This window comes from Carica papaya, chromosome 7 (genome assembly GCF_054855325.1).
Source record: "Carica papaya isolate Zhongbai chromosome 7, ASM5485532v1, whole genome shotgun sequence".
Taxonomy (NCBI): Eukaryota; Viridiplantae; Streptophyta; class Magnoliopsida; order Brassicales; family Caricaceae; genus Carica; species Carica papaya.
The window spans coordinates 19,821,995-19,892,892 of record NC_142315.1 but is presented as its reverse complement, the minus strand read 5'-3'; the positions used below and the strand labels follow the sequence as shown (position 1 = coordinate 19,892,892).

The window sequence follows — 70,898 nt, the reverse complement described above, 5'->3', positions numbered from 1 at the left end:
CCTAGTACCACTAAAGTTATAATCATAGACTCCTAAACAAGGCAATGGTTCTAGATGAAAGGAATATTGTTTCTAATCTATTTAAAAATCTAGGGAAATTCATTCTGCACCATCCTTTCTGGTTAGTGAAAACTCTACTACTAGCTTTTAAGTATTGAATAATCGAGAAAATCGATGAAATGTCCAGAAAGAATTTTGGCAAAATTCACAATTTTGCATCCTTCTTAGAATAAAAAACAAATGAAACACACAATGGTTATGCATGTGAAACTCTTAAGTAGGAAGGAATCACATATTGAGAAATCCACGCAAGATATTTGAGTTGAATCTTTATAGACTATGTTTTTGCCTTAGATTCGACCCTTACGTTGAACTTCTATAGAATCCTCTTTAGGGGAAAGACGAGAGCAATTGGAACACATGGTGCTTCTCTTGTTAATGTCAATATTATTAAGAAAAAAATACGAGTGTATTACATAAATATTGCTACATGACTTCAACTTCAAATATTTGCTTGTTGAGATATTTTTCTAACATAAAATTTATTCTTTATTTAATGCAGTATGTGGTACTTAAAACAGCTGTACCCTTTAAATATACAGCTCTAAAATTTTCAGAAAACAAAGTTTAATTTAACATGTAATGAGATTACATATTTATACCTTTAGCTAATCTATGAACGATTTGTAACTATAATTATGATAAGACTGATAACATGTAAACTTATGGCATATGTTTATGCAAAGGGGTGGGGTGTGTCAATAGGTTCCTATTGGAGGAGAAAATTTCAAAGGACAACTGTTGATGGGATATTTAAGTATTTCAACTGTTTTTGAATTATGTATATCATGGATTTGCATTTCCTCTATTTCACTTAAAAAGTTTCATGTAGAAATAAATGTTTTTGTTTTTTCTGTAAAAAGAATACAAAAGTGTTAGTTATTTTGTTAATCTCACCTTATAAAGAGGTAATGAAATAAAATTGTCGTGTATTTTATCAACTCTTAAAATAAACCAATTTTTGTTGCATTTTTTAGGACCTGCATTTTTTCAAATGTACCAAATTAGTATGCAAAAAGATGGTCACTTTTGTGATAAATTGCTCTGAGGCTCAAGTCCAGCATGCTTCATTCAGAGGTTATAATTAAATCATTGTTTATTTCATAACTAAATTGAGCTAATTAAATCATCTTAACGACAGATATGGAGGGTGCAAAACTCAATTTTTTAAATTTAGAGTGATAATAAAGTCATAATTTTAGATATTTAAAAGTGTTAGATCTTAAAACAATTGAAACTATAGATCATAGTTTGATACACTAATAGAGGTAAACATCATTTTTCCGTAATGTACCCACGTATGAACACTATTTTTTTATCTTTTAAAAGGACAATTTTTATCAAATTTATAATTTTCCTGGAGCTTATAAAACTTAAATGAAAGTACCCTTCAATAAATACATTTGAACTTATTTTTTGAGAGCTTTTAATCTGAAAAAAGCCATTAAAACCCTAGTTGTAAGAGTTACTCTCTTTGTAGTGAAAGGAATCAACTTCTTAGATGAATGTAACATTGCCAAACCTTGAAAAGATTTTTGATGTTCTCTCTCTCTCTCTCTCTCTCTGTGTATGTGTGTGTGTGCGCGCATGCGTGTGTGTGTGTGTGTGCGCGCGTGCGTGTGTGTGTGTGTGTGCGCGTGCGTGCGCGCGCGCGTGCGTGCGTGTGCATGTGTGTTGTGTGTCCCGTGTGTGTCTGTGTGCTTGTGTGTCCCATGTGTGTCTGTGTCCCTCCCCACTCTCCCTCTCTCAATTTACTATGTGATTGTGTTAGATCATCTATACATGACAAACATAAGAAATAAGCTACTAGCCAGACCTCAGTTTTGTTAGATGAGGTTCTTGGATTATTAATGAGGTTGAGCCATTGCAAAACAGAATAAGGCTAGCAAGAAGCCTTAGACATCCAAACACAGTTGGATTATCGGAAAACCTGATAACGTGTCTATTTGAGGGATTTTTTTTTAACTATATGTGCTTGATTCCTGCTTAATTGCAATTGTTGAACTGCATATTAAACTTAAATATAACCTGTTGACCGCAGAGATATGATCCTGACCCGGCAGCAAAAGCAGCTGCTGCAACTGTCCTGGCATCAAAGTTAGGTGCAGATTCAGGATTGAAAGTGTTTGTGGGAGATGAATCTCAGCTTAATGTCCCAGCAGGAAAGAGCAACGATGTTGAGGTTATGCAATCTGGTGGGCTACGAAAGCGAAAGCAACCACACACAAGATCCAGCAGCACTGCAAGTACTCCACCACATCATCCTGATGAAGAAACACATTCTGGGGCCATTGAGGGTCAGACTCCAGGGCATAATCAGTTGGTTGTTGTCAATCATCACCATGATCAGGGATCTACTACACATGATGGGAGCTGGATCTCACGGATTGCTGCACTACTGGTTGGTGAGGATCCAACACAGTCTTATGCTCTTATTTGTGGCAACTGCCATATGCACAATGGTAAGTGGAGTATGATCCATATAAGGGAGGTTTTTCATCAGTTTTAAGTGCCAAATCAATTCTGTTTTTAATTAACCTACCGATACCATTGCAATAGAAGCGATGTGGGTAAGGTGGGTCCCTTGTGGAATTGTTGTCAGGTTCAATTACAAATCTTACAAAATTGGTAGTGTACATACTCTTGTTATGTGAACTGCAAGATATTTCAATTACTGCCTGACGGGAAAAGAAAAAAGATCACTTTTCTCTTGCTAATTTTGTATAATATGGCAGCAAGGAGGGCAGAACCTTAGAACATCTTCTTTTCATGCAGGACTTGCCAGGAAGGAAGATTTTCCATATGTTACTTACTATTGCCCACACTGTCATGCATTGAATAGGCCAAAGCAAATGGAAGGTGTTTCTGGTTCTCCTTCCCCTGATACAAGGTCTTTGAAAGCAGGGGGAAGCGGGGATGCAATTAACAACCTCAGCGGGTCTGTCAGTGATAGTGTACTTACAAGTAACAGCCCTGTTATGGCTGGTTCAGAGATTGAGGAAGTAACTGAAAAGGAAACAGTGGAGAATTTGGTTGACTGAGGAGACTATTGTGGGCATATGATGTTGGAGTGAATCTAGGATCTGTCTTATCTCTTTGGTGAGTATGGACAGCCTCAGTTGATGTGTTTGTGATTATAGGAAACCATTAGATATCTTGCTGAAGAAAATCTTTTGTTCTTTTATATGATCATATACATAGGTTTTGTGGCATGCTTAAAAATATTGAAGGCGTTTTTCCATTTTGTTTCCTAGGCTAGTTTTTGTTGCTAGTATCCTATTAGTGAAGTGTAATGCATATAAATGCTATTGGAACTTTGGGAGCGGGTGGGATCATCTTCCTCTTTCTAAGTCCCATGTGCATCTCCGCCCAATGAAAAGAGGAAGAGAAGCACTGAGCAGTAGCCTCTTATATGCCATCTTGTGGTTAGAGTATGGAACAAGAAGAGGAACAAAATGGTTCTTTTCTTTTTTCCTTTTTTGGTCATTCTGATGCATACATGTCTTGCCGGGACAAAAGTTTTGTTATTTGTGATTATATTTATAGCTAAACTAACTTTGTACGATTGTGATGATGGAAGAAATGCTTCTTTCCACCTGTTATCTTCCCAGTTTTTGGTTGCTAATTTTGTGCTTGATTTCTCAATTGTTGAGTGAAGCGGCCTGGCACCTGCATTAAGAATTCCAAATTCTGAAGTAGATGATATAACATTCTTGAATCTTGTCCTGAATAAGGGAAAATATAAAGCACATTTCTGAGACAATATACATAAGCAAATTGGTCTTAATATTCGACTCATATAAACGTGCGTCCATACATGCATGCATTTTAAATATGTATGCGGTAATGATGTAACGCGTGATGACTGATATCTGAATCCAAAAATCAACAGGAGGAGTGAAAAGAGTGGGGAACAGTATTGTTCCAACAGAACAAGACAAGTCTTCGAGGGAAAATTTAAAAACTTCAGTATGGGACAGATTGAAAACTCTTATTTTAGGTTTCTCGTTTAGTCTAAATACATTTATTTATAAAATATGAGTTTGGTATACGTTTGTTGAATGACAAAAAATAAGGGGAAAGTATAATTTAATAGATTAAAGTTCAGGCATAGTAATTTAAAAACAGTTGCTGAAGACAAATTTATGTAAATTTGTATCCCAAGTTTGAATCATAAAATTGTGGAATTTCGAAGGATGGTTTCATTTTTCGTCCGTTAAGAAAAATTTATAATTCCGTTTCCAGATTTACATAGATTTATTTCCTTTTCTTTATGAAAATATGTGTGTATTTAGATACAGACTGGTGGGTTCTTGCACCAAAAATAAAACAATTTCTTAGAAATTGACTTTCTATTCATATCAACAAAAAATTTATTTTTACCATAACTTCTAAAAATTTGTTTTTAACCACCTGTGCTTTTTAGTGTATGCCCATATAGAATTGAGAAAAAACAAATACATAAGATATATATTTTTACCAGAGCCAGTCGTGATGAACTATTGATAAAGGATGAAATAGTACAAAAAATTACACTGAAGAGCTGGAGAAAAAAACATAAAAGGGTAAGGGAATTGAAGCATGAATTAAGCATCTACTAGGATGCAAGATATGGAGATCAGTCCACTGGCAAGTCATCATCCGACGTGTCGATCTGCAGAGGTCCCTTGAAGCCACCTTTCTTATCACCAAGAAGCTCACGGGCGGCCTTTTCAAGAAATTCTTGAGCAGCACTTACAACACTTTGTCTGTCAGACGATTGGTATTTTCTCCTCTTTTGACCACCACTCTCTGGATTCTTATTCCTCAATCGCTCTCCTTTACTGATATCCCTCATACTTTGCCTCTGCTCTGCAAATATATAACCACAAATTTGAATTGAATAAACATGAAGAAGGAAAACTTGTAGAGAAGAGGTAACTATCTACCTGAAGTAAGGTCAGGCAAGGAATGCTCAATGAAACGGGTTGCCGCCTGATAGTTTAAGGTAGTAGATGGCCTTAATGGTGCTTCAAAATACAATTGCAAACTAAGCATAATCAGTAATTGTAGAAAAAATGTAGATACCAAAGTACAACTGCAAACAAATCATAATCACTAATTGTAGAAAAAAATGCAGATCCCGCCAATCAAATTCATCACCTTAACAACGCAAATGCAAGATAGATCCCTAAATATAGCTTACTTTGAAACAATTGGGAGAATGTCAAAGCAAGTTTTGGGTTTAAAATAGTTCAATAAAGTGATACATTCATTTGTGACACATTTTATATGGCCAAGCCTCTAATAAGTTGAAGTTGACAAACATTAGATATGCTGAATCAATGAAGACTACGGGAAGGAAAAAATTGTACCTTTACTCCAGTTTATGAATCGTTCAAGTTTGTCTTGATACAAGCTTATTCTCTCCTATATGCACAAGCAGCAAAAGATGCTAAATTCGTCAATGATATTTACCCAATTAATCCTACGTACTATAGGATACTAACAAAATATTCCTAAAAAGATAATATATGCTAGCTTCTTCATATTCTTTTCTAGAAAAAACAAAAATATCCCATTCATAGTAACTTACATGGGCAAACAGAAAATATATGACACACTTCAAATGAAAAACAAGCTTCGAAGACAGATCATATAGAACCAAGATACTAAAATATTATCAACTAACAGTTGATTTTCAACCTTTCTATTCTCTTGACATTTTAGATTCTTTATCTCCACATAATAACATCTTCACACTTTTTCTTAATCAATCAACACTGACCTCTTTCTAAATCATATCTATTAATATTTCAGGTCTTTTATTTCTTAAAAATTCCAGAGCTATAGCAAATTATAAGAGGGTACAACCATAAAATTTCCAGCAGAACAGATGACAGCATAGAAGGATTGTTGGACCTACAAATATGACCCATCATTTCAAATGTTTGACAAAAAATATAGAAACAAAAATTGAAGTGTGTGCAATGACATGTAACGGAGCCTTCAAACTCAACAGTGCTCTTAGGTCTCCTAATATATTTTTTATTTTAAGTGCTTGAGCAGCATTAAATAAGAGAAAAATTTTGCATATTGGTAAAATATTTCAACATTAAGCAGATGAAGATTAGGCTATCTAAACAATTCATACAAAATACATTTGCATACTTCTAAAATAAGGATCTTTTCCAAGCTATCAAAGTGATGTTTGTATCAATTTTTTGGTAAATCTTTTTTTAATATACCTACTTATTAAGAAATGAAAAACACTAGATACTAAAACGAATATTTCAAAGTTCAAACTTAACGGAACCATCGAATCCGAAGCAGTCATTTCAGCTAAGAATATCATAGTAATCAACTTAAAAAATTGTCAAAGTTGAAAATTAAAAAACAAGAAACATAGAAATCATAAGACATACTAGCTCAGATTTTACAGGGTGGTCATCTGGAAGAACTCCCGTACATCTCAACCTCACTGCCAAAATGAAGCCACAAATTCAAGTAAATCGAGATTTCAGGTCACATGTCCAAATCTTGGGTTACTAGATTGAGAGGAAGAGAGTAATACAAGTGAAGAGAGTAGAACTTGCTTTCGCGAGCAAGAACAGAGACTGAGCCCGTTGTAGTGGCGGCATTTCGGCGAGAACTTGAGGGTCTAGTAGAGACAAAAATTCAGACAATTGGGTCCGCACTTCTTCTATCTTGGCTGAAGTTCCCTTCACAGAATCCATTACCGATTCCGGTATTATTGAGCTTTCTCGTCCCCTTCGCGCCATCTTTCGTTCTCCGAATCTCTCTTTCACGCTCCGTTAAGGGAAAAATAGCGAGCAAAGTGAATGAAACTGAAATATAATGAAAAATTATTGGAAGGGGAAATGTAGACAGCTCCACATCTAGGGTTTATTGGGGGCAGGCAATTAGGTATAATCCGGTTCATGTTAAAAAATGAACATTAAAATATATTGTCAGATAAAAATAATAATAATAATTAGTACGGTAGATTAAAGATATTTATTTTTTAAAAATGTTGTTAATGTAATAGCCAAGTAGCCTCCACATAATCGCTATATAACAATTATTTATTATTTTTATTTATTTATTTCTGATTCTTCTTATCTAGAAATATTCATAAATTAAATATAAATTTATAAAAAATTAACAATAAAATATAAAACCAGGAGAAAAAAATCCTTAGCCACAATGTCTATTCAATGCTTTTCAACCCCAATTTTAGTACTATTACTCAATTTATTAGTACTTGAAAATACAATAGGCAAAAAGAGTATATCAATAATTATAGAATTAGTCGTGTGGCTGTAATAATATTTTTAAAATTTGATATCCACGTGAATGTAATACTGTAGGAATTTTATAAAATTAGATTTAAATTTAAATTACTATGTTCATATTAAATGAAATATATTAGATCTAAAATAACAACGTACCTAAATCTATAACGAAAGAAATATGTACATTATATAATAGATCTTCCAAATCAATACATGCTCATTTGGAGTTTTTGCACTTTATCTTTTTTAATGATGGCATGACAAAATAAGAAAAATTATAAGTATAATTTGGAGATCATAATTACCTATTTATTTTATATGTTTTTATTATTTATAATTTGACCTATTATAAAATCAGAAATAATTTTTTTTATCTCTGCACATAAAAAGTTTCACATTTTATTTTATGCATTAAAATTCAATATCTATTTAATTTTAATATATCATTTTTAAACGGACCCAATTAAATTAATAGTCATTTATACTCAATAAACCTACATATAAACTCACACAGTTGATTAAAATCTAACAATCTCTCACTTAGGTTAGATGTGTCACCTTGTAACTGTGCATTAATAACTTTATAAGTACTCATAAATTTGTTATCAATACCTAAATGCATTCCTAAATAATTTGGCCCATCAATCATATTCAACATATGATCAAAGCGATTTTCGCTATAACTGTCATAATTAAACCCATTAACAGTCACGTATATCACTATAACTAAATGATATGAATCAAATATGGATGTGCAACATAAAAATTATATGCTATGTAATTCGAGCATGCCTATTTCCAACTAGTCCTACCTTAAATCTTAGTGAGATCAACTTAAAGTAAATTCGGAGATAAAATATAAACAAATCAATATAACTAAAATTAATTACCAAACACATAAATCATATTTAAAATACAAAACTCAAGATATGTCTATATTATATAAGTAATTATAGTACAAAACTCTCACTAAAACTATACATCATTAAGAGACACAACACTCATATTAGTAGTGTATTTATAAAAGATCTTAGGTGCTAATTCCTTAATGAGCCGATTCGCAACTATGAAGGTCTTCCTGATATGTTCTATTGATATCTGTTTACTCTGAACTCTTTCTTTAACAACCAGAAACTTGATATCTATATGTTTTGACTTTGTCAAGCTCTTATTATTATTGGAATACATGACTGTGGACTTATTGTCACAAAATAACTTGAGTGGTCTTTCAATGCCATCTATAATGTATAACTCAATGACAAAATTTTGCAGTCATATTTCATGATTAAACACCTGATAACATGTTATAAACTTTGTTGTCATGGGGGAAGAGACTATGAGTGTTTACTTAACAATCTTTCATGAGATAGCTCCCCTATCAAACAAGTAAATATAGACTGATGTAGATCTTCTGTTGTCTTAGCATCTAGTAAAATCAGAATTAGAATAACCAATAATCTCCAATTGATCTAATATCCTGTATGTGAGCATGTAGTCTTTCGTTCTCTGTAAATGTTGCATGACACGCTTATCTGCTTTCCAATGATTTATTCTTAAATTGCTCAAATATCTCCCTAACATCCTAATAAAGGACACAATATCTAAATGCTTATAAAACTAAGTATATATAAGACTTACTACATCTGAAGCATAAAGAATCTTTGAAATTTCTCTAGTCTCATCGTCATTCTTAGGGCATTAATTGAGAGTAAATTTATCTCTCTTAGACACATGGATGTCACATGGTTTATAATTCTGTATGTCAAATCTACTAAGAGCTTTTTTGATATACCTCTTTTATAATAATCCAAGAAAATCCCCAGAACAATTCTGATATAACTAGATTCCTAATACAAAAAAGACATCCCTATGATCTTTTATTTCAAATTTATTTGTTAAAAATCTCATGATTTCATGCAATAAACCTATATCATTACTGGCAAGCAATATGTCATCGACATATAAAATCAAAAAAATATGTTTACTCCCACTGAACTTACGGTATACATAATCATCTACTATATTCATCTCAAAACCAAACGAGATAATAAATTGATGGAATTTGTGGTACTATTGATAAGAAACCTACTGTCCATAAATGGATTTCTTAATTTGTAAACAAATTGTTTCACATCGTTCAATACAAATTTTTTTGGTTACATCATAAAAATTGTCTCTCAATGTCTCCATTGAGAAACGAAGACTTAATATTTATATGATATAACTCAAGATCAAAATGTGCTACTAAAACTATTATATTCCTGAAAGTGTTTTTTGATGAAACCGGTGAGAAAGTTTCTTTATAATCGATATCTTTTTTCTTGTGTGAAGTCCTTAGCAATAAGACATACCTTGTACCTCTCCACACCGCCTTTTGAATCCCTTTTAGTTTTAAATATCCATTTATAATCAATAGGTTTCGCACTTTCGGGTAATGGAAAAAAATCTCATACATCATTGTCCTTCATGAACTTAATCTCTTAATTCATGGCATTAATATACTTTTGAGAGTTAAAACTTTTCATAGCTTAACGGAAGTTGATTGGATCATCTTCCACCATTTCAATGTCAGTCTCATGTTCTTAAAAAAATACAATATAAATCATCTAGAAGTATACTTCTCATCTCTTTAGTGGATCTTCTTAATAGTATTAGTTATTGAGGTTCTAGAGCTTATTCTTCTTGAACAACTTCTTGCGCATGGACGGAATGTACAATGATATTATCTAAATATGGAATTACTTCTTGAGCAATGTCAGGTATAAAAGTTTGATCCTGATCATTGTCAATAGTAGTTGAAGAAATATCAATATATCAATCTTTAAAGACAAGGTTCTAGACTCTCTCTTCTCTTATAAACTCAACATCCTTAAAGAATTAAATATTTTTCGTCTCAAAAATTAACTTAGTCGGGGAATCACAAAACTTGTAACCGCTGAATCTTTCAAAATATTCAACAAAATATCAACTAATAGTTCTTGAGTTCAATTTTTTTTTTATTTAGCCTATAAGGCCTTACCTCAGTTAGGCATTCTTATATGTGCAAATGCTTTTAACTAAGCTTTTTACTCATCCAAAACTCATAAGGAGTCTTTGCAGTCGCTTGAGTTGGAACTCTATTGAGTATATATATTATAATCTTTAATACTATTCTCTAGAGATATTCAAACAAGGTAGAATGTCTAATCATGTTTCTCACCATATTCTTAAGTGTTTTATTTCGCATTTCAGCAACACTATTCATGCTAGGCAAACCCAATATTGTATATTGTAGGATGATATCACATTCCTTTAGGAATCTAGTAAACGGTCCTAAATACTATTCACTTATCCGCATATCTACCATAGTATTTACCACCATGGTCAGATCTGACAGCTCTAATTCTTTTATTGAGTTGGTTCTCAACTCGAGCTTTAAATTTTTGAACACATCTAATGACCGTAATTTTTCATGAATGAGATAAATATAACTATATATAGAATAATTATCTATAAATGCTATGAAATATTATTGACTATTCCAAGAACCCGTAGAAAATGATCCACAAATGTTCATATGTATAAGTTCTAATATGCATATATCCCTATTGACACCTAATCTCCTGATGTTTATTTGTTTCTCCTTGAAGTAATTAACATACATGTCAAAAATTGTGAAGTCAAGGGTATCAAGAATTCTATATGACACAAGTTTCTCAACTCTCCTTTTGGAGATATGACCTAATCGCCTATGTCATAATGAGGCAAAATTCCCACCAATCAATTTTCACTTTATATCTCGTGTACTTACAAGTAAGGATTCATTAAAAGAAACAATTGTATCAAGCAAATAAAACTTATCATAACCTGATAAAGAACCAGTACTAACCAAGTTTAAATTATGAAAAAGACTAAACTTTTTATTTTTAAAAGAACAATAATAACAAAATTTATCCAAAATAGAAACAGAAATCAAATTCTATCTAAATGACGGTATAACATAAGTCTCATTCAAATTCAAATAATAACCATTCTTAACAATAATATAAATGCGTCAATCACCTTAACTTCTATTGACTTGTTGTCGCCAACATAAATGAATTTGGTATCTTCACTTGGCTTTCAACAACTTAGGCAATCATGCATAAACACACTGATGTGAGTTATTATACCAAAATCTATCTACCATATGTGTCTAGGTACTGAAGTTAAATTAATCTCAAAACAAACAAAGTTAAGAAGTATACATTTCTTTATACACCATGCATGATAGTTGAGGCATTATTTTTTCTAATGAGCTAGAACTTTACAGAAGAAATAGACATCTTCATTTTGGACATTTTGTTGTTTCTTCTGTGGGACTAGAACCGTAATATTCTTATCTCATATTCTTTTCTTGTTTCTGTTGTCCTTAAAAATAGTGGCTAAGTGAGGACTTTCTACCATCTCATGTTTCATCTTTTTCTCTTTCTAGACAAAGTGAGAGATGAGCTCATTAAAGGAACATGAGTTCTTCTAACAATTGTATCTCACTTTGAACTGACTAAACAATGGCAGAAGAGATATCAAAACCAAGTGCATTAATAATTTTTTAGACAATTCCAACTTGAGTGCCCTGAGTTTTGAAATAGTATGAGATATTTCTATTATATACTTCTATATATTTCTTTTGTAGGATTTCAAAACAATCTAGATCTGAAATCAAATAACCATAATTATATTGAATAAAAAAGATTAGATTTATAATCAGAAGTGTATCTGAATCCATAGTAGAAGAAATCTGTACCTAGTATTATAGATTTTCCAAATTGAGATATGACCTTTCAAACTCTCTTTTTATGCTGATGGGATAACAAGAAAAATAAATCTTTCGTGCGATTTGGGGACCATAACCGCTTTTTTATATTGTCAAATTTTATTATTTCTCATTTATCCCATCATAAAATTAGAAATAATACTTTTGGTCTCTGCATATAAAAGAAATTCATACTTTACTGAATGTATTAAGACCCAATATCCATAACTGATCACTTTTAAACGGGTCAATAAAATCGATAGCCTTTTATGCACAATAAAGCCCACATTAAGCTTACACGATCAATTAAAGTCCAACAATCTCCCACTTGGGCTTTATATGTTACCTTATAATTATGCATTAAACAATTTTATGAGTACTTCATTAACACTCTATATTTAGACAAAATATTAACTTATAAGTGATATTTTGTAATAGTAATTAAATACTGATAGTAAGAACACACAAAATAATAAATTTTTCTTTGGGCTAATGTATAGTTTACATATTAATCTGAATAACTGTCACGCATTTATTACCTCAAATTGGAATGCAATCATGTTAAACATTAACATTCATTTGGGCCAATTAACATTCACATAAATTACACCATACAACCGTTTACATTTTAAAATAAATCAACTTAATATAAGAGATGTCACTTTGAAGACATGTTGTATACATCGATTCATTTCAAAATACATATATATACACTAATATTTAAATCCAAAATTACATCAAATTTATATTTTATAAGGAAGAAAAACATCTTAAATATTCTTAAAAATAAAAAAAAATAAATAAAAAATAGTTTTTATTTGGTCAAATATTGACCGTTGACCGGTCAAACATCGATCGTTGACTGGTCAAACATTAACTGTTGACCGATCAAACATTGACTGTTGATCAGTCTGATCCAAAATAAGGTTGAAGTCTGGACTAGGTCGAGGCTGGACTGAACCTGTCTGGGTTTTAGGCCCACGCGCACACATGCCTCTCTTCCTCTTATTTTTCTTTATTTCTTGTATCTTACTTTGCTATAAGCTGTAGCCCACAACAAAAAAAAAAAATCAAAACCACGTTGGGCTGACAACCCAAGAACAAATAAAAAAAGACTAATAAAAAGAAAATACTTTTTTTCTCTTTTTTTTTCTTCTTCCTTACGTAAGGTGGGGGAGACTTTTCGGCTACCACTTGCCAGCCCAACCTGCCAAGCGCCAAATGTGATGTTGCGATCACCTCGTCGGTGCGATCGTAAGACCGCATTAGTCTTGTCCCTGCGGCGTCACGATTGTACAATTGTAGCTATGCAACGATTCGAATCTCTTTATTCTTTCTTCGTGCAGCGGCCATGGTTGCCATTTCCTTGTTCCTCTCACTGCAGCAATAACTGCAGCAAGTCAGCCTGCCTAAAACTAATCAGTCACGATGCCAAATGACCTAAATATTGTGACATCATGCGATTGTGCAACTAAAAAGAAAAAAAACAACAAAAAAAGTGTGCAGTTGAACCAAAATCCATAATTTCTTTTCATTTAAACCAAAAACAAATCCGAAAAAAAAAATTTCATCCTAATGATTCAAAATGAATGGCTTGGTTACTACTTTTAAGATTTCAAAACAATTTAGATCTGAAATCAAATAATCATGCTCCTGTTGAATCAAAATGATTAGATTTATTATCAGAAGTATACCTAAATCTATAGTGGTAGAAACCTATGCGTGTTACGGTAGATCTTCTAAATCAACACATGGTCTTTCAAACTCTCTTTTTTTGTTGATAAGATAACAAAAAAAATAAACTATTTCTGCGATTTAGGGATCATAACCATTTTTATATATCATTAAATTTTTTTATTTATGATTTAACCATCATAAAATCAAAAATAATATTTTTGGTCTCTACAAATAAAAGATGCCCATGTTTTACCAAATGCATCAAGGTCGAATATCCGTAACCAATGACTTTTAAACGAACTCAATGAAATCGATAATCTTTTATGTACAATAAGGCTCACATTAAGCTCATACATTTGATTAAAATCCAACATCATTTTTCCTTATACCTCATGGAGATTAGGTTTGCCAAAAGTGTACTTGTTTATGTTGTAACGGCCCCGAAATTTTAAAATGAAATATGTGTATTAAAAAGGTCAAATGTGGAAGCGTAATAAAAATTTTGATTAACATCCCTTACACTAAAACCAAAAACGTGCTCAAAGTATAAAAGAACAAACTACATAAAAGAGAAACTCGAAAATAAAAGCTATAAATATAACTACGGAGTCTTCAGGCGTCCCATTCGCCGTCTTCCTGCGGAACGGGCTCGGGAACAATGTCTTCCTGATTTGAAATTGTTAAATAAGGAATGAGCTACACCAGCCCAGTAAAGACATCACACTATCTCACCGTCACGGAGGTAAAGGTGGGTAGAAAACACAAAAAGACCAATGGAGCATAATTTACAACAAATTCTTTTATCAATAATAAAATCTTTTACTGTCCACTTACCTCGGTGAAGTTCATAAAACAACATACGAAAGCAATAACATTATCATCATTATGAAATCATATGAACTGTATAACATAATACTTACCACGCCTTTGCATTTCAATCATTACACAACATATTTTCCTCATTTACCAGCCTACTAGTATCCATGGGGATCCATAGGGGTCCGCTACCCGTGAACCCTTAACACTTGTAATCAGATTCCAGGGTCGTCCCCATACCCCGTCCGGTATGGGCGCCAAAACCATAAACCTCAATACCCCGTCCGGTATGAGGGTGAAACGGGCCGTCCCCATACCCCGTCCGGTATGGGCGCCAAAACACATAAGATCTCCATACCCCATCCGGTATGAGAGACCACAATCCCGGTAGGGTTTTCTACAGACCCGGTCCGTCCACCATCTCCTAGGATATCTAGTCAGGCTGACTACATTATCCAATTATCAATTTACGTAACCTTTTATTCCCTTTTTCCTCAATCAGCATCATCAAATCACACACAAACAGGCAAACCAGTAATTTATGCCAAATAAGACAACACACAACATCGGGTTCTCAGTCATTCAATCCATAATCAATAAAACAGTGAAATATGCACATGAAACTATGAAATGAAAACATCAGACCTCATACCGCATTTAAAACTGTAAAATAGGACAAACAACAGCTGACCGAAAAACACACCAAACTCGGGCTCCATTAGCGACCTTAAACAATTTCACACATCTATTGATTCATGAAATACCGTTTTATCATTTATTGAACTTTAATACCGTGATAGGAAATAGGGTGAGGGGTCCTTACTTGTTTCGAGGTCTGAATACGGCTCTATAGTGCGCCTACAGGCTGTCCCTAATTTTTTCTGAATTTTTTCCGGGGAGCTGAAATGCACTACTAGTACCTGCACGTGTCCCAAAAAATCCCAAATTAGACCCAGGGCCCCCTTTGGGCCAATATCGCAATTTCGGCACGGCGGCTCCGCCGTGCTCCAGCGACGGCGATTCGCCTCGGGTTGGTCGTTTTCGGCCGTTTCCGGCCGAATTCTGCCACACTTGCATCGGTCCCTGCGATAAAACAACCCTAGGGCCCTTGGGGGGCAAAAAAATTATAAAAAACCGAAGCTTACCGGCGGCGGTGCTCTCGGGTGCGGCGGCTCTCCAGCGAGGTTCGTGTTTTGGTGATTTGGCTCCAATCAACCTGTAGAGAAAAGAATGGTGATCAAGGTGATATAAAAATTGTATCAAACAGAGGCCGGGAAGGGCCTCATCGGAGGCAAAAACCGAGGAGGGACGCGGCGACGCCGCTGGGTTTCGGCCGTGTTTTCCGGCTGTTTGGCCGGGAGTTTGGCTCCGATTTGGCCACAGGGGAACTCAGCATTGAAAAACAAGCCGGGGGTATGAAATTTACCTCGATCGACGGTCGAAAAACTCCCCGGTGTGGCGGCGGGTGGCAGCGACCGGCTCCTCTGGCGTCTGGTTCGTCTTCTCCGGCGAGGGCTGACGACTAGGGTTTTTGTGGTCAGGTGTGGGGGGTTTATTTATACCATTTGTCTTTTAATCACAGCCGTCCATCTTGATTTAATCTGAGCCATTCGATCGCGATTTAATTTGGATTAAATCTGGGCCGTCCATCGTGATTAAATCTGGGCCGTCCGTACTTGATTGAATCTGGGCCGTCCGTGCGCGCGCATCTGGGCCGTTCGTGCGCACGCTTGATCTGGGCCTCCGTGCGCGCGGGGATGCATCTGGGCCATCCGATCGCGCGCACGCAGATCGCCCACGTGGCCTGTTCCCGGGTCGGCGTGGCCTTGCCACGCGGCAGGTCCTGGTTGGCCAGGGCTGCTGACTGGACTGCTGACGTGGCTGCTGACGTGGCGCTGACGGGGCACAACTTTTCTAAATTATGTTTTGACCCCCGGTTTCCGATTTTCTTTTCAAAAATACCCCCATAGTCTAAATTTTCACCCATTTTTTTTCAAAATCAATTTCAATTAAATCCAAATAATATTTTTACCCAATTTTATCATTATTATTATTTTTATTTTTATTTTTATTTTTATTAAATTAAATTAAATTAAATTAAATTAAATAAATCAATTAAAATTAAATAATTACAAAATAAACTAAATAAAATAAATTAAAAATTAATAATAATAATAATAAAAATGATAAAATTAATGGGTGTTACATATGTCTTCTCATTCTTCGCAAATTATTTCTCTAGGTTTTCAAGGAAATGCTTAGTTATAGTTATCTGATTGAACATAATACCCTGAAAAACTTCTGAAATGGCACGTTTCATAATTATCAAAGCTATACAATTTTCATCTTTCAAGCCCCTTATTGGCCTCATAAGTACTCTCATAAGTGAGTTCAACTAGTTGATCGACCCATAAAGCAAAGTCTAGATCCATGACTCTGAGAACAATTAAAACATTCTCTTACCACGTCTTGAAATTCATACATTGAGCAAAGAGATTGAATTCACATTTGCAGATATAGTAACAGAACTGAAAATTGAACAGAAAACAAATAATAATCAGTCAATCAATACTCAGATAAATCGTTAAATTAAAAACAAAAATAATGAATTCAAATAAAATTAAATCTCATATCAAGATATCGAACACTCAATTAACATTTTATCTTTAAATATAATATTAAATTGTAAGTGATATCTTGACATAGAAATCAAATACTAAAAATAAGAACATGCCAAATAATAAATATTTTTTTTAGGCCGATTTATTGTTCACATACAAAATCGAATAATTTTTACGCATTTATTATCACAGGTAGGAATGCAACATGCTAATATTAACCTTCATTTAAGCCGATTAATATTCACATAAATTACGTCCCATAACCATTTACATTTTAAAATAAATCATTTTGACACAAAAGAGGCTACTTTGGCGACATGTTGTAAATCGGTTCATCTCAAAATGCATACACATACAACAATATTTAAATTCAAAATTACACCAAGATTATTTCTTACAAGAAAGAACAAAAATATATAAAATATATTCTCTTTTTTCCTTGAAGACCCGAGCAGCCACACATTACACAGGTGCGTTCTTGATATTATGACCAGACTTCTGTTTTCTTTTTTATGCGATGGCTATTTACTGCCTTCTTCTTCCTTGGCCGCAGCATGTCAGCTCGCCCAAGTCGACCAATCACGAGGCTACACAATTGTGCAATAAAAAAGTCGTGCGATCGTGCAACTTGAATCCAAAATCCATATCCAAATTTGTTTTTCAATTTTTTTATTTAAAAATAATCCAAAAATTAAAAATATATATATTTCCATACACTGAATCCAAAATTTTACTCCAAAAAATCTAAATATTGAATTCAAAAAAAAAATTAATCTCAAGATCTAATATGAGGTGGCTCTGATATCACTTATAGAGATTTATAAAATTATATCTGAATTCAAATTACCATGTTCATATTAAATCAAAGAGATTATATTTGAAACAGAAACGTATTTGAATCTATAAAGAAAGAAATATGCACATTCTATGGTAGATCTTCGAAATCATGATCATTTGGAGTTTTTACACTTTTCTTTTCTGATGATGGGATGACAGGATAAGAAAAACTCTACTTATGATTTGTGGACTATTACTGCTTATTTATATTTTTAAATTTTTATTATTTTTAATTTGACTAATTATAAAATCAGAAATAATATTTTTAGTTTCTACACATAAAAAGACTCACACTTTACTTGATATGTTAAATCTTAATATCCATTTAAATTTAACATATCATTTTTAAATGGATCCAATAAAATTGATAATCATTTATATATAATAAATTCAGATATAGACTCACATAATTAATTAAAATACAACAAATGCAATATAAAATCTATAAAATGGTGGCATCTAATTTGTTATAAAAGTCAATTCAAATAAACTTTAAAAATATAGGTCGTATTTAAATTAAAATAATAATGCATGCACTTATTTGGAAGTTTTTAAATAATATAAGGATATTTTAATGTAGAATATGATCTAAATATATATGTATATATGATTGCAGAAAAACATTAAATAAAAAAGGACCTACACTTTTAATCGCTTCTAATATTATCATGATTGGCACACTTTCAATGTCTTGATTAGGATTTGAATTCACTTCTTATCATAAATAGATTTTATTTTAGGATGCATAGAAATTATTTAAAATTAAGAAATATAATTTATCAAATACCAAAAAAAAAAAAAAAATTTAAAAAAAGAATTTGTAGTTTATATCTCGAAATATTAATTAAAATTACAAGAAAAAATACATAAGGATTTATTATTTTATATAATAATTTAATTAAATATTAAAATTTATATTAATTAAATAAATTAACGTAATCAATTAAAATTTGTCATAGAAGGATTTCTAATATTTTTAATCATATCATAGGTTTAGAGTATTAATATAATTATTATTATTTTATTTAAATCAAGCATGACAAATATAAACACAATGAGGTGATTTCACAAAATATGAATGATGATATGTTACTTTAATTAATACAAACATAATGAGGTTCATACCAAAATTTATATTTATATTTTTCATATTTCAATAAATAATTAAATACATTTACATCGTAATTTAGTTCATATAATTTTAATTCATCTAAATTAAAATTCTCAAAAAATATTTAAAATTTTTGCCATAAAGAACAAGTATTGTATAGGCCACAAAATCTTTTATTCTTAAAATTGCAGATTCAAAATTACCTTTCAAGTGTAAGAGACAATTTGAGTTTTATTATTAATTAGTGTTTTATTTTTCACATATATTAGGTTAAATTATCTAATCAGAAAGTAAAACAAAAAAGAAATAAGGTCTACAATTTAAAAAAATGGAAATTAATTTAAAAATAAATCGGATATAAAGACAAATTTACACCCAAACCGGAGAAGAAATATCTAAAGCCGCCAGTTCCCATCATAGCAGCGACCATCCTTCCCATTTATCTTCTCATTCTATGCGGTGTATGAAGAACAGGTAAGTCCATCCATGCCCACTTGCTTCTCTCTACTTCATATTGTTTTCTCAGAAACAATTAATCAAACAGTTAATCAATGGCTGTTTTGGTAGTCTACTGTCCAAGCTCCTGCTGTAATAGTGTCAACTACGTTTTTACTCTCAATACTGGTAAATCATCTGCTTTGAAACATGGCGAGGGGCTACTCGGAGGTGCTAGAGGTGGAAATTTGAAGCTTTTGCAATGTGGGTCTGCGATCAATTGGTGGAAACATAGGGAACAAATGGTGGGTTTTTGCGGGTTTGTGATGAAAAGCCCGCGAGAGGTGATTACGGGGACGAGGGGGAAATCTAAGAATCGAGTATCTTCAGAGGAAGTCCTTAGGTTTCTAACTTCCATGTCAGACCCCAATTCTGCTTTTTCTTACTTTAAGTCCGTAGCTGAAATGCCCAATGTTGTTCACACACCTGAGACATGTAACTATATGCTTGAAGTGCTGAGGAGTCATAGAAAGGTAGAGGAAATGACTTTTGTGTTTGACTTGATGCAAAAGCAAATCATAAAGCGGGACTTGGAAACTTACTTGACTATTTTTAAGGGTCTACATGTAAGGGGCGGGCTTCGACAAACTCCATTTGCGCTTGAAAGGATGAAGAAAGTTGGGTTTATTTTGAATGCATATTCATATAATGGTCTGATCCATTTGTTACTTCAATCCGGGTTTTGTGCACAGGCTATGGTTGTGTATAGAAGAATGGTCTCTGAACATATTAGGCCTAGTTTGAAGACTTATTCAGCACTTATGGTAGCATTTGGGAAGAGGAGGGATATTGAGAATGTAATGGGTTTGCTGGAAGAAATGGAAAATTTGGGATTGAGTCCAAATGTTTACACATTTACCATATGCATTAGGGTACTTGGTAGGGCAGGAAAAATTGACGAGGCATTTGGGATCTTGAAGAGAATGGATGCTGAGGGATGTGGGCCTGATGTCATTACCTACACTGTATTGATTGATGCTCTTTGTGGTGCTGGGAAACTTGATCAGGCCAAGGAAATTTTCTTGAAGATGAAAGCCAGCAGTCACAAACCTGATCGAGTAACCTATATTACTTTGTTGGACAAGTTTAGTGACAGTGGAGATTTGGATGCAGTCAGAGAATTTTGGAATGAAATGGAAGCTGATGGTTATGCTCCTGATGTGGTCACTTTTACCATACTTGTGGATGCTTTATGCAAACTTGGGAACTTTGACGAGGCATTTGAAATGTTGGATATGATGAGAAACCAAGGTGCATTACCAAATCTCCATACCTACAACACATTGATATCTGGACTATTAAGGGTAAATAGATTGGATGAGGCATTAGAACTGTTCAGTCATATGGAATCTCTGGGTACTGAACCTACTGCTTACACATACATCCTTTTCATTGACTACTATGGAAAATCTGGTGATTTTAGCAGAGCTCTTGAGACTTTTGAGAAGATGAAAAGCAGAGGAATAGCTCCTAATATTGTTGCTTGCAATGCATCCCTATATAGTCTTGCTGAAGCTGGGAGGGTTCAAGAAGCAAAAGAAATTTTTGATGAGCTAAAAAATATAGGCCTTACCCCTGATACTGTAACCTATAACATGATGATGAAATGCTACAGTAAGGTCAGGGAAGTAGAGCAAGCCATCAACTTGCTCTCACAGATGATGGAGAATGGGTGTGAACCAGATGTGATGGTCATTAATTCTTTGATTGATACACTTTACAAGGCTGACAGGGTATCTGAGGCCTGGCAAATGTTTTCCAGAATGAAAGAAATGAAGCTTGCTCCCACAGTTGTGACTTACAACACATTATTGGCTGGCTTAGGCAAAGAGGGTCAAGTCCAGAAAGCCATTGAATTGTTTGAAAGTATGACTGGTCATGGATGTCCTCCGAACACGATAACTTTCAATACGCTTCTAGATTGCCTTTGCAAGAATGATGAGGTTGACTTGGCCCTGAAAATACTGTACAAAATGAAAACAATGAATTGCATGCCAGATGTTCTGACTTACAATACTATCATTTACGGCCTGGTGAAGGAGAACCGAGTTAATTATGCTATCTGGCTCTTCCATCAGATGAGGAAGTTGACTTATCCTGATTATGTGACTTTATGCACCCTTCTTCCTGGCATTGTAAAAAATGGCCAGATTGAGGATGCTTTCCAAATTGTTGCTAACTTTGCTTGTCAGGTTGGAATTCACACTGATAAGAATTTCTGGGAGGATCTGATGGGAGGGGTGGTGAGGGAAGCAGGTACTGACAAGGCTGTTTTATTTGCTGAAAGATTGGTTTGTAATAGGATTTGCTGGGATGACTATATATTGTTGCCTATAATTAAGGTTCTGTGCAGACATAAAAAAGCCTCTGTTGCTGAAAATTTGTTTGAGAAATTTACTAGGGGTATGGGATTGACACCTACACTCGAGGTTTATAATTCTTTAATTGGTGGGCTACTTGAAGTCAATATGACTGAGATGGCTTGCAATCTATTTGAAGAGATGAAGAATGTTGGCTGTAGCCCAGATATTTTTACTTACAACTTGCTGCTCGATGCTTATGGGAAATCTGGGAAGATTGATGAGCTCTTTGAATTGTATGATGAGATGCTTTCTAGGGGATGCAAGCCTAACACTGTAACTCACAATATAGTCATTTCTGGTCTAGTGAAATCTAACTGCATAGATAAGGCTATTGATTTATACTATGATCTCATAAGTAGTGATTTCTCGCCTACTCCATGTACATATGGCCCTATTATTGATGGGCTTTCGAAGTCAGGAAGACTGGAAGAAGCGAAGCAGTTCTATGAGGAGATGCTAGATTATGGATGCAAACCTAACTGTGCTATTTATAATATGCTTATCAATGGATTTGGGAAAGCAGGTGATATAGAAATAGCATGTGAGGTGTTCAGAAGGATGATTAAAGAAGGAATAAGACCGGACCTGAAGTCATACACCATTCTTGTTGATTGCCTCTGCATGGTGGGGAGAGTGGATGATGCTCTGTGGTACTTCAGAGAACTAAAGCTTAGTGGCCTCGATCCTGACTTAGTTTGTTACAACCTAATGATTAATGGACTTGGAAAGTCAAGGAAGGTAGAGGAAGCCCTTGCTCTCTTTGATGAAATGCGGCGTAGAGGCATTACTCCTGATCTTTACACATACAATTCTTTAATTCTCATTCTTGGGATTGCTGGAATGGTGGAGCAAGCGGGAAAAATGTATGAAGAGTTACAACTTATTGGTCTTGAGCCTAATGTGTTCACCTATAATGCTCTTATTCGAGGGTATAGTCTGTCGGGGAATCCTGAGCATGCATATGCAGTATACAAGAGGATGATGGTTGGGGGCTGCAGCCCCAACACTGGGACATACGCACAGCTTCCTAACCAATCCTGAAATCTTCGAGAATATTCAACAGGCCACATCTTTTGCACAGATCTATATAGTTAATTTAGCAGTTACTCTCATAACTAGAGAGCTTTCTTGCAAAAGGTTATTAGTGGTTACTTTGCTATAATTGCAGGTAGCTTTATTTCTTTATGAGCTAAATTAGTTCAAAACTTGTTTTACGGGGATGCTTTAGCCACTGAGACAAGGTTTATCCAAATTGAAATACAGCGAGAGACAAGTTAAATCATTTCATAATCACTGTCCATAAGAACCCTATACTTTAGCTTGTACAATTTGTACTTCTGCAAAGGTACTTCTGTGTCCTCTGACAATGTTTCAGCAGATGTAAAAATATTGTTCATTATCTTGTTTCTGTCTTTAGGTCAAACTGAAGTAATTTGTTCACCCCATACTTGAAATGACCATAGTTTATGTAATGTTGTGCTTATGCCGGTCAAAAATATTTTACAACATTCTTGCTGTTAGAAAATGGAGAGAGTTGAAGTTGTGGTCAATGGTTTCCTAACGTTATTGTGGTAATAAAGTACCAAAAACCCATATAATTGTGGTGTTTTTCTCTTTTTGTTAAGAGGACTCAATTGATGATGAAGTTGTGGAGAAAAATATAAAATGTATTTGATTAACAAAGTGAAATGAGGTAGCACAAGTTCCTGAGAAGAAAAATTTTAGTTTTAATTGGTATGATAATTAAATGTAATTTCTTGTAAAAACTTCGAATAACTGATAGAAGAAGAAAGACCTCCAAGAATCTATAACGGAGAAGGAACAAAAGAAGACCTAACACAAGAGAGACAGCAAGTTGAGAAACCTTGATAGGGTTCCTTTCTTTTTTAACTTTCCAATGCTTCTAACAACAACAGAAAATGAGCTTATATATTTAGATTAAAATGAAGTGTACATACACTGCACATACATAATGTCTTATCTTTCATAACCCTAAAGACTTTATACATACATATAAACATCACATGCGCGAATCCTTATCATGTCACCGCAACCCACCCAACCTATGGACTCATCAGTGGGCTTGGGTAACATGTATTTTGACATCATGCTACAAGATGGAGAACAAATCTTTCTACTCCCATCTTGGTCATATGATAGTTGAGAAGTCTACTTCGAAGTGGCTTGGTAAGAACTTTTGCCACTTGTTGACCACTGGTTACATGTTTTGTTATAATACTCCCATCTTAAATCTTTTCATAGATTAAGTGATAATCTACCTTTATATACTTCATCATGAAATAGAGAGTTAGCTATAATATGTATCGCAATTTTATTGTCATAACACATAACCATAGGTTATGGATGCCTAACCCCTAAGTTAATCAAAAGGTACCTTACCCAACATAACTCACAATAGATATTGGTCATTACTTTGTACTCAGTTTCAGTAGAGAAATGAGAGATAATATGTTTTTTTTAATTATTTTCAAGTGATTAATGAAGTCCCGAGAGACATTCAATATCCAATAACAAATCTTTCAGTATCTTGACATGCTCCTAATCATTATCACAAAAACCGTTGAGCTGTAGTTCATAGGAGTGTGGACAGAATAGATGATGCCTAGGTGCGCATTATATATTTCAAGATTTATACACAATGGGATATTGATCTCTTGGATGCTCCATAAATTGGCTTAAAAATTATATCACATAATATATCAGGTCTTATAAGAGTTAAGTATATAAGTCTCTCAATTAACTTTTTATACATGATTGGGTTTGAAATCAACTCAACATTATCTTTGGACAACTCGAGGTTTTGATCCAAAGGAAATACAGAAGTCCTTTGGCACCTAAAGTTCTTATGTCTTTAAGTATATCTAGGGCATATATACACTAATAGATATTGATCACTTTTTTGGAAGTGCAATTTCAATGTTAAGAAAATACTTGAGGTTAGCCAAGTCTTTGGTCCTAATTTTCTGTCCATCTCATATTTCAAGCTGTCAATTATGTCAACATTATTCCTAGCAATAATTATGTCATCGACATATCCCAATAATATAGTGAAGTCTTTTCATTTGCTCGCACAAACAGATTATAGTTTGCTCTCAATTGAGTAAATCCTTGTTAAATGCCAAAGTTTGAGAGCTTGACCTACCATTATCTAGAGGTTTGTTTGAGATTATAAATATTTTTGAGTAGTTTATATACTTTGCCTGATCTTTATTAGAATAACCTAGTGGCAGTTTCATATAAACCTCCTCCTCCAAATCTTTATATAGAAATGCATTATTAACATCTAGTTAATGGAGATGTCAACCTCTGATTGTTGCCAAAGAATAATCTTGCTTAATCAATTTCTATAACCAATAAAAAAATTTGTGATAATCTAACCCTCCTTTGTATAAAGTTTTTTGTAAGAAGTTTTGTCTTGTACCTTTCTATTATCTCATTAGTATTAACTTGACTTTATATACTTCATTTGGGCCCTAGAGCCTTTTCCATATAGCAGGTCTGTAAGAATCAATGTTTTCTTCTGCTCTAGTGCATTAGTCTCTTCTTCCATTACTTTTACCCAATCAATATTCTAACAAGTTTCATGATATGAGCTAGGCTCTCTATATGAACTAACAACAAATATAAATCCTCTATATTTCTCATTGATAGCATTATATGAAACAAGTGGAGGCTATAGGAGTAGGCTTCTAGTCCTTCAGATAAGGAGGTGGTCTTCTAGTCCTAACTAATCTTCTTACTAGACCTAGATGATTTGTGCAATCAGGATGATTAGTTCTACACCATTTTCCCATTAAGGTTTCAACTGTTACCTCTTCCCCCCATATTACTTGTAGTGTTTATGTTTTGTAAATACTTCTAGTAGGTGGTGCTTTAAATTGTTAGTCTAAATCCTATAAGAAAATATATTCTCACTCTATTGGTTTCCATATTTAGGAACTTGTAACCTTTAATCACCAAGGGGTATCATAGAAAAATATTTTTTTCTTGTTTTGAGATTAAATTTATGTATGTTTTCTGCTAGGGTAGAAACAAATATCAAGCATACAAAAACCCTCAAATTTATGTAAGTAAGCCATCTTCAGAATAATTGTTTAAAAGGAGTCTTGAGGGGGGTTGTGACATCCCCAATACTGATTACTGCATAAGGGTGTCAGATACCGATACAGAATACGAGTGTATTTAAATAGAATATATGCAGTAAAAATTTTCAATACAAAATCTCTTACAAAATATATTAGTTCCCAATTATATATACAACTGAGGCCAGAAGTGGTAATAAAATACAAATTACAAAATACAAAAAGGAAAGTCACTTCTTCCATCATGTAAATAAACTCATCAAAGTGCATAACAAAACATGGATTCATCAATTATCATGGATCCATGGGATCCATGTAAGCTCTAAGAAGTAATTCAGTGGACAACTCATCGCAAACATCCTCTTCAACGTCATTTGGGAGGGCCCACTATAGAAATGGTGAGTTCTATGAAACTCAATAAGACATAGAATATTAAATTGACATAATTAAGAATTTTATAAAAGTATAAATGTTAAAGAAATACATTTTGCCACTTACCGTTGCAATGATCAATGGGAGTAGGATTAATGTAAGAAAAATATTTACTTAAAAATATCAAGATATCAATACAATGTAATAATACAGATAACACACCAAGAGAGAGAATCAAATAAATAAATATAATTGCTATTACTAAGTCTTTTACCATACTTCGCACAAAGTGCTTTATGACTTTTTATTTACTGGTTAATATGGACTCCTAACTACCACTGTGGTGACATTGTTGCTAATTTATGGTTTGCTCAACCACAACAGATTTACGACTCACTATACCATAGTTGATTTGTGGCTTACCACACCATAACAAATTTATGGCTCGCAACACTATAGCACGATCTATGACCATGACTGTGCCAAATACTGTAATCCTAAAGACTATGACCACAGTCGTACTTTGCTACAGTGGTCCTAAAATTTCCTACGTGCTTTTATGCTGTCATCCACAAGGAATAGTTATCTTACGTCTTTTCAAACAGGGTGGGGACAACGAAAGTAGATAAAATAGTTTAACGGATTAATTTATGTTTTGTACCCATTCATGTTTTCATGCCATGTCAACAGTTTCACATAATCCATTCTTGTTTCAATTGCATCTCAATTCTTATTCATGAAATAACAATGTAAGCCTTTACACAATGGATGTATTTAAAATATCGTTATAATTAATAACTCATGACACCCTCAAAATCATACCACAAGTCATGCAATAAATCAACATTCACTTTTTATATTTTTTTAGGAATGCCTCTTAGAATGTGTAAGAAAATACTGAATCTCTTACCGATTACTAACGATTCTTTGTAAGCTAACCCTCTTGTCTTTTATTTTCTCATTTCTCTCTCTAACTTTTTTTCTCTACCTAGAATTTTGGTCTTGAGGGTGAAAAAATGTGTGGGAGAAGGGTGGAGAAGGTCCTTACTTATAGAAAAGAGGACGGTCGATTTGTGACAAGTATCGCAAATCCATGAGGAAAGAGAAAATAATAATGTTATCATTGTGTCATCCAAGTCAGCCCACCAAAGGAGGAGGCGCGGCTTCCAAGAGAGCGCACGTCCTGCTGGCCTGGCGCTTATGCACGTGGGGTCCTGTTAATTAAGTACACTATTGTGAGGATGTAATCACTCCAATATTTTGTCTCAAAACCACTTAGGAATTTGAGAGCTATAGCAATGTTCAATATTTGTTGATGGTTCCTCTCTATTTTCTCATTTTGTCAAGTGTTTCCACACAGTTTCTTTGATGGATGATTCCTTTCTTTAGGTAAAGATCTCTCATTTCATATTCTCTCCCATTACCACGTGAACAACCTTGATCTTAGTATTAAATTATGTCATTATGAATTTATTTACCTTAATTTTTGTAAAGCCATCCATAATAGAATGAAAATAACGATATCCGTCATAAAAAATTTTATCACAAGATTCTCGAATATCATAATGTATCATATTGAAACAATGTCTAAATATGTACTAGGCAATAAGAAATAAAGGTCTAAGCAACTTGGCAAGTGGATAAATATGATAAGATCCATGTTTCCTATGTTTTAAAGATTGTGTAAGAAAGTTTGACTTAGGCAAAAATGAACGTCCAAATCGGTAATGCCACATATCAAAGTTTAACATCGATTTAATTATAAGACAAGTGTTGCAGACAAGTTCTAGCACGACTTTATAATGGTAACGTGATGTTGTCCTAACTGGTATATCTTCTAAGAAAAAAAGCATGTGTTGAATTTAATTGGGCGGGTCACTCATGATGGGACATGACTCGATAATTAATAAATTATTAATTAGGAGTGATAACTGCCTAAATTCAATAAGTGGTTAGTTATCATAATCTGACAGGAAGTTGAAAATAAAAGTTCAGAAAAAGAAAAATTGTTCTCTCTTTTCCTCTATGAAGTTCTTTTTTTATGATTCCTATGAAGAATAAGGAATTTTTATTCATTTTTTATTCAAAAACTTAGGTTTCTACGAGAGATATTTATGTCGCGAACATTTTCATACAATTCATTATTTAATAATATAATTATATGTGTTGCTATGCATATTGATAATAGAAAATTATGATTGTTTGTGTATTTTATGTTAATTCTATAAACTCTTAACATTGATATAAGAGTTAGTTGGTTAATTGTATGTTTAATTTTGTTCCAATTTGTACTTTATTGAATTTTTGTGTAAAATTCATTCTTTACTTTTGTGATAAAATAATTTTGTATTTTATTATTCAAATAGGTGCAATATTGGTTTTAAATAAAAGTAAAGACCAAGAGCTTCAATTTGATATATTATTTATAATTTTTTGACAAAAAATGATAAAGTTATTCATTTTTTTTTAGTTCATCTTGTTAAGAAAAAATTGTTTTTCTTTTATCCTGTGTGTTTTTCTTTTACCCAGCATACAAAGGTTGAAGATTGAGACTTTTCTTGTCTTTTTTTCTATTTTGTCTTTGTATAAAAAATTGTTGGAAAAATTTTTGCTTAACCAAGGATTTAATTCTTGGACACATAACTTATATTATATGCTTACCATTTGATCCAATAATTTTTTTATAAGACAATATATAAAAAAATATTGTTTTATCCCTAGGACAGAATAATAAAAAATAATAATTTTGCGTGTTCCCAAGAATTTGAAACTAAGACTTAAAAATCTTTTAACTAAGGTTTTATCAACTAGTCCATCATGATAATTTGATATTTGACTATCAAACAATTTGACAGGTTTTGTTATATAAATTAATTATTAATCAATTAATCTATCATACATACATAAATTAAGTTAATTTATTATAATAGCCACTTCAAAAATATTAATTATTAGTTAATTAATTTTGTCATATTTGAATAAATTAATTATTAGTTGATTAATTTATTATAATAAATAATGTGATATTAGATAGCTTAAATTTGATGTCAATGATGGCAATTTGCATCAAAAAGGAATCCAGCAGATCCCAACTCAAACAAGAAAGTAAGTTCCAATTTCCTAAACAGATCAAGAATATGAAAGTAATTTCATCATTGAGTACTTTTCTAATTGGGATTATTCCAAGAAATGTGTCAAATTTGTCCAAGCTATAAGGCTTAAGGCCCATAAGATTAATAGACTTGAAGAATCAAAAAGAAGTCCGAGCTTATGGGCTGCCAAGACAACTAGCCCAAGGAAACATCAATGATGATGAGTTGTGGGCTTTCGGATTGATCCTAGAAGATAAACATGGCGTGTCCGAGACTGCGCACAGAGGGGAAGTACCCGCGGGCGAGCGACTCGAGTCACTTGACCCGCTTCCGTGCCCGCTGGCCCAACCTACGGCCTAGCAAGCTGTGAGCCCAAGAAGAACATGCGACCCATGCTGAACGTCCTTGGAAGTCGGCCGACCGAGGCCCATTGGGAAAACCCAAAGACCGACCCTCAACCTGAGGCTCGACCCAGTGGACTCGCACCTGAGGAAAAAGAAACCAGGTCGAACGCTCGACCCAGCAAGCTAGCCTAACAAGTTGGTCCAGTAGCAAGAGCGGACCCAGCTAAGAAGAAACTCGAGCGAGCCTCAAAGTCATGAGGTCTGAAGGCTGCGCGCACATGTGAGCTTCCCTAGCCTGCACGGGTGAGTTGTGTGATGTGTGTGGGAGAGGGGAAGAAGTGGCAAACTTTTTCGACTTCTTTTTCACCACATGCTCTATGTCATTTTCCATCCTAAAATCAGCGAAATTCACATGATAATTATTGCCTCATAATTTAATTATTATTATTTAAATTAAACTTATCCAATGGTTAATTATATATTATTTTAACCTTAAAGATATCATAAGCTATTATTTTATTATATTTTTAATCCTATTATTTTTTTCTATTATTTTAATGTAATTTCTTCGTGTTTTACATGAAAATCATATTGGATAAGTATTATATTATTTTAATATTATTTTATTATGCTAGTCTATCCCTTATGATTATTTAATTAATTTCTTTGCATTTAGATTAAATGGAATAAATATTTTATTATGTAATATCATATATTTAGATAGAATTTTATTTAGGGTATTATTTTATTAAATTATCACAAGAATTTGTACTCATCTAGATTACGCGAGAAAGACTATAAATTGGTTTTTGCTCATAAGTTATAAAAACACTAATTACAATCAATTTGAGAGAATTCTTGAAAGTTTAGGCTTTTCTTCTTTTAGCATTTTTGCTAATTTAGCTTCTTCAAGTTTTTCAGAAAGTAGTAGTCTTTAGAAGTTTTGTTGAGTCAAAAAGCGGAGATCAATTTATCGGTAAGTTTGTGACATTTTTCCTTTTCTTGTTTTATTTTTCTAGTTTTTGTTTTTGTAATTCTTTTAGGATTGTAGATTAAATTAGAGAGAGGGGTTTATCTAGGTGGTTAAGTTTTTTATTATTGCATACGTTGAGTAGGTTATAGGAGTTGATTCGATCATCTCATAACCTCACACATCAATAACTATTTTATATAAATTAATTATTAGCTAATTAACTTATAAAAATAGCTTATTAATAAGTTCTTTATTTTCTGTATGTGTTACAAAAAATCAATTATGAGAGTGATAAGAACTTCTGTGTCTCTTAAGACTCTTTAACAAAGAGAGAAAAAAATAACCATATAATATAATATTTAAAAAATACTCATATGGAGGAGATTGGAAGTCAAACTAAATAACTTTTAGTGAACTATATTATTAAAATCAACGTAAAGATTCAAAAAAATTGTATGAAAATGAGGTCTTTTAAAAGATGAAGAAAAGTATGATGCTCTTAAGGGAAGCTTATATATCCCAGTTATCGAGGCTTGCTTCAGTTTTGTTGGGACAAAGAACAAGCATATAAATCCACAATTAACAAATTCATTGAGGAATATGTTAATCGGAATGCTAGAAAGATAATTGGTGTTTTAATAGGAGTGTCCACACGAAAAGGATATCATAAAATTATTAGTGTCTCTTTACCTAAAATGAGCATAAATTTTATTAAGGATGACCTTAAAAATAAGCTTATAAAATCTTTTCCTAAACATATTATTAGAATAAAATAACTATTTTATGTTGTTATTTTTTTATTTTCTTTATTTTTATGAACTACTTATGAATTGTTTACTTTATTCTTGTTAATGAAATGTTATTTATGTTTTTCATATTTATTTATGTATATATATAAATATGATAGCATGATTGGCATGTATGAATTTTTATAAAACTAAAAGGTTTTAGTAACCAAAAGTAGTACCTTATATTATTAATTATACTAATAATAATCAAATATTAAAATTTTAAATGATGATTGAAAACATAATGACCTTTTGATTTTATGTTTAATATGAGATTATTGTTAGAATAATTAATATATGTTAAAGATGTATATGTTTGTTTATTAGGCATTGATAAACATGTATAATATCTATATGTCTAGAAAATTGGCATTTACATAAAAAAAATATTGTTACTGAACTCAACAAATGAGAAAAATTGAATGGCGATAATTATGAGATATGAGGTATGAAAGTCCAATATATAGTTGAAGAGTAAGAGGCTCTAGAAGCTTTAAATGAATCTATGGATGAACTTGTAAAAGGGAACACGGCCCAGCATCAGAAAGACCATACAACTTTTGAGACTTGATCCATTTTGGATTAATAATTAATTAATTATTAATTATTAATTATTAATTAATCGTGGTAACTGCCTATTAGTTATCACTTAAATTCAATAAGTAGTTAGTTACCACAATCTGACAGGAAGTTGAAAAAAAATAAAAAAACTACTCTCTCTCTCTCTCTCTCTCTCTCTAAAGTTCTTCTTTTGTGATTCCTGTGAAGAAGAAAATAATTTTCTTGATTTTTTCTTCAAAAGTTTGGGTTTTTATAATAGGCACTTATGTCGTGAATATTTTTATATAGTTTATTATTTAATAATGTGATTATATGTGTCACTACACACATTGATCTTGGAAAATTATGCTTGTTTGTGGATTATATGTTAATTCTATGAACTCCTAACAGCATATGACACCCCAAATTATGGTGAGAAAATGAGACAACATTTTGAGTTATTGGCTAATTTTCTGGCGGAAATCATATTAAACTTAAAAATTTGTATACACAAAACATTATAGAGGGTCAATGCATCAATTATCCTTACTGTTCTAGTGTAGAACTGTGTCACCATTCGATAAAACAACTCAGGAGAAAACCTTTATTATGATGTTGGTATATAAAGATAGTGTGGATATGATATGGTCTAAAGCATTAGTGTCTATGATCCAGTGAATAATTGTGTGTTATCTTGTTTTATTAAATGACTAGAGAGATAAAAAGAGATATTAGAAAATCCTGACACATCTGTGTCTTGAGATGAGAAAAAAGATGATTATACTAGTAGTACAATGGAATGTTTTAGCTTCAGCAATGCCATTAGCAATCCATATTGTTTTGGGGGATAACGACATGTTTTTCTCCCTTTACAACTCATGTGTGCAGAATAAAGGCATTTGGTTGACATTTAATAGCTTATTTCTCCCAAGAGGTTTGTGCCCCTTTGGATATCTATGAAGTTTGAAACAGGTCTCTGCAATGTGTTTAGACATGATGCAATATGAACACAAAAGCTTGTTTAGCTTTAAAACATCATTTGACATAATAACATGCCATCTTACAATGATAACAATAATGTCTCATGGTTTGAGGTAGATCTTCTTATTGTTCTATTTGAATATTTAACATCAAAGGCTGGGTTATAGTGGATGTGATATCCAAAGATATTTTCTTACATTTATCTTCTTGTTAGGTAATTGAATATATCTCATTTAGACTAAGAAAAGACTTTATTAGTGATATCTAAGCCCTAATGGGTTTATATGACTCATTTAACCCCATAAGAAACTTCATCACGCAATCCATTTATTGATACTTTATTATAGTCTTTAAACCTCCTCATATAAAGTTCAAGATCAAATAATAATTTATTAACTCATCTAAAAATGTCTTTAGTTTTGAGAGGTAAACATTTATAATGTCTTGGTCTTGCATGAGGTCTACTATAACTTGTTTTATCTCATAGATCCTGGGAGCATTTTGTTATGCATATCTTTGCTCTAACTCAATATGGAGTCAATGGGTCATATCAATGTAGAATGTACAACACTTGGTGTTAATCGATAGTACATTATATATCCATGCAACGATGATGTCGTTACACTGCAACCAATATCTTATGAGAACATTGCTCGAATCTGTCAGTTCCTTTAAATTTACATATATGAGACGTAGGTCTAGTATGACTTGCTTTATCTCATAGATCCTGGGAGCATTTTGTTATGCATGTAGCAGCCCCGGAAATTTAAAATGGAATTTATATTATAAATATCAAATGCGGAAGCGAAGTTAAAATTTGAATAACATCCCTTACACTAAAACCAAAAACGTGCTCACAAAATATAAAAGATTAAACTACCTAAAGGAGAAACTTGAAAGTAAAAACTACGAATGTGACTATGGAGTCTTTAGGCGTCCCCTTCGTCGTCCTCCTGCGGAACCGGCTCGGGAACGATGTCTTCTTGATCTGAAATGATTAAATAAGGAATGAGCTACACTAGCCCAGTAAAGACATCACGATATCTCACCGTCACGGAGGTAAAAGCGGGTAGAAAACACAAAAAGACCAATGGAGCATAATTTACAACAAATCCTTTTATTAATAATAAAACCTTTACCATTCACTTACCTCGGTGAAATTCATAGAACAATATACGAAAGCAATAACATCATCATCGTCATGAAAACATATATATGAACTGTATAACATAATACCTATCAAACTTTTCGTAATTCCATCGTTACACAACATATTTTCCTAATTCACCAGCCGACTAGTATCCATGGGGATCCATAGGGGTCCCGCTACCCGTTAACCCTTAACACTTGAAATCATATTCCATGGTTGTCCCCATACCCCGTCCGGTATGGGCGCCAAACCATAGACCTCATTACCCCGTCTGATATGAGGGTGAAACGGGCCGTCCCCATACCCCGTCCGGTATGGGCACCAAAACACATAAGATCTCCATATCCCGTCTGGTATGGGAGACCACAATCCCGGTAGGGTTCCCTACGGACCCGGTCCGTCCACCATCTCCCAGGATATCTAGTCAGGCTGAACACATTATACAATTTCCATTTACATAATCTTTCATTCTGCTTTTCCCTCAGTCAGCATTATCAATCACATACAAACAAGCAAAACGATAATTTATGCCAAACAGACAACATACAGCATCAATATCCCGGTCATTCAATCCATAATCAATAAAACAGTAAAATATGCACACGAAACTATAAAATGAAAACATCGAACCTCATGCTGCATTTAAAACTGTAAAACATGCCAAATAACAATTAACCGACAAACACACTAGACTCGGGCTCCATTAGCGACCTTAAACAATTTCACACATTCGTTGATTCATGAAATACCGTTTTATCATTTATTAAACTTTAAAACCGTGATAGGAAATAGGGTGAGGGGTCCTTACACGTTTCGGGGTCCGAACACGGCTTCACAGTGCGCCTACAGGCTGTCCCTAATTTTCCCTGAATTTTTCTAGGGGAACTGAAACGCACTACTGGTACTTGCACGTGTTCCAAAAAAAAATCCCAAATTAGGCCCAGGGCCCCTTTCGGCCAATATCGCAACTCCGGCACGGCGGCTCCGCCGTGCTCCGGCGACGGCGGTTTGCCTCGGGTTGTCCGTTTTCGGCCGTTTTCGGCCGAATTCAGCCACACTCGCATTGGTTCCTGCGATAAAACAACCCTACGGCCCTCGGGGGGCCGAACATTTATGAAAAACCGAAGCTTACCGGCGGCGGTGCTCTCGGGTGCGGCGGCTCTCCTGTGAAGTTCGTGTTTTGGTGATTCGGCTCCGATCAACCTGTAGAGAAAAGAATGGTGATCACGGTGATATAAAAATTGCATTAAACGGAGGCCGGGAAGGGCCTCATCGGAGGCAAAAATCGAGAAGGGGCGCGGCAGCGCCGCTGGCTTTCAGCCGTGTTTTTCGGCCGTTTGGCCGGGATTTTGGCTCCGATTTGGCCACTGGGGAAATCAGCGTGGAAAAACGAGTCGGGGGTATGAAATTTACCTCTATCGGCGGTCGAAAATCCCTCCGGTGCGGCGGCGGGTGGCGGCGGCCGGCTTCTGGTTCGTCTTCTCCGGCGAGGGCAGGCGGCTAGGGTTTGGGGTCTGGTGTGGGGGTCTTATTTATACCCTTTTGCCTTTTGATTTCAGCCGTCCATTTTGATTTAATCTGGGCCGTCCATTTTTTATTAAATTTGGGCCGTTCGTGCGATTAAATCTGGGCCGTCCGTGCGCGCGATTGATCTGGGTCGTCTGATCGCGCGCACGCGGATCGCCAACGTGGTCCGTCCCCGGTCGACGTGGTTTTGCCACGTGGCAGGTCCTGGTTGGCCAGGCCTGCTGACTGGGTCTGCTGACGTGGCACGCGCGTTTTTTTTTTTTTTCCTTCAATTTCTTCAATTTTTCCGGGCGCTACAATGCATATCTTTGCTCTAACTCAATTTGGAGTCGATGGGTCATATCAATGTAGAATGTACAACATTTGGTGTTAATCGATAATACATTATATGTCCCTGCAATGATGATGTCGTTACATTGCAACCAATATTCTATGAGAAGATTGCTCGAATCTGTTAGTTCTTTTAAATTTACATATATGAGACGTAGTTTGTTTTCGATTTGCAACACACATTTTATCAATTTAACCCATATGTGATAGTTGTTTACATCTAGTAACTAAATTATGGGTATCACTCTCGAGTTCTTGTTGCTTCTGATGTCGTACGAGCTACTTGCATGAGAAGAATCGAGAACATTTTCACTTAATAAGTAGGACCCTTGATAAATGAGAGAGTTCACCATATGATTTGAGTTCTTGCTTTCCATATGCTCCTTACCATGTAAAAACTTCCAATAAGTGGTAGAAGAAGGAAGATCTCCAAGAATTTGCAAAGGAAAACATATAGTAAAGGAACAAAACAATGCTAACATAAGAGAGACGATAAGTTGGAAAACCCTTATATGGTTCTTTTATTTTCTCTTTATTTCTCAATGCTTTCAATAATGAACAAATTAACTTATATACTTAGGTTAAAATGAAGTGCACATACATTGCATATACATCATATCTTATATCTCATAACCCTAGAGAATATATATATCCACATATACATATAGTAGATGTGTAGGTCTTTTACGATTCACCGCAACCTGTTCAACCTAGGGGCTCAACATGTTGGCTTGGGTAATACGTATTTTGACATTTCTTAATAAAAAAATACAAGAATAAAAAATACTCATTTGTTTCTCTTGTATTAAAAATTCTTCTAATAATCGTAATAAATAGATTTCCTTTATTTACTATGATCTCTTTTTTTTTTTTCTCTCAAAAGCCAAAATTACAACAAAAAAATAGAAACAAAATTCTCAAGCTGTTGTTGTGGAGACACAACGCAAACAGAGAGAGTGATGAAGTTTTACCTACTGTGTTCTTTTTATATGAGGGAGAGATGTTGAAATTATAGACTGAGAAAAATAGCAAATGACAATTTTTTAAGGAGATTAATTTTTGATAGACTCTTTCTATTTTAATTTTAAATAACGTGTAATTTTAAGTGTGATAATATTGAGATTAAAATTAAAATAATTAATTATTTTTTAGCTTAACAGTCATGCATTCTTTTCTTTGTATGAGGTCATAGTTTCGAGTTTATGTGTATTCTAATTTTGAAATATTATTTTTAATATTATGATTGATTTATTTATATCATTTAATTAATGAACGCATGAGTTAATTTTTTTAAAAAATAAAATAATAATATATTTCTAATATTTTAAATGGAAACATTCTCAAAAAAAAAATTTGAGACAAATATTCTCAAAACTTTGATGAACTTAGTTTATTAACTTCAACATTTTAATTATTTAACTATACAAAATTAAACAATATTTAGATATTTATAGATACACATGATAGATGTATATATATTTATAAAAACATGTTCTAATAGTATTGAAAAAAAATCACCAAAGCTCCATAAATATATATATATATATATTAGAGTGAGAAAAAGGTAAAGTGAAATAAATATAAGATACTTTTAAAAGAAATAGATGAGACAGATTTTAGATTCTAAGCGTGTAGAAGGTAGAATTAGGATTATGAATTGGAAAAGATTGAAGACAGACATAAATCATATATTAGAATGTATTTCCCAAGTAAACTGCCTTGCCGGATGTGTTAACAGGAAAGCCTGAATAGTATTTCCGTCCCTATCAAGGGATTCAAAGTATAATTGGGTTTAAGAATGAGAATTTATACTTCTCAGTTAATCTAAAAACCAGAAGGTGGACAAAGATTTATCTTCTGCCTTTTCTGCTTCCTACCATTTTCTGTCTACCATCGCAACACAAACACCCTTCTCTCTTAATATGACCCAGTTGAGTTGGACCCGAATTTTATCATCAACAAAACCAAAACAAAGAAAGATGGAAAGACGGACAGATAGATATGTCCTCAGTTCTCCTCCTCCTCCTCCAAACATATACCTTTATCTTTCCTCATTCTCTCCCTTCTTCATGGGCTTTTTCGGCTCAACCAAGTTTTCCAGAAGGAAATTTCCAGATACACAGAACCTTCTCTCTCTCTCTCTCTCCTTTTAATTCACTACCCTTTTTATTGCCTTTTGCCTCCTTCTCTGTTTGCCCTTTTCGTTTTCTTTCTCTAATATTCATTTCTTGTTTTGAATTGGGTATCGGTATTCTTTCGATGATTTTCAGAGTTGTCCAGCGAATTGGGATTTCTAGAATTCCGTTGTGAAGGCTTTTTTCTTTTTCTTTTCTAAATTCTCATCAATTTCCTTTTTTGTTGTTATTCCTTCACCTTCTCGACTCCGATTCCTTTTTGGACTTGGATTTGTCTTCCCCCCGCCCGTTATATGATGGATTGAAAAGTTTGCCTATCTTTTAAATATATTTGACCCGGCATTGTGTCATTATCATACGATTTCCAAATTCCATTATTGGGTATTCGATTTTCGGAGCAAGATGAAAAGGGTCTCCGAAAATTCTTATCAGTCGCAATTTGCCGACGAGGAAATTAGGGCTAGGATGAAACAGCAAAATTTACTACAGGAGTACCTGGAATTGCAGAAGGTCAGTCATTTATGTAGATTAATTTATTTCGTATATCCGATATTTTCTCCATTTATTATCTGTCATCCCTCAATTCTTAAAAGATCATCGATAGTCTGTCTTTTGTGAAACATTGATATTCTAGTTTTCTCGTGTGATGGCAATTACATAAGTGCTCTGTGAAGTTATTTGTATTTGGTTTCCTAAGGATTATACTCTAGTTTTCCTTGAAATTGCAATTGCAGAGCTGCTCTGTAAAGTTCCTTGTACTTGATTTTGGTTTGGATGATACTCTACTTTTGTAAAGAACTTAGGTAGATATTCTAGTTTTCCTCGAGATTTCAGTTACCTCACTGCTCATGTAAAGTCTTTATATTCAGTTTGGTTTGGATTGTATTCTGAAAAGAAATTTCATGGATGTTCTAGTTTTCCTCGACATTTCAATTACTTAGCTGCTCAGGCGAAGTTTTTCATGTTTGGTTTAGCTTGGATTATATTCTAGATTGGTGAGGAAATTACATAGATATTTTGATTTTCCTTGAGATTTCAATTACATAACTGCTCAGGAAAGTTCTTTATATTTGGTTGGGCTTGGATTATACTCTAGTTTTCCAAAGAATTTACGTAGAGATTCCAGTTTTCCTTGAGATTTCAGTTTCCAGACTGTTCTTTATGTTCAGTTTGGTTTGGATTATGTTCTAGATTGGTGAGGAAACTACATAAATGTTTGGGTTTTCCTTGAGATTTCAAATACATAACTGCTCGGTAAAGTTCTTCACTTTTGGTTGGACTTGGATTATACTCTAGTTTGCTGAAGCATTTACATGGGTATTCTAGTTTTCCTTGAGATTTCAATTACCAGACTGCTCTGTAAACTTCTTTATTTTCTGCTTGGTTTGGATTATATTCTAGATTGGTGAGGAAATTGCATAAATGTTTTGGTTTTCCTTGAGATTTCAATTACTTAACTGCTCGGTAAAGTTTTTTAATTTTCGGTAAAGTTTTTTAATTTGGTTGCGTTTGAACTATACTCTAGTTTTCCAAAGAATTTACATAGATATTCCAGTTTCCTTGAGATTTCAACTACCAGACTGTTCTTTATGTTCGGTTTGGTTTGGATTATATTCTAGATTGGTGACGAAAGTACATAGATATTCTAATTCTACTTTTCCTCGAGATTCAATTGCATAAAACTGCTCTCTTTATGTTCAGTTTGGCTTGGCTTATATTCTAGTTTTGTAAAGAACTTACATGAATATTCTAGCTTTCTCGAGATTGCAATTACAAAACTACTCATAAAGTTCCTCCACATCCTGTTTGGACTGGGAGTTGCAAAGAATTTGAATTTACATAATATTCTAGTTTCCATGAAATTTTAAAGACTTTGAATGGTTTTGCTTTCTATTGAGACGACACTAGTCCATGTATTTCTAGAGTTTTATGTTGATGATTTATGCTAATCTTAATAGGAATTCATTTCCAAGAAGAAGAAACTGCAGAGAATGCAACAGAAGAAACATATTCTATTGGCTGAAGTCCAGTATGTTATCTTCTTTTTCTTTACTCTGTATTTGTTGGCTTAACTATTCATCATGCCTAAAGTTAAAACTAGTACTTGACTTTTTGGGCTTAATTCCAGGTTTTTGAGAAGAAGATATAAATATTTAATGAGAACTAAGTCCCAGAGAAAGCTTGAAGCAGAGCAAGATCACATTGAGCTGCAAAATTCTTATGTGTCGAGCAGATGTGCACCAGTTAGGAGTAATGTTGTTAGTGAGGTTTTGAAGAAATCCCATCCGGATATAAACCCACCTTTGGTAATTGAATTAAGTTGTTTAAGATTCATAGATCATTTTTTAACTATTGGCTTTTGATAGTTTACACCTTTTTGAATTTCAATTGACAAATTATTCTGATATATAGCAGGGAGGAAAAGAAGAGGACTCCGGAAGAAGAGGTAAGGTCATTAGGGAGCCAGCAAAAAGGAGAAAGCAAACTAATGGCTTGCTCAATGGTAAAAAGGTAGCAACTAAGAAGATTTCATGGCAAGATCAGATGGCTATGGAAATCTAAAATTTCACAGTTATGGTTTGCAAGGAGGGGTGATTTTTTCAGGGGTTGGTACAGATTTTTATACAAGAATGATGGTGGATTTTTTTTTTTCAAAAGAAATTTGTTGTGTAAACCGGGGAAAGGAATTTTTTATGGTTCAATATATATGAAAGTAGAATAGAATTTTTAAGCAATCTTCATTTCCATTCTATTATTATTGTTATTATTAAAAATTATGATACCAAAAATTATGAAATAGAAAATAACTTGGGAAGGATACTCCAAGAATTTACAAATATCAGCACGTTAGAATTTGAAATTTAAATTGTTGAATTTACCATGAAGTATAAGTATAAACTAAAAATGCTTCCAAAAAAAAAAAAATTACCTTCCCACCATTAAAGACCAAAGTCCAGGTGTAAGGATTCAAAAGATTTAAATTTGAAAAACTAACAGCACTTGGGAATACGCTTAGCTGCTAGATACTGCTGCGAGCTGCTAGTAGCTCTTTCAAGTCAAAAAGAAATCTGTACATGTTATTATTGAAGTTCGTAATATTTTGATATGTAAATCATTCTTTTGCGTGCAAAACCATCTACAAATAGAACAAATATGTCCTAAATTCTTCTTTCCAACCACACAAAGTGCTAGTTTGTTTATATTCCCTCTGGCTTTGCTTCAGTTTCGGTAGATTGCGGCTGCGAGGATAGTTCATCAGGAGAGATTGGTTTCTTGAACTGCACCAAGATCATAGTCATGTTGTCGCAGCCTTCACCCCCAGCTGTAGAAGGTGCCAAACACCTGTCAAGGACTCTCTCACACACAGCAGAAAGCTTGCTTTCCTGACATTGTTGCAACAGCACAAGAGGGCAAGGCAAATGCATCAGGTTAACATAATAAACAAGCTGGCAAATAAAAGGAAAAAAATCAACAACTTTTTCTAGGGGAAGAGCTCATGCACATACTGATTGCAGTTGTTCATTAACAAAATCCACGAGTTGTTGGCTTGACATGCAATCCCTGAAAATTATTAACAAAACAGCCAATCATCCTTATTTTCCTGAAAATGGTAATGACATTACAATTGCTCTAAAGTGCACAACCAACTTAATCAACTTGGAAAATAAAGCTTAATTAACATGACATGTGCAGAGTAATGAGGGAAAAGGCATTAGACGCATACCAGATACCATCGCAAGCTAGAACAATAAATTCATCATCATCACAGAGCTCAACCTGATTCAGAAAACAATGAAAACTTGGATGAGGAAAGAAAATAACTTCAATTTGAAAACCAATTTGACAAGTTTGAGGCCTTAAAAATCTACAACTCAAAGCCAATAGCTTAGAAAAAATAAGCTATAGGTATAGGGGCAAGATAACAGTATTTTGAAACTGCAGTTGACCCTTACAGTGTTAATATCTGGATTTGCAGTTACAATCTGTTTTTCAGGCGGCAAAAACTTGTTCTGCTTGAATTCCATGTCACCTGCATCAGACAAAAAACATTATTTGATAGAGTACTTGTCACTTGGCGGTGGAAACTCGCAACACTCCATCATTTTGTGCAGATTATGGGTGAAATCAAATTACATTTTCACTCGGGAAATAAAGCAATCATGTATAAGTGCAGGCTATGGCCCCTGATCAAATTCAACGAGCAGGCAAAGAACTGGGATCTAAAGCTTGCAACACAATTAACTGGTATATTAAACGAACAAGGCATGAAAAAGTACCTATAGCTCTTGCTAGATTCAGGCTGCCATTGACTCGTCCTGCATGAATGAAACCACCAGCTTTTAGAATTCTCTCTTTCTCAGCCTCAAGATCAGGTTTGTGATCCCTAGAAAGATTGTACGCCTGCATTAAAAGATTGTACACATGCATTAACTATGCCATCCAAGAAACCAAGAAAACAATTCTCATTCAGAAAATAAGTACCAATACTTATGCCGCTCAATCAAAACAAAGGCACTTTCTGTGGAAGGTCCTGAAAACACAATAATTCCCATTAAGAACATTACCTGACCCTTCCTAGATATCACACAGCGAGAGTCACCAGCATTCGCAACAATAAGTTGGTTGTTTCTAATGACTGCAACACAGGCTGTGCTCCCAGAAGTTGGTCCAGAAAAATCAGAGTGAGGGCCCTGAATCCAAATTCAAAAAGAAAGATATTAAGTTTGTACTCAACCACAGCAGACTTGGATAACTTTTTTGAGTTGTAAAGGCTTCCAAGTGCAGAACATCAAAATAATTGATGGTAGTAGTTTCAAAGAAGAAGAAGAAAAAATTTGTATAAGCAGAGGAAATAATGAAACACAATAACATCCTTACACCTCATTACTTTTCCATGAACCATTTTAGGCTATTTTTGAAACAAATCCAAAGTGAATTGTATTAAGATTACAAAAAGATTGATCTCATATGCAATTCTATGTGGAATTGGATCATGTGTTCCAAATTCCATCATAATACCATAAGAGTCAATTTTATTATTTCACTAAAAAATTTCATCTAAAATTTTCATCATATTGTAGATGAAACTAAGTCTATATTTGCAAATAAATCCCGTTAATTTTTGAAAATTTCCAAAGCATACCCTTTGATTCCAGTTTGAACACAAACAGGAAATCAAGTAAATGACTAGAGGATATCCTTTGAGCTTCCTGTCAACAATTAATTTTCCCAGTCTAAGCAACTCCACTTTTTTCTCTTTTGAGAAAAGTAAGCAACTTAACTTTAGTGCAGCAAAAATTTCAGACCAAGAAAGAAAACGTTGATATAGCAGTTAACCTCTATAGGCAATTACTTAACTATATTCCTCTTGTTTGCACAAATACCTCCTCAAAGGCCCAATCATCAGGTTGGTCATTACCATCACTGCTCCTTGGCGACCAAATCAACCCTTCTATCATGCTAGAGAACTTATTTATTTTATCACCTAAGACAGCTAACTCTCTCCATCCTCTCTGTCCCCGCATCATCTCATCCATTCTACAGAAGCAAGATAACTCCAGTTATGAAATAGGAAACGGGAAAATGACAAAATCAATAGGTAATGGTTATATGCAGGATCAGTGCAGATTACCCATGCATAATCCATGATATAAAAGAAGTGGAAATGGGGATAAGTTTGAATTAATTAGTAAACCTGAAAAATGCTTTCTGAACAGAGGTTCCTATATCTCCAGCTGCATAGGCTTCATGCTTAAGAACCTGCTGGTGAAGAAACTTGGCACAGAACTTTGCAACCACCTTACCTGCAATCACGTGAACTTAGGGTAGCAGAAGAAAGCATGTAATATGTGATTACGAGTCTGACATGAATATAAAATCTTTTGAATCTGTGTCAGAAAATCAAGGAGCCATTTAGTAGCTTTCAAGTATAATGAAATGAAGGGGTGATTACAATCCCTAGAACAGTTTTATGCACCAAGCCTGGTGATCACAATTGTGAATTTTGACGTGCATCTGTCCACAAAAACCATGGCTCCTTTTCCAGTAACTTCATGAAAACATTCAGAATTTTATGGAAAAGAAAGGTAAAAACTCATTGTCAAGAAGTATCTAGAGATTTAACTGAGATTTGAAAAAAATGCAATTCCCATCATAGACACGCAACAGAAAAACAAGTTTGTTTCTGATAGAACAACATATTTTAGCTTCTCCAATCTTTTCAAAAGTATTAAGTGCCCATGGGCTCGTCTAACTCGTTTTGGTTGGGATCAAGAATAAGCGGTTCTGAGTTAAACCTTATGGCAGAGTACATTGATTATGAGAAAGTAGGCACTTAAACATTTTAAGTTCAAATGGTATGGACAAGATAAAACCAAGTTAACAACTAAGGAAAAGAAAAGTGCATGCAAATACCTGAACCATTCAATTCTTACCTCCATGGCCATCATAGACACCAAAGAATGAAGTGCAGGCATCCAGATCAGGATATGCGGCATGCTAGTAAAACATCGGAAAGATAATTAATCAGAAACGAAGAAAATAAAGAAATCCAATTATATAAGAATGCATGTGATCTACATAAGTTCCTGAAGTCAAAAGGAAAATAACTAAGATACCATCTGCAGTATAATCTCAAACAAAATAATAAGAAAAGCACAGACCTCAAAGTTTCTGAATGCTTGTTAAAAGGACTGACACGTAGTGAGAAGGAAAAGAAAATGAGTGGTAGGGAACCAAAAAATTTCGGTTGATTAAAGGCTAAGACTTTGTGAAACTGCTGCGCTGTACTTAGCAGTAAAATATCAATTTGACTTAATTTATCATAACATTTAACATATTCCCATAATCCCCCTCCCAACCCCAATAAGAGATCTCCTTAATAAACAGAGGTCTACTGTTATTTCCATCAGGTTACAGGGGGACTCCGTTCAAAATCAGAAGAACAAGGATTTCAATGAACTCTCTGATTAGTTGTGAATGGGGAAAAGCCTTTTAATAGGTTACGTTACAGTAATTTCATTACTAAGACAGAAGGATAAAACTTTCTAAGCCGGGATAATTAGCCACCAATTATTCTTGATTAAGAGGTAAGAGGAAGTCAATGTTCAAGATATTTAGAAATTTCACTCACAGCATCTTCCATGGTTGCACGCCATCCTTGCATGGATGATAAACCATATCTGAGCCTGTTGTTTCCCCCATCTTCGGAGAACTTATCGGTCTTGGGAGTGCTGAGATATATACCCATCTTATCTGAAAATAAACTCGGTAATATTAGCCTTTTTTAATCACTAAATCGTATATCAAACTTTATCTGCAAGACTGCAACTAAGCTTGATAACGTAAGCTGTTTTATCATATTATAGAAAAGGTCTTAACAGAGACCAACCAAGTCAACAGAGCCTAACATAAGTATCAGTAGACAAGCTTTTTGAGATCAAAAGCAATCAAAACTCAGCTGGTTGCTTAGATTCTTTACATTCTTCTGTTTTATTTTCCATCTCGGCAGAGTTATCTTTAAATTTCTGAGATTAAAATAAAAGAACATGAACTTTAAACTCACTGCCGATCTAAGTCTTTAAACTCACTGCTCAACAGATCAAAAGAAAGATTCTTCATTAAAAGAATAGCAAGCACACGGATCAACAGTTGTACACGCAATGAAATGAAATAATGCGCAAGAAAAAATTACTATTTCTTGAGGTCCAAAAAAGGAAAGGACAAAAGTTGGATTCAAATATGAGAAAGAAAACCAAGATTCACACAAATCATAAAATAAAACAGACCCAGAAGCTGGAAGTAAAGATACTAAGGAAATCAAGAGAGAAGCGGTAAAAGTTAGGATGAAGGAGAAAGATCTTACTTGCCCAAGTAGGGCGTCCGTAGAGAGGCCAATGACAGAGCCAAAGTGGAGAAAGAGCTAAGGTTCCGAAAGCAGGGAAGAGAGGCAGAAGAATTTTCTGGGAATCTGAGTGGGAAAAGGAAACCAAAGAGAAGGCAATTTAAGAAAAAAGGACAGATGAAGAAGAAATAATGATAGAGAGAGAGAGAGAGAGAGAAGATTTAAGACTTTCGATTGTTTATTTTGAGATGGATTATTATTCCCTTCCCTGGGTACGATAATCAGGTGAATTTCAGGCTATTGTTGCTGTTGGGTTAGTGGACTCACCTTTTTAAGGGGGACTCACTCTCTCTCTCTCTCTCTACTTAACCACCCTTCTGTTTCGCCCTTTTTAAAAAAAAAAAAAAAAAAAAAAATTGAATCTCATAAATATATTGTTAGTTAATGATGATCACTTTCAACTAATTCATAATATTTGATTATGGATGATATGTTTGTTTAATTAGAGTAATTATAATATGTTAATACAATTAATTAAATAATAATGAGAGAAAATAAAATGAAATTAGGAATTTAATGCAGTTTGATTTTCTTTTACAATGTTTGGCTGCTATCTTAAAATGAAAACATTTTTTTTACTGCAGTAATTGGGTTAAAATACCATTATATATTCAACCAAGTTAAAGGTTGTTTGAATATAATATTAAACAGGGCATACATGCTTCTTTTATTCGCCATTAATAATTAATTAATTACTAAAATTGTGCAATTTAATAAGATAGATGAGGATCAGTGTATACATATATATATACAGAAAAATATTTGAATTTAAGTAATCAAATTTCATTAATGAAAATATCATATCGTTTCAATTTTTTTTTTTTTTTTTTTTTTTACGATTGCGGAAAAATAAATTTGAACCACAAAGTATTAAATTGTTAAAGAAAAATCATAAAATTTTAAATTAGAAAACAATCAAACTTATAAAAATCTGGGGACCAGAATGTGACAATCAACAATTAAAACTTGTGGAATTTTATTATTATTATTGTGGTTGATATTTATAGTCCAATAATTGGTTGGAATAATGCGGAAGATATTTTTTTCACTTAGCACCCCCCCACTGATTGCTCCCTACAAAACAAATCTTTGACTGTGGAGATGTTGGAATATTTTACTCCTACTTTATTTATTTATTTTTATTTTTTTGTAAAAAAAAAAAGACACACCAAACTTTCAAGGTAATTTTTACAATATGTGTATTGTAAGTAGTAAAAATTTTTAAGTGAATTACTAAGCTGGAGAAAATTGGGAATAACAAAGTTTAAATAGAGTTTTATTTTAATTGTAAGAACTATTTTCTATCTTTTTTTTTTTTTTTTTTTGTGTTACAAATAGATTTTTACTGAGCTAAAAACAATAAATCAGAGTTTTTATCGTAATTAAAATAATAGTTTCTATGAGTAAAAATGTTGGAATTCAAAGCATCTCTATGTTCTTTGAGTTTTAGGCTAACTTTTAATAAGAGATTTTAAGATAAAATCTTAATCTTTTACTGCAGTAACACTCTTATATTAAAATTATAGATTGATTCACTAACTACTATCCTGATATTAAGACTCTATTTATTTGTGAATTGACTGCAATTAAAAATTACCATAGAGAGAATCTTAATAACCTAATTTAGGGGTAATAAAAGAAAAAAAAAGAAAGAAAGAAAGAAAATCAAATTAGTTTCAGCTAGATATCTCTAAGATTGCTACTTATTACTACGTCAGATGGTAAATGAGAACACATGTTTATGTGTGTATGTATAAAAGAAAATGATATATTTGTACATCTCTTATGGACAACATACCTAACTTTCCTTTTTAAGTTACGCACTCATTTATGGTTTAAGTTTACTTACTACACGAGCTGCATACATTGCATCGGAATCAGGATGTAACAAATCTTTCAACTTTCTGCACGGATCTAATTTTAAGAAATTAATTAGTGCAGCATGTGGGGGGAGAAGAATTAGGGTAGCCTTCAGAAATCAGATACTGACAACTAGCACCAAGATTATCTTCCCTTTCTTTATTCCTTCATATTTTCTATTTCTGATTTTTCAGTATCCCCCCCCCCCAGGATTTGATTTTAAAGCTTGGAAATGGAGAAATTTAATTAGTACGTCTTTAAAGTACACTGATAATACTCATTATTACCATATTTAGAGGGGTATTTAATTCTTAGCATAATTTCTTATTTCTTCCTATAAAAGTTTTTTAAAAAATATGTTCCCTACAAAACTTGTTATTTTGAAAGCGACGTTGGGGATAAAATTAAGTTCCCTACAGACAGGAAGATAAAGGCTCTAATTTATACATCAAAACCTCTTTTAATTTAATTTTCACCTCTTAAAATTCTTCCAGCTACCATTTATAGAGTGTTTGTGGAGCAATACAATATGTAAAAAAGACAAGTTACGAAATATTCTAAAATATTTTTATTAATAATTGTTTTTGGAGTCTTAGCTTGGGAAGACTGGAAAAAAATGCTTCCTTTAGTTAGTAACTACTCCAAATATTCTCCCTTACGTATGGTGGTGAGTACAAAATCAGGCTTACTAATTGTAATCCAAGGAACAAACCCGAAGAGCAATATTGTGGAGCCACTTGATCAAAGTATCAACTCCTCTCCATACTCAAAAGAAAGGATCTCCTTAGAGACATCCAACAACTTCTCAACTTCGAGCGGCAAGTGCAAAGTATGCTGGCTATGGGAGTGATCAAGCCTAACATCAGCCCGTTTTCATCACTGGTTTTGCTTGTCAAGAAAAAATATGAGACTTGGAGATTTTGCACCGACTACTGGGCCTCAAATACAGTCATCGTCAAGGATCGTTTTTCAATTCCAATGGTCGACGACATAATGGACGAGTTGTACGGTGCTACATTCTTCATTAAACTTAATTTAACATCCGGTTATCACCAAATAAGGGTCCATTCCATAGATACTCCAAAGACAACATTTAGAACTCACAACGGGCATTACGAATACCTCATAATGCCTTTCAGCCTTTGAAACGCTCCATACACCTTTCAGGCCATTATGAATATCATCTTCTGGCCACACTTGAGGAAATTCATCTTGGTTTTCTTTGATGATATTCTGGTGTATAGCCCTAATCGAGCTGCACATTTAGACCATCTGCGCCGAACCTTCGACATATTATGATAGCATAAGTTTTATGTCAAGCGAAAAAAGTGTGTTTTTGGGCAGCAAGAATTGGAATATTTAGGGCATATTATCACGCCACAAGGGATCAAGGTGGATCAAAAGAAAATTCAAGCTATGGTAGACTGGCTCAGACCAACACCTATTACTGAATTACGAGGATTCCTCGAGTTCACTGGATACTACTGGAAGTTTGTACTCAATTATGGAACATTGGCTAGACCCTTTTACTCAACTACTAAAAAAAGAATAGTTCAAATGGACAGATGAAGCAGAAAACGCATTCACATGCCTTAAGCAGGCCATGACCTCTACCCTAACTTTAGCTCTCCTAAACTTTAATGAGCCTTTCACCATAGAAACAGATGCCTCAGAGGAAGGGATTGGGGTCATCCTCGCCCAGTAAGGGAAGCCCATCGCCTATATGAGCCGAGCCTTAGGAGTCATTAAACAAGCTTGGTCAACTTATGCTAAGGAGATGTTAGCCATAGTGGTCGCCATTCAAACTTGGAGACCATATCTATTGGGTCACAAATTCATCATTCAAACATATCACCAAAGTTTAAAACACCTACCGAATCCGTGTGTCACCACACCAGAGCAACAAAAACGGATATCCTTAGATACGATTATGAAATCACCTATAAACCAGGAAATAACAACAAAGCAGCGGATGCCCTGTCCAGGCAACACAAAGGGCCCTCCTTAGATGCTCTGTTTGCATGTGAAAAATCATATTTGGAATGATATCAAAGACACATCCGAGAACCACCCCTACATAAAGAGAATAGGTAAGTTGGTAGAAGAGAACCCGGTAGACCATATCAGTGGAGGAATAGGCTCTTACACTACGAAAACCATGTCATCATTCCCCCAGAATCTAAAGTCATCCAACAATTACTACAAGCATTTCATGATTCTCAATTGGGAGGGCATTCCGAAGTCCTAAGAACATACAAATGCTTGGCTCAACAATTCTACTAGCTAGCTATGAGACAGGTAGTACAACAATACATGGCAGCGTGTGAGGTCTACCAAAGAGCCAAAGCTGAGACCTCGGCCCCAACCGAGTTGCTTCAACTGCTGCCTATACCATGTCAAGTTTGGGATGACATCTCTATGAATTTCATTGAAAGGTTACCAAGCTCCCAAGGGAAAGATACAGTTCTAGTAGTTGTAGACAGATTGAGTAAATCAACACACTTCCTAGCTTTGACACATCCTTACACTGCCAAAACCGTTGCCGACAGGTTCGTAGAAGGCATAGTCAAGCTCCATGGGATGCTAAGAACAATTGTAAGCGACCGAGATCCCATCTTTATCAGTAATTTTTGGAACAAATTCTTCAAGATGTCAAGCACACAATTGAAAATGAGTTCAACGTACTACCCTCAAACGGATGGGCAAATGAAAGTTGTAAATCGATGTCTTGAGTAGTACCTGAGATGCTTAGCTCACAAGCAGCCACGCAAGTGGTGTTCACTCCTTCCATGGGCAGAATTTTCGTATAATACCACACATCATTCATCCATTGGGATGACACCGTTCTAAACCCTTTATGGATGACCTCCTCTCAGCATTTCGTTCTACCAAAAGGGCATGACAGTAGTGGATGACATTGACCAGCATTTGACAAAACGGAATGAACTCCTCCAGCAGCTCAAAGCTAACCTACATGCAATCGATAACCGTATGCAACAAATCACAAACACCAAGAGACGCCATCTTGAGTTTTAAGAAAGAGATTGGGTCTTTTTGCGTCTCCAACCATACCGCCAGCAAATGATTTTTAAGAGGGCCCTACAGAAGTTGGCATGCCAGTATTACGGACCCTATCAGATTACTCAACGCATCAGCTCGGTAGCAGACAAACTTAAACTTCCGGAAGGGCCCCGCATCCACCCCGTTTTTCACATCTCATTGCTTAAACCAAAGGTTAGAGATTTCCCCCTACCAGTTCAGGATCTGCCAACGACTACAAAAGACAAAAATATCATCCTTCAACTGGAAACCATACTAGACACACGCTGTGTAAAAAGAGGATCTAAACTGGTTGAAGAAAGCTTAGTAAAATGGAAAAAATTGCTAGCAGAAGAGGCCACTTAGCATATCACACAGAACCTGATGGAACAGTTTGCTTCATTGAACCTTGAGGACAAAGTTCTTACCCAAGGAAGGGGCAATTATAAGCCCCAGAGATTGCTGAGATAGTCTCACCAAAACTCGAAATAAATGGATTAAATTATCCACGTGTTTCACCAAATCAGCATAAACAAGCAAAAGGAAGGAGTCAGCATAGCAGAAACAATTAACCAGAAAATCTAGAGAAAAATCTGCTTAGTTAGTATTTTAGTCGTTGCTTAATTTTTGCGATTTTTTATTTTATTTTGCTTCAACGTGTAATATAGATATAGGATTTCAGTTAGCTTTTCATGTATTTAAGGGCAATTGCAGATGAACAAAAGACAAGTCTTTTTATCCCCAAGAAAAATCCCACAAGTGTTATTTCTTACTTCAATTTGAAATAACTATCTCTCTCTCTATCTCTCTCTCTCTCTCTCTCTCTCTCTTTTTCTCTCTTTCTCTCTCTCTCTCTCTATTGCAATTGTGACTCTCTCTGATTGGAACCTATCAGTTACCACCATCAAGTTCCAGTACATAAAGTGCAAAAAGGGATAAGAAGGTGACCAACTAAGGTCCATTACATTTTCAAATTCTAAAGATTTCTTGTTAATAAGGCCAAAGGTCTCTGGCTCATAGATTGAGGTCATGTTTTTTTTGGTTTTTGTAGAATACTTGTTGATGGAAATCAAGACGTGAAGCATAATGAAGCACGTGTGCAAGGAGATGAACATAGTCCGAACACTAGGGTGAACACAAGTCATAGTGAGAACACAACTCAAAATGCACATAGGCCGCATGGGACGAACATCATTATGCCAACTGAGTCACTCACTAGATCATGAGTCAAAAAACTCAAGCTAGTCTTTCAAGTTTATATTCAAGGATGGATCAGTGAAGAAGGAAGCCATGGTCCAAATTTGGAGAACCACGAAAGAGGTGGACCAAATTTACTAAATACATGGAAAAGCAGCCCATTAAGTTATTGGGCCAAATTTCCGAGCTCAAACTCATGCAAAATAAAGCCCAATTAATTAATTAAGTTATTTTTTTCCTATGTCTAATGTGGGATCTTAAGCCACATAGGATTATATAGGAGTTATTAGGCTAGGTGGAAGTTGGTTTTCATGCAAGATTCATTAATCTACATGGATTAATTATTCATTTTCCTATTATGATTGAATTTTAACATTACATTAGATCTTATCCTTAGGATTAGATTAGATTTAAGGATTAGGATTATTTCCTATTTCTTTTAAGGATTGAGATTAGTGTCGCATTCCCTATATAAGACTCTCTTATGTGTATTTTTCTTCATTATGCTATTAAAAAATTATTTCCATCAAATGCTATCTTTTGCAATTTGTAAGGTTATTCAATCTTCTTATTGTATTAAGAATTGGTTTCATCTTATTAAGGTTTTCTGGAGGGATTTTAATCAAAAAAAATTTTCTTTCATCTCAATTGCCTTAATGTCATTTGCAAGTTAATTGTGGGTTAAGTATAAATGATTTATTTAGATTTAAGTTTTAATACTAATTGTGTATATGTAGATTCGGATTGCATGTTAATCTTGGGTTCCGCATCACTTGTTCTCTTTTTTACCACCTCATCTAATGAAAAAATAAATCATGAACAAATGATCAAGAGAGAATGAGGAAAAAGCAGAAAGCAACTCGCGTAATTGCATAGGTAAAATACTTGAAAACAGATAAAGACACACCTTCAAGAGTCCCAGTTCTTAGAATCGCAACTCTGTCAGCACTTCCCCTAAAATCTCTCATAATTTTCCTCTTCTAATATTAAAGATATTTACCACGATTATCCACACCATCTAATGGAAAAATAAATCATGAACCAACGATCAGGAGACCGTGGGGAAAAAGCATAAAGCGATTTGTGTAATTGAAGAGGTAAACTACCTGAAAACAGGTAAAGATACACCTACAAGACTCTCAGTTCTTAGGATCGCAACTTTGTCAGCACTTCCCCTAAGATCTCTCATAACCTTTCCTCTTCTAACATTAAAGATATTTATCATAATTTTCTGAAAATTAAGCACAACAACTTACATAAATACTCATATGAGATTAAGAAGAAAAACAGCTCATATTTGCATCTCAAGGATTACTCGGCTCACGAATGAGGTATATCATCAAGTGTTTCTAATTGGAGAAAAGTTAGTTATTTGTATTTATTAATTCCATGACAAACGAAATAGGAGAAATTAAGTCAATTTGCCGACTTAGAAATTTGGAAATAAACATCTAGACATTGTGGATGATGAAAAGCTTAGTTTCCCTTGGATTGCAGAAATTGGGTGTCACATTATTCGAAAAGCTAATAATTCCTGTTTCGACTTCCATGGAAACAACAGAGAACTAGGTATTGTTTCTGTCAGAAGTGCCGCAACAAAGGCATGGCCAACAGAAGTATAAATAAAAATCACCACAAAAAAAGAAAAAGAAAAACACATACATAAACTTCAGAGCCACATTAAAACATTTAAGCTTTCATTTTCAATCGAAAATAATGACAAAAAAACTAAACATCAAAGAGACAGCAATGGGGACGCTGTATTGTTTCCCTAATCTTATCTTCAGCTTCATTGAGCAATTATTTTAGGCAAAGATACTTAAAAATACCCCATTTTTCTCGCTTTGTTTTTTCCTATTGGCAACCACACAGACTAAGAATCATCAGTTCCCCCTTTTGTTATTTCCTGTTGTTACCTACTAATTTACCATTCCCTAATCTATAACAGAACCGACATACAAAATCCAAACGGAAAAAAAAAAATCAACTAAAGAATCATAACTATAAGCAACTAGCAAAGAGAGCTTAGGGGCATCGGATCCATCTCCAACTTTTTCCAGGTAACCAAACTGAACAATGATAATTTACCTAATGATGCCGAAATCGTAATGCACGTGGGATACATCGATTCCCAGCCATGGCGCTGCCACCTATATCTCATTCATCAACATCACGTCCGCCATGTTTTCAACTCTCTCTTTCAGATTCTCTGTGTCCGTATATATGTGTATATATATAGATACAGAGAGAGAAAGAGAGGGAGAGAAACCAACAAAACTTACAGAGAGAAAGCCGGAGGATAATGAAAACAGTTGAAGCTTCAGGAAGCTGGATTTAGAGCGGGAAGAGCGAGCACAGAGCGCTTGTGCTTGGAAGAACCTGTTTCTTTTTATTTTAAAAACAGCGAAAAAGAAAATTAGGACAGTAAAAATATTCTTTTAAGTTACAAAAAAATATGAAATACATAAATAATTTTTTTATATTATCATATTTGCTAAACAAAAATTCTGTGATTTAAAATAATACAAATCATTATAATATTTTTAATTAACAATAAAATTATTATTTTTAATTTAATTAAATAATAAAAATTATTAAATTACCTAATAGAAAATCTCTCCCCGGAAAAGCTTTTGTCGGGGCGGGCTTGGATTGGAGCACTCAAACAATGGTTTAAGGGAGCAAAAGAAAAGAAAGGGACCACGTGGAACATTTTCTTCCTTACACCTTACACGCCATCGCTCTTCAAATTTTACTTCGCACCTAAACCAGATAAACCAAAAATGGCTGCTTCCCTGCTTTCTTCTGCAACTCTCGCGTCAGCCTACAGTTGTTTCACTCAAGCAAAATCTGACCTTCATGCTGCTTCATGGCCCAATTCCTCGCTTTTTTCATCTAAATTAGCCTTTTCCCTACATGGGTTCTCTCTGAAATCATCTTATGTTTCTGGGTTTCTCTTGAAATCCCGATCGTTTGGTGTTAATGCAAGAGCGGCTGCAGAGAAGACTATTCATGACTTCACTGTTAAGGTAAAGTTTTTCTGGCGATTAATTTTTATCATCTCTCTATCAATATACGGTATTGCTTGTGTGCTTCAATAGGTTTTGTGCATGTTTCGGTAGTTATTGTTCTTAAATGTAATGAATAAAAGGGGAAAGAACGTTAACTTTGCTGCTTAGCAGTTCAGAAGCCTGAGTTGTGTGTATTGTGTTGCCTAAGCTCTTTGAAGGTGTATGACTGTTAGATATTGAAAATTCAACGAGAAGCGCGCGTGCGTATGGAAGTATTTAATTTTTTTCAATTATATAAGTGGGTTTTTCTTTTGCAGGATATTGATGGGAAGGATGTTTCTCTAAGCAAGTTCAAGGGCAAAATTCTCTTGATTGTCAACGTTGCTTCAAAATGGTAATCCTTTTTCCTTCGGATGATCTTTTTCTTTTTTACTTTGAAGAATTTTTTATTTCTATTTTATTCTTTGATCTTGGAGTTCAGTTACTTGATAACTAGGATTGGATTATAATTTATTCATAGTAAAACCAATTTCACTCTTTGCTGTTGAATAACTTGTCTTTAGAAGTTGTAGGCAATTCTTAGTCTAAATTTTGGTAGACATAGATGGAACATCATTTGTTCTTCTCTTGGTTTCCTTGGTGGCAGAAATTTAACCTGTGAGTTTAAAATTTGGGATGGAATTCCTATTATCAAATAGACTACGGTGGTTTTAGAAAGTTGAAGACAGGTAAATTGTGCTTTTATAATGCATATTAAGACGGGTATAAAATTTAGATATAAGAATTGATTGGGAGTTGATCCAAACACAGCAAATAAAAGATTCTTGTGGAATTCCTTAAAAAAATGAATACCTCAATCATGAATGGATGAAATTCAATTGAAAAAGTTGATAGGTTCTCAATTCTTTTGTTTCAATTGCAAATTTCATTCTTTTGGAGTTGAATTTTCAAGTTTTAATTGTTGATTGAGTATATATTTACAAATGAACCTTCTAAATAGTTTGTTTGTTCTAAACATATCCACAACATTAAATTTACAGTGATGAGTTTCTATTTTTGTTTTACTAGTGAAGAATCAGAGGTCATTTAAGCTCTGTTCGGGATAAATTAACTATTTTTGCAAAATTTGTTTGAAAATTCATATTTACTTCAAATGTAGCCAAATGAATTTCCCCTCATTTTCTAACTGTAAGTCTGTACTGTCAAATAAATTTTAATGATTAATTTTTTGTTCCAAATGTATCCTTAGCTTGAATTAGATATGGTTAGAATATTTTTTTCTATCTTTATCTAATTTCTATTAATCTCTATATTCTTATTCTGTGGAAATGCTAAACTAGCTCTGCTGTGGCTTATTTTATATTTAGAAATGGCAGCAGAGCATGTTCAGAGCAAGGGATACCTTACCCGTTCCTGTCCCCATTAGCCTCACAACCCCCCATCCCCATCTTCGATTCCTGTCGTGGACTTGTTCCTTTTTCTCATGTCCGACCCTGCAGGAAAACAGGGAATCCCCATTTTCCTTTAGGGAGTCTTATTCTTATTATTTGTTCATATAAATCGATCTCAATTATAAGTAGACCTATTTTTTAGATATAATGCAACAAAATCATTTAAAAAAAATTATTAATCCGACATATTTAATGCAAATAAAAAATAAATGTTCAAGATTGTTCAATACAGTATAAATGCTATATACAAAGAATGTCAAAAAAAATATTTATTTATATAAATCGCATAGTCAAGGATAGGCAAGATGGGGACCCCTTTTCCTGTCCTCGACTTGAGCACTTGAACAGTAAAATAAGACAGGAAATTGTCTTTATCCTCATTTATTTGGGGTTAAACAAAGCGTTGACCCTGTCCCTATAAAAATTCCTGCCGGATCACACCGGGTCAAGATGAGAGTGTCATTCCTATTTTTATTTCTAATGGAGATCTAATCGAGTGGTTTTGGTTCTTATCTCAGTGGCTTGACAACAACAAATTACTCAGAGCTATCTCACCTATATGAAAAGTACAAAACTCAAGGTGAGCTGATTTTGAGCTTTGTCTTTCATTTCATATCATTTTGTAGTTCATCTGGGTTCAATTCATTTTATATTTTTTTACCACTTAATTGTAGAACGTATATGAATAATCCTAGTCATCGAATTATAAATGAATATAAACTGAACTAAACAAGCAATGGTTGTCCGGATCAAATAAGTTCCTAACATTTCCAACCTCTCTGAATAAGGTTGTCAGTTGTTTATACACTAGTCTGAATGAGCTATGCCATCTGGTTACAGTTTCCAGTTTTAATGATCTAGTCATTAGCTTTTTCATGTCATTTTCAAATATAAGCATCTGATTTCATTTGTTAAAGTATACATTTTGGTATTTTTTTGTGTTCTACTTCATGTGCCTGTATTCCAACTTTGATTCTTGAAAGGCATATCTAGTAACCTCACATGTTTAGATGTCTGTATAATAGATAATATTTCAGAAATTTGAAGCCTAGAAAGAAGTTTATTTGTCTATTTAAATTGACATCAGTAATTGATTATGTCGCTTCTGATGCAGGATTCGAGATTCTAGCTTTCCCTTGCAATCAATTTGGAGGGCAAGAGCCTGGATCAAATCCTGAGATCAAACAGTTTGCCTGTACAAGATTTAAAGCAGAATTTCCAATTTTCGATAAGGTGCCGTACCTGCTTACTTCTGTTTCTAACAAACACAACTGAGAGTAATCAAGTACTAAAATTTTGTGCCAAACAGGTTGATGTTAATGGACCCAATACAGCTCCAATTTACCAGTTTCTGAAGTCAAGTGCTGGGGGATTTTTTGGTGATCTGATCAAATGGAATTTTGAGAAGTTCTTAGTGAACAAGAATGGCAAAGTTGTGGAGAGATATCCACCAACAACATCACCTTTCCAAATTGAGGTACAGGTCTTTATCTATTTCAGCATCCCTTTTACTTTGAAGTTGTTCACTAGAAAGGAAATTTTCAGTTGCTTAACTAAGAAGGTATGAGAAAGTACTCCTAATGCTTTGAAGGCCTTCTGGGTTACACTTCTATCATATATTTAATTAAGTATGAACAATTATGAACATTTTCCTGCTCAGAAATAGTGGAGATGTAAACATTTGCATGTTCAGGAATGATGAGAGGTGTAGATCTGCCTGATAGTTCTGCTGTTGTAGATAACCTGATCTCAAACACTTCTTCATTTGCTTGAATAAGTTGCCTTTGTTAGAATTCCTAGTGGTTCATGACAGTCTCGTAATTCTTTAGTTCATTTATAATGAAATTTATCATCCAATTCTAAACAGACTGCTTATGAGATAGCTTAAGCACCAACTAGTAGGAGATAGGTCAAGGTCACTCCAACAGCTTGACAAGCGTGATGAATATAAAGCAATAAATTTGAGCTCTCTTATGTTGTCTTAAACTTTCAGATAATTGATTGTCATAAAAAGAATTGTGTATTAGTCATTTAAGTCATTTAACATGGTATCAAAGCAGAGATAATAAATTCAAACTTTTTTCTCTCCTTCCCAAATTATTGTTCACCATTTGCCCTCCAAGACTCACCCTTGACTCTTCTGTGCCTTCCTTTGCTGACATGAACAACATATTGGAATGAAATATAAAGTAATAAGTCAAAGTTATTTTCTATTGTTCATCAAATTCTATTCTTCTCAAAGGCATTGAATTTCATTACACTCTGAGTTGCCCGTCTGCATACTTCGAACATATTGCTGTGCATATGTGCTGGGAGAGTTAGGCTAGTAACAGTTCAGCTACCTAATTCTATATATGGAGTCAAATGGCACTAACTGTGGCTAGTGATAATCCAGACTCCATTTACCAGATTTTATTAATTAAATTGCAAGAAAATAACTTTGCAAGCTTTATTACTTTTCCATTTTTTTGTTCAAAGGATTAGGTTTGATCATACACTGTCGATACTAAACTAACTAAAAATACTTATATTCTTTGATCCACAATCCAGATGCATATATTTCCTTTTAAATCAAAGCAATTTTATAAGATGAAGGTCTTTTACTATGTTTTGGATTTCTCAATTCAATCTTTTCTGTCTTACAGAGGGACATTCAAAAGCTTCTAGCAGCATGATGATGCTTGGCAGGAAAGTTAGGCAGCATGTTTACATAGAAATGTAAGAAATAGATGTATACTTTTATACTTAAAAACACGATGATGCATCATACTAATCTTCTCTCCTGTAATAGATGATTCAAGGGTTTTACTTCTGGTTGGATACAACATTCAAATTTCAAAAGGGTGAATTTTATATACAAATTTGTGATATATTGACCATCTTCCTGTGGGATCTTTCTTTTTTAGATTTTTAGGGAACTTTTCATGCAGTGCAGAGTATGCAGTCTTCCTCTGGTTAGATTAAAGAATTTCATAAACATACTCTTGGAAATCTGCGGTTCCAATGTGTGTTGATGCAAAGTTGATACATATTTTACTAATTTGCCTTTCTACCTACCATTTGATGTAAAATATGTATCTTAATTATTTTCTGCCTGAATTTAGATTTCCCTGTTATTTAGGGAGAAGGGTAAATCTGTCTCAATTTTGTGCATATTGAAATTAAGTTTTCAAGTGATTTTGAGAGTGTACTCCTTTAGATTGACTCGGTGTACCTAAAGATGTATTCTTGAAGAACTATTATACAGTGCAGCAGTTACGGAGACTAGAGGATGGTTAATCCGTGTGGCAATGTACTTTGAATCTTTTGAAGATAACCATAAAAATTATGACTTGTAAACATTACCAACGTAAGTACATTAAAATAGAGCAAATTACTAAAGCATTACTCAATTTTATGTTGACATACGCAAAATAATTTCTTTTTGTAATCATACAAAGACATCACTGTCTTATTTATAATTTTACATAAATTTACCATTAAAAAGAATATATAAAATCACATAAAAAGAAGAAAGTACTGCTGCAGGAAATTTTATTAAACTAGTGGTAGTTGAGTAGAATGAGAATTTCTAAGTTCACTTGTTTATTGAAATATTTTTTCTATCTCCTCAAAAAAAAAAAATTATGATGTGGAGTGGAGTGTTACTCCACGGAGCGAAAACACTTCGATCTCAAATTTATTATATTTAGCAACTTAAAACTTAATTATTTAAGATAAATCCTCCTTATTGGGATTATAGCCGACTAAGAGAGAAAGACGTCACGGACTTATTCAATAAATCAATCTTGATTCCTTCCTCAACGAAACAGTTTGAAACTCTTAATTTGAAGACATTTGAAGAACTTAAAATATAAATTAAGTTAATATAAGCAAAAGTTTCTTTATTGATATTTTAAATTATGTGTTTACAACCTATGGGTAAAGATTTTTATAAAAGTTATTACCGAAATAATTTTAAATAATTACAAAGGTTTGAAATTTAATAAAATAATTAAAAGATAAAAGTTTTTTCAATCTATAATTTAGAATAATAATTAAAGAAATAAATTTACAATAAAATAATAATAAACTAAATTGATAAAATAATGTAAATTTTATCTCATGTGAATTTTGAATAAAAACACATGAAAAATACACAAAAAGGGATAGGATTTTCGAAAAAGTTGCTGCAAAATTAAGCCACACATGCGGCATGTGCGACTGGTATGCCCACATGCATGTCTGACAGCGCGCGGGCGTGCATAAGGGTGTGTGGCCCGCCCGCGTGCATAAGATCCTCATGTGTGTGTTATGTGGGCGCCTGCCTTATGTGCGCACATTTGCCCTGTGTGTGCACGTTGGGCCCCTCGAACAAACGCACAACATCTGAGCATGAGGCCCGCTTCTGCGTGCACGCGATAGGATGTTTACGTGTGCTAGCCTCTTGCACAAACGTGACAAGGCACCTCGCACCTACGTGGCCTTCCTCACACCCGACCTGTTTCTTACCCGCGACTTAAAATCCTCCAGGCATGGACTCTTCTGGTGGTGCTGATACTTGTTCCTTTCTGCAGGCCAGCTAACGTACATGTACCTGATAGGTACCCAAATCCAGACGAGGGATGGGTATTCTCTTTAATCTGGGATTTTCAGGCCCAACCTCTCTTTGGTGGTGACACTCAATATCTTCCTTGTTTTGGGTACTCGTTGTTCAAGTTTATCCACTAATTCTAGCCTTGGGCATAGCTCATTTGGGGTTCATCCTATCCTCTTCCGCAATTGGCTCCATCCCTCAAAGATATGAGGGTGTCGTTTTTCTTTTATCACATCAAATTGTCTCTCCTCTATTTTCTATTTTTCCTTTTATTTCCATGTTTTATCATCTCTTTCTCTCTCTTCTTTCTACGATTTTATACATGATGAGGATCATAATAACTTTTGTCTTGTAGTTGATATTGATTAAAATTTAAAATGGCAAATACAATTTTTTTGAATAAATTTAGAAACAAGATCAAATTTATTTTTAAATTCATACTTAATTTAAAAAGTATAAATTATATTACCATGACTCAATAAATAAAAAAATTGAATGGATATGAAACTTTATGTCAATGGAACATAATAGAGCTTCAATTAATTTCATATGAGATTTATAATAATTCAATTTTTATCATTTTAAGTAAAGTTATTATTAAAGAATTTTCATGCATCAAAGAATATTCAAAGAAATATTAGAGCTATCAGCAACAATATCAACAAGCACAAAACATATTTGTCAGCCATATTACCAGCTCACAATTTTACAAACTGTTACAACAATTTTTTTGTTTCCAGTACTATTCTTGTCTGTAAATATTTGTTATATACTTGAAAGGTCAGGATTGATTCATTTCTTCTATAAATAAATCATCTCATTTCAGCAATATTTAAGTTGAGAAATATTCAAAATCACAACGGCATATTTTGTGAAAGTTTCTAATCTTAGTGAATCAAAATAATGGAAGAAATATCACAACAATGAACACAATCAATATGATAGGAAAACCAATGGGATATAATATGGTTAAGTTGAAATATAATAATTTCTTACTTTGGAAAAACATGGTGTTACCAATTATTTGAGGAAATAAACTTGAACGATACCTCACTAGAGCAAAGATAATACCACCAGAGTTCACACAAGTTGTTGTTTAAAGAATAGACGAAGTTTAGCTAACAACAAACCCAGAATACGAGGAATAGTATGTCTAGGATCAAATGCTTCTTAGATGGATCTTATGAACTAATGGGGCAATATACATATTGAAAGTTATGGAATGCCATCAATGACCTATTTGGAATCAAAACAAGGTCAACCATAGTATTTTATGAAAGAGAATTTGCTAAGATACAAAAGAGAAGCTTGAAGATGGAAGATTACCTCAAAGCCATAAAAAGTTTGGCAGATAATCTTGCTCTTACTAGTCATCTCGTATCAATTGATGATCTAGTCACTTAAATATTAGTTGGACTTGATTCTTAAGATTATAACCCTCTAATGTGCCAAATCACTATAAAGGAGACAATTAGTTGGATGTAATTCCAGTCGAAACTATTGAGCTATAAAGAACATTAAAGCAGCTAAACACTAGTATGACTACTTTGAATCTTGGACAACTTGCTGTCAATTATGTCAGAAATACAAACTTCAACAACAGAAACAACAATCAGTATTTTCCAAGAGGAAGAATAACAAACGATAGCAACAGACGTAGAGGATATAGAGGAAGAGGAAATCTATTTGGAGGAGGCAACAAACCTAAGTGCTAGGTATGCGGAAAGATAGGTCACACTATTTTTGTGTGCTACTATCTATTTGACAAAAGCTATATGGGTGTTCTACCTTATTCAAGCCATATAAATCAAAACTCAGATTTTGTAACAACAACAGACAATATAGAAGACACAGCCTGGTATTTTGACAGTGGAACTAGCAGTTATGTTACAAATGATGTTGGAAACATACAGCCAAAACAAGAATATACTGGTAAAGAATGTTTGATAGTGGGAAACGATGAGAAGTTAAATATTTATTATACTGGTCTAGTTACACTACCTGCTAGAAATGGAAAATTTTGTTATTAAATGATACCTTGCATGTGCCTGATATTGAAAAGTTCTTGGTGAGCATATCAAAACTAATAACTTCAAATAACGTTGATGTTGTTTTTTATTCTTTTGATTGTGCTGTGAAGGACAAAGTTTCTGGAAAAACTCTACTACGGAGGAAGCATCAACAAGGCCTCCATCAGATTAAGACAAGTTATTAGTCCTAAGTAAATTCAATATCAAGAAACTATCAAGTTTTTCTTTCCAATAACAAAAATACGTATGAAAACTCTAGGAGTCTAGAAACTTAGCACAGGAGGTTAGGTCATCCAGTTTTCAAAACACTTGTAAAAATTCTTGAGTCTTGTAATAAATCTTATGTTAATGAAAAACATTTCTTCTATGATTCCTATCAACTTAAAAAGTCTCATTCTCTTTCCTTTACCATATCATCTTCACATGCATCATAACCCCTGGAGCTAATCGACACTGACATATAGGGACATGCACCCATCACTTCCATGCTAGGATATAAATACTATATACTATTTTTATATGATCATAGTAGATTCACATGGTTATACCCTATGAAACACAAATATGAAACCATTAAGATCTTCATACAGTTTGAAACCATGATAAAGAATCAACTTGATAAAAAGATCAAGTGTGTGCAATCAGACATGGGTGGAGAATATATAAGTCTTGCAAATTACTTGCAACAACATGGAATTAGGTCTCAATATGCTTGTCCCTACACTTCTGCCTAAAATGGAAGAGTAAAGAAAAAATTCATCATATTATAGAGACAGGATTAACCCTATTAGACCAATCAAATGTCCCTCTATAATACTGATATGAAGTTTTTTAGACTTCAGTTTACATAATAAACATGTTACTTACACCTGTGATCGATAATAAATGCTCGATTTAAAAGTTATTTCATAAAAAACCAAATTACAAGGCCTTGGAAGTTTTTGGATGTGCATGTTACCTGTGTCTAAGACCTTACCAAAACTAAAAGTTTCAATTCCATTCAGTGAAATGTGTGTTCCTGGGGTATAGTCATACGTATAAAGGTTTCGAGTGTCTTAGCTCCACATGAAGGATATACATCTCAAGAAATATAGTGTTCAATGAACAAGAATTTCCTTTCAAAATGGCTTTATAAATACCAAGATACCATAAACACAAACTATGATTATCGTACCCATTTGGTTCACTAAATCTCAGACAAAAAATATAGTCTCGTTTGATGCAGGTTAGCAAGGCACTTCAACTCCGATAGAACAAGCTCGCAATACTGAGTATAGAACTCCATTTCTGGAATGTCAAACTACAAGATTGTCATTTGAAGGGGGATTTGTCTCTCCTTATAACTTAGAATTTACATAAGCTTCTGGTTCTAACATTGAAGTTGCAGAACACTACAATGAACAAGAATATAATATCATACTTCAATTAATTGAAGAATAACAAAATGAATCTGAATTAAATGAAGCTAACTCAAATCAATAACACGTAGAAGAAGGATATAAAATGATAACAAGGTCCAACGTAAGAATTGTCAAACCAAAACAGAACCCTGTAGATTTTCAGCTATATATTGCAGAAAACTTAATACCAATTGAACCAATTTCAGTTGATGAAGCTTTGAAATCAAAACATTGGAGACTCACAATGGAAGAAGAATTGAATGCATTGAAGAAAAATAATACCTGGTTATTGATACCTTTCACATCCTTTATGAACATTGTCGGCAGTAAACAAGTATTTAAGGTTTAAAAAAATGTTTATGGGAGCTTTCAAAGACGTTAAACGAGGCTATTGGTAAAAGGATTTCATCAAAATATAGAGACTGACTATGGTGAAACCTTTAGTCCAGTAGTAAAGGCTTCAACGATTCAAATAATTTTGACTATAGTAGTGATAGAAAATTGGGACATCAAGCAGCTGGACATCAGTAATGTTTTTTTGAATGGTGATTTACAAAAATCCGTTTATATGCAGCTGTCAGAAAGGTATGAAGTTAAGAGCAAGACCAAGTATGTCTTTCATTTGAACAAAGCCTCATATAGTTTAAAACAGGCTCCAAGGGCCTAGTTCAAAAAATTGAAAACTACATTATTGAAATGGGGCTTCAAGGGGTCAAGTGTGACTCGTCACTATTGAAAAAAAACGACAAAATCATGTTCATTTTAATTTACATTGATGACATGATTGTGACTGGAAATAATCCAACTTTACTTAAGCGTTTTGTGCAAAAACTTGACAAGTTGTTTACTTTGAAAGACTTGGGATCCTTGCATATATTTTTTAGCGTTGAAGTTATGAGAGATAACACAGGGATTTTCTTAACACAAATAAGATATATTGAAGAATTATTTAAGAAAATAGTTATGGAAAACTCAAAGGAATGTCCTACACCTGTCACACTAAATGTTGTTCAGACAAAAAATAATGGAGAATAACTGAAGAATCCTACAATCTATAGAAGAATCATTGGATCCCTACAATATGTGATACATACTAGACATGATCTTGTATACATAATCAACAAATTAAGTCAGTTTCTTCAAAATCCAATAGAGAAACATATGCAAGCAGTGAAGAGGGCATTAAGGTACATGAAGGGAACCAAAACTTTTGGCCCTCACATTCAACCCTGCAGCAAATACACCATCATAGAGTTCTCTGATGTTGACTGGGCATACAATATGGATGATAGAAGATCCACAACAAGGTATTGCATCTACTTAAGTCGCACTTTTCTAGAGCTCTAAAAAGTTGCAAATGGGTGCAAGATCAAACATAGAATTCGAGTATAGGGCCTTGACTCAAATATCTTGTGAAATTGCGTGGATGGGATCATTGCTCAAAGTACTGTCATTTCCAGTTGAAGAAGTACCTGTAACTTAATGTGACAATTTAAGTGCAAATCAGCTTATTAGCAATCCATTATTATATGCCAAAATAAAACACATGGAAGTCAATATTCAATTTATTATAGACAAGGTACTTGAGAAAAGCTTGTAGTTAGATACATACCTTCTCAAGACCAAATAGTAGACGACTTAACCAAAGTTACAAGAGGCTCTCAATTCTACAATCTAAGAAACAAACTTGAATTATTCAAGAACTCTCTCCCACTGTTAAGTTTGAAGGGGATGTTAAAAAATTATCATGCATTAAGAAATATTCAAAGAAATATTAGAATTATCAGCAATAATATCAGTAAGGACAAAACATATTTGCTAGCCATATTACTAGCTCACAATTATGCAAATTATTATAATAATTTTTTTTTGTTTCTAGTACTACTCTTGTTTGTAAATATTTATTGTACACTTGAAAAGTCATGATTGATTTATTGCTTAGATAAATAAAACTATCATATTTCAACTAAATAGAGAAATATTCAAGATCACGAAAGCAGATTTTTAATTGTTATTATCATCTTTTAGTTAAAATGAAGGATAAAATATTAAAATTTTATAAAAGAAAATTGAATTTGTTCCAAATTTTACCTTAATCTTGATTCTACCAATAATGACAATATATTTGCAATTCATTGTTAGATTAAAGAATATATATTCCCACTACTTTCTGGTAAAAGGAATATAGCTTCCATCGAAATCTTTTTGACTTGATGAAAATTAATTCTACTTTTGGAACAGAATTTCAAGCAAAAAAGAGTAATCGTCCAGCAAAGAAAAGATCCTTGTGGCCCATCACATCTAACGCTCCAGATTTCTCTAAGAAGCCACGTGGCGATAACTCGGCAATTACTTTCCGCTTTTCCATTCATCCGCGTCCTTCTTTCCTCAACTCACCCCGTAGCCCCACTTCGTCTCTCTATTTTCTGCCCTCCTCCGCCTCCTCCTCCTCCTCCTCCTCCTCCTGCTCCTCCTCCTCCTCCTGCTTCTTGTCTCTTCATCTCTGCTATTGACACTTGAAACCTCCGTCTTTCCTATGGTAATTTATCTGCTCCATTTTTGTGAATATTATCGCTCGTTTTAATTTATCTTTTATATAGTATCTGCTCTTTGTCTCCTAGTTTCTTCCCTAATTAACTCTTTTTCCGTGAATAAAGCTAGGGTTTATTTCGGTATAGAACGCGCTTAATTATCTAAAATCACTTTTGGAGCTCTGACTAAGCGTGTTTGCATATATATGTCCCCCCCTCTTCCTGTGGGCTTGTCGAATTAGCTGTAGATGAATGATGAATTACTTGATAGTGAACCTTATATAAGGTATAATGCTTTAGGTATAAAAGGTGAAGTTAGAGGTGTTATACGAAATCTAGTTTATCTTCTTGATTTCTACTGATTCTCTATAACTGAAGAAATTTTAAAGAAGTGCAGGAGAGGCAACTACTGGAATGTGTATCTGTTATCTATATATATATACATGCATAAGGATTGGAGTACAATAATATATTACTATCTGCTACTTATACTGGCTTTCACACTTATAGCGATGTGCAGACTTAAGTCACATTTACTCGTGTTGTTCTGGTGATTATATTTAATTTGGTAATTATTCTTTTTTCTCCATAGTATTACCAATGTTCTTTGCCTCACAGATTTGATCAATTTTCTTGTGTTTTGTGATTTTAGTTTAATTCTTTTATGTTTCTAATAAACTAATTGCTTATCCCCTTTTTTTTATACAGGCTAATAATAATAAGCATACCATCATACTGATGCAGACAGCTCAGAGCAAAGCAACTAGAACATTTATGGACTACGGTTCTATAAGCCAAGCTATGGATGGTACATTATTCATATTTGCTATTGTTAACTCTTTTTGTTGTCTCTGTAGAAAGTTTCCTTTTTGTTAGAAGATGTCTAATTTTCCCTTGAAGAAGTATTTTTAGTGACAATTTAGCAGCTGATTTGAGCATATTGTTGTCTTTTAGCTGTAGTGTTGAAGCTGACAACAGATGTAGTGAACTTCTGATTGGTATTTTGTGACTCACAACTGAAAGTCTTCACATTTGCTCCAGCTTAGTTACTTGAAGAGGGGAATTGCTTCCGCAGACTATACTTTTGTTCTAGATTCCATTGATTGGATTACCTATAATGTTTAGTTTATGATTCAAGGATCTCTGTCACTTAGGAGAGTTTGGTTTTGCATATTTAAGCACTGGAAAATACTTGACAATAAATTGCATTGGGATATAGTCCAATGAGTAATTCAAAATTTACAACAACCTATGAGATAGATTAGCAGAAAGCAGGCATCCAAACCAGATTCCATCTTATGGTGTCATATGAGAACCAAAATGCAGTTATTAGACAGTGATAAAATGCCTATGAAGTCCTAATGACATAAAATGCTATGACCTTCTTGAGTTTTATGATATCATGGTGGCAAACCACTCACATAGATGTAAATGAATTGGCATATCTAGATGTTTGGCTATCTTCTTACTCCACTTGATTGGGATCTCAGATGACAAAAAGCTACTTATTGAAAAGGACTAAGGAACATTGTTACCTCCTCCCTCTAGTTTTTTTTTTCGTTTAGTACCTTCAATCTTATTTCTGCACATGTGTATGTTTGATAACTGATGGGTTTACCTGAAATTATTTGTTAAACCATGTCCATGTGATGGGTTTTGTTCTATACCCAAAACTTTTTCCAATTCTGTGTGTAACGTGTGCTGCCAGTATTTTACATTTACCAGTTTTTTTCTGTGTGGATTCTGTATCAGACTGTTATTTTACTCTTTGAATTCTTCCTCATCCATCATTATTTGGTGGTGAAGGTATTTGTGGACTATATGAAAGGAAGCTTAAGGAATTAAATCCTGCGCTTCGAAACATCACTTATGACATTTCAAATCTCTATAATTTCATCGATGGCCTGGCAGACTTTAGTGCATTGGTGTAAGTCTCCCTCCTCCCACCTTTCTATCTCTCTTCCTCAAATATCTTACTCTGTTCAAATCGTCACATATATTGGCATGTGCTTGTTTGAATTCTCACATCCACCCTACCATTAAAGCTAGATGCGAGTGGAGCTCATAGGGGGATTGGCATTCATTTCTTGGAGTTTACCCCTGTTAATATATGTTTCACCGTTATTTGAAAAAAAATATGTTTCACCATGTTTAGCGAATTGCTCACTGTATTTAATTTCCTTCACCAAACCACGAACTTCTCTGCTTTAAAATTATGTTTCTAAGTGTGCTTTTTTGTGCTCTACTTCATCCTTTAAATTTCTTCTGTTGGATCCTATGCTTCTTTGGCACATACCTTTAGGATGCAGGGAATTTGGGCTGCCACATTGCTGCGGGATGTGATCAATTCATAGACAATTCCCAAGTGTTTACATATGGTTGTGATTGTCTGGTAATAGAAGTAACATCTTTTCTGTTTTACTGCCTGCAGATATGAGCCCTCGCTACAGGCATATCTGCCATATGACAGAGAGTGGATCAAACATAAAACACTTCAACATCTCAAGAAATTGGCACAAACTGAATAAGTGAATGAAGTGAATGCTGCAAAATCCTCACATCGTTACATATCCCAATTCCATAATTGGAATATAGTGGGAACATTTTTCTATGTTAAGAGTTTTGTGGTAAGAGTTTTCCCCCTATGCAAAAGTGATATGGTATTTCGATTGCTCTTGCATTCCATACAAATAGGGCAGAGGTAGCTTTCTACTCTTGTTCCAATGGAAAGGCAGATATTATTGTTTGGTGGTCTGTGCTCTGTGCTTTCGTAGCAAAATACTCAGTTTTCTAGGAAGTTTGATCTTGTCCAAAACTATGAATGTAATATTGTTTAACTTGATTGCTTGTTTGCCATATTGTATATGCATTTGATAATCTTGGAGCATAAATTTTTGGAACTTGGATCCATTCGTATATGACTGCAGGATGACATGTATGAGGAAAATATGTGTTTGTGTATACATTGGAGGGGTATTTACTGTTTGGTACTCTTTATTAAAATTTATAAATGGGATTAAAAAGTATTGTATCTCAACTATTTGTATCTTGTTGGGTGGGTATTTTGGTAACCTCATAGAGGTAAAGAGGTGATCTGAGTGCAATGTTTATCTTGTTAAATTTACTCTATAATTTAAATAAACAGAAAAAGCAGTTTGCTATTTATTTCATTGCAACAGAACAGTGTAGTTAAGATTTAATCAAACAAAATAATTGCGTACAAGAAATAATTGTAAAGAATTATTATGATTTCTTGTAATTATTTTAAACTCATTTTGACCTTTTTTCTGTAAAATATATTAATAATAAAAATTTGAATATATAATTTTTTATAAAATAATAAAAGTAGAACTTTATTAATTACAAAAGTTTAGTATGGTCATTATTTAATATTTTATATTTAAAAATATTATACATAATATTTACATTAATAGTCATAAATTGGAGTAGAGTTTCTTTCATATAACTAAAATGCTATTAATTTTAAAATTTACTATAATCATTATTAAACATGTTATATTTGAAGACATTATACAT

At 33.7% G+C, this 70,898-nt stretch overlaps 7 protein-coding genes and 1 long non-coding RNA gene across 12 annotated transcripts in view; 5 read left to right on the top strand and 3 right to left on the bottom strand.

Moving 5' to 3' along the window:
- Positions 1–3,662, top strand: part of LOC110808240 (integral membrane metal-binding family protein (DUF2296)) — a 6,776-nt gene extending 3,114 nt beyond the window's left edge. The window contains exons 5-6 of the mRNA XM_022033662.2: positions 2,102–2,522; positions 2,836–3,662. Coding sequence (XP_021889354.1) covers positions 2,102–2,522; positions 2,836–3,101 — 687 coding nt within the window. The 3' untranslated portion in view covers positions 3,102–3,662. The remainder of the gene's footprint in view (positions 1–2,101; positions 2,523–2,835) is intronic.
- Positions 3,663–4,503: 841 nt separating this feature from the next.
- LOC110808229 (Sas10/Utp3/C1D family) lies at positions 4,504–6,981 on the bottom strand. The gene is made up of 5 exons (XM_022033641.2): positions 6,614–6,981; positions 6,465–6,520; positions 5,415–5,469; positions 4,989–5,069; positions 4,504–4,911 (listed from the first exon to the last, which is right to left on the bottom strand). Exons 1-5 carry the CDS (start codon positions 6,819–6,821, stop codon positions 4,679–4,681), a joined length of 633 nt encoding a protein of 210 aa, XP_021889333.1. The 5' UTR covers positions 6,822–6,981; the 3' UTR covers positions 4,504–4,678.
- Positions 6,982–19,559: 12,578 nt separating this feature from the next.
- PGR3 (proton gradient regulation 3) lies at positions 19,560–23,427 on the top strand. Its single transcript, XM_088208015.1, has one exon. It carries the CDS (start codon positions 19,722–19,724, stop codon positions 23,067–23,069), a length of 3,348 nt encoding a protein of 1,115 aa, XP_088064141.1. The 5' UTR covers positions 19,560–19,721; the 3' UTR covers positions 23,070–23,427.
- A 14,514-nt stretch (positions 23,428–37,941) lies between these two features.
- Positions 37,942–41,098, top strand: LOC110808251 (uncharacterized). Of its 2 annotated transcripts, none has more exons than XM_022033686.2 (4): positions 37,942–38,873; positions 40,322–40,392; positions 40,492–40,669; positions 40,779–41,098. In XM_022033686.2, the coding sequence occupies exons 1-4, from the start codon at positions 38,766–38,768 to the stop codon at positions 40,923–40,925; spliced, it is 504 nt and encodes a 167-aa protein (XP_021889378.1). In that variant the 5' UTR covers positions 37,942–38,765; the 3' UTR covers positions 40,926–41,098. The 2 variants fall into 2 exon arrangements, with proteins under 2 accessions (XP_021889378.1, XP_021889376.1); XM_022033684.2 differs by having other exon boundaries at positions 37,943–38,873; positions 40,776–41,098.
- A 314-nt stretch (positions 41,099–41,412) lies between these two features.
- On the bottom strand, positions 41,413–46,485 carry LOC110808248 (Protein phosphatase 2C family protein). Of its 2 annotated transcripts, XM_022033678.2 has the most exons (12): positions 46,228–46,485; positions 45,754–45,889; positions 45,496–45,617; positions 44,798–44,861; positions 44,059–44,167; positions 43,748–43,901; positions 42,929–43,054; positions 42,641–42,764; positions 42,317–42,393; positions 42,088–42,140; positions 41,870–41,924; positions 41,413–41,746 (listed from the first exon to the last, which is right to left on the bottom strand). In XM_022033678.2, exons 3-12 carry the CDS (start codon positions 45,610–45,612, stop codon positions 41,561–41,563), a joined length of 1,065 nt encoding a protein of 354 aa, XP_021889370.1. In that variant the 5' UTR covers positions 45,613–45,617; positions 45,754–45,889; positions 46,228–46,485; the 3' UTR covers positions 41,413–41,560. The 2 variants fall into 2 exon arrangements, with proteins under 2 accessions (XP_021889370.1, XP_021889369.1); XM_022033677.2 differs by lacking the exon at positions 45,754–45,889 and having other exon boundaries at positions 46,228–46,483.
- A 2,186-nt stretch (positions 46,486–48,671) lies between these two features.
- LOC110808239 (uncharacterized) lies at positions 48,672–54,884 on the bottom strand. Its single transcript, XR_015813461.1, has 3 exons — positions 54,451–54,884; positions 53,469–53,593; positions 48,672–53,380 (listed from the first exon to the last, which is right to left on the bottom strand). It is a non-coding gene; the product is annotated as an uncharacterized LOC110808239 (long non-coding RNA).
- A 139-nt stretch (positions 54,885–55,023) lies between these two features.
- LOC110808238 (putative phospholipid hydroperoxide glutathione peroxidase) lies at positions 55,024–60,091 on the top strand. 2 transcript variants are annotated; one of them, XM_022033661.2, is made up of 7 exons: positions 55,024–55,391; positions 55,691–55,767; positions 57,343–57,404; positions 57,939–58,057; positions 58,134–58,301; positions 59,470–59,542; positions 59,731–60,091. In XM_022033661.2, the coding sequence occupies exons 1-6, from the start codon at positions 55,146–55,148 to the stop codon at positions 59,497–59,499; spliced, it is 702 nt and encodes a 233-aa protein (XP_021889353.2). In that variant the 5' UTR covers positions 55,024–55,145; the 3' UTR covers positions 59,500–59,542; positions 59,731–60,091. The 2 variants fall into 2 exon arrangements, with proteins under 2 accessions (XP_021889353.2, XP_021889352.2); XM_022033660.2 differs by lacking the exon at positions 59,731–60,091 and having other exon boundaries at positions 55,025–55,391; positions 59,470–59,703.
- A 7,119-nt stretch (positions 60,092–67,210) lies between these two features.
- On the top strand, positions 67,211–70,203 carry LOC110808252 (enhancer of rudimentary protein). 2 transcript variants are annotated; one of them, XM_088208119.1, is made up of 4 exons: positions 67,211–67,369; positions 68,070–68,169; positions 69,168–69,288; positions 69,793–70,203. In XM_088208119.1, the coding sequence occupies exons 1-4, from the start codon at positions 67,367–67,369 to the stop codon at positions 69,887–69,889; spliced, it is 321 nt and encodes a 106-aa protein (XP_088064245.1). In that variant the 5' UTR covers positions 67,211–67,366; the 3' UTR covers positions 69,890–70,203. The 2 variants fall into 2 exon arrangements, with proteins under 2 accessions (XP_088064245.1, XP_088064246.1); XM_088208120.1 differs by lacking the exon at positions 67,211–67,369 and adding an exon at positions 67,466–67,929.
- Positions 70,204–70,898: the final 695 nt, after the last annotated feature.

What these genes read in the sequence shown, in the direction of transcription:
- LOC110808252 (XM_088208119.1), top strand. An exon ending in TATAAGCCAAGCTATGGATG is followed by an intron (nt 68,170 to 69,167) that starts GTACATTATTCA and finishes TTGGTGGTGAAG; the next exon opens with GTATTTGTGGACTATATGAA. An exon ending in GCAGACTTTAGTGCATTGGT is followed by an intron (nt 69,289 to 69,792) that starts GTAAGTCTCCCT and finishes TACTGCCTGCAG; the next exon opens with ATATGAGCCCTCGCTACAGG.
- PGR3 (XM_088208015.1), top strand. Translation starts at nt 19,722, where the DNA reads ATGGCTGTTTTGGTAGTCTACTGTCCAAGCTCCTGCTGTAATAGTGTC.
- LOC110808229 (XM_022033641.2), bottom strand. Translation starts at nt 6,821, where the DNA reads ATGGCGCGAAGGGGACGAGAAAGCTCAATAATACCGGAATCGGTAATG. An exon ending in AAGTTCTACTCTCTTCACTT is followed by an intron (nt 6,521 to 6,613) that starts GTATTACTCTCT and finishes TCATTTTGGCAG; the next exon opens with TGAGGTTGAGATGTACGGGA. An exon ending in CTTGCCTGACCTTACTTCAG is followed by an intron (nt 4,912 to 4,988) that starts GTAGATAGTTAC and finishes ATATATTTGCAG; the next exon opens with AGCAGAGGCAAAGTATGAGG.
- LOC110808238 (XM_022033661.2), top strand. Translation starts at nt 55,146, where the DNA reads ATGGCTGCTTCCCTGCTTTCTTCTGCAACTCTCGCGTCAGCCTACAGT. An exon ending in TGAAAAGTACAAAACTCAAG is followed by an intron (nt 57,405 to 57,938) that starts GTGAGCTGATTT and finishes CTTCTGATGCAG; the next exon opens with GATTCGAGATTCTAGCTTTC. An exon ending in AATTTCCAATTTTCGATAAG is followed by an intron (nt 58,058 to 58,133) that starts GTGCCGTACCTG and finishes TGTGCCAAACAG; the next exon opens with GTTGATGTTAATGGACCCAA.
- LOC110808251 (XM_022033684.2), top strand. Translation starts at nt 38,766, where the DNA reads ATGAAAAGGGTCTCCGAAAATTCTTATCAGTCGCAATTTGCCGACGAG. An exon ending in AGTACCTGGAATTGCAGAAG is followed by an intron (nt 38,874 to 40,321) that starts GTCAGTCATTTA and finishes TAATCTTAATAG; the next exon opens with GAATTCATTTCCAAGAAGAA. An exon ending in ATTCTATTGGCTGAAGTCCA is followed by an intron (nt 40,393 to 40,491) that starts GTATGTTATCTT and finishes GCTTAATTCCAG; the next exon opens with GTTTTTGAGAAGAAGATATA.
- LOC110808248 (XM_022033678.2), bottom strand. Translation starts at nt 45,612, where the DNA reads ATGGGTATATATCTCAGCACTCCCAAGACCGATAAGTTCTCCGAAGAT. An exon ending in GAATCTAGCAAGAGCTATAG is followed by an intron (nt 42,394 to 42,640) that starts GTACTTTTTCAT and finishes TGTCTGATGCAG; the next exon opens with GTGACATGGAATTCAAGCAG. An exon ending in TTAATGAACAACTGCAATCA is followed by an intron (nt 41,747 to 41,869) that starts GTATGTGCATGA and finishes CAACAATGTCAG; the next exon opens with GAAAGCAAGCTTTCTGCTGT.